This window comes from Peromyscus californicus, unplaced genomic scaffold (genome assembly GCF_007827085.1).
Source record: "Peromyscus californicus insignis strain IS unplaced genomic scaffold, ASM782708v3 Scaffold_12__1_contigs__length_115047231, whole genome shotgun sequence".
Lineage (NCBI taxonomy): Eukaryota > Metazoa > Chordata > Mammalia > Rodentia > Cricetidae > Peromyscus > Peromyscus californicus.
In genome coordinates this window covers 16,281,025-16,353,113 of record NW_026294413.1, presented here as the reverse complement: position 1 = coordinate 16,353,113, position 72,089 = coordinate 16,281,025, and the positions used below count along the sequence as shown (strand labels likewise).

Sequence of the window (72,089 nt, the reverse complement as noted above, 5' to 3'; positions counted from 1 at the left end):
TTGTTCTATTTATCTGTCAAACAGCCCCCAGGGTATTATATCTTTTTAGTGCTTGAAGATGTGACTTGAAGACAGGTAAAGAAAATAACTCTTTTTGTGTGTGAGAGTTTTAAATTCTCTTGGCAGACCAATACTGATATATTCAACTGTGAACAAGAAAGAGAATTATAGAATTCTCACTTAAAACCAATGAGTTTTGCACAATTCTTGATATATAAAATGATCATTTTGAGGTCTTCATGAAAATAAAATAATTGCAACTCTTTTTTTTTAATTCTGAAAGGTCTAACCACCTTAAATACAAAGTGATACTTTTAGAATTTTTGAATTTGTTTACAATAAATTCTGGTTGAGAAACATAATTATATATTGTAACTAAAATTAGATTTGTTAACAGAGTTATATATTCATACTCATTTTTAAAAGAAAATATGTATCTGCTATGTATACAATTTACATTTTGATTATCCTTTAATGAGAATACTCCTAAATATATATATATATATATATATATATATATATATATGAATCATTAGTTTCATTTAAGATTTGAAATTTATATGATAAAATGAAGCATGAACTTCATAATATTTTCAAAGAAAATTAAATATGATATCTTTTAGTATTCAGTAGAAACTTAGCCTGCATAGTTGGAAATCCTTTTCTATGACAACAACTATTTATCTTCAGTGTGCTACTAAACGTAAATCTCAAGAGTTTGGGGTTTGAATTGGCAAACCTGATACCTGCTTTGTGAAGAAAGGTGTTAATTTAGTAACATTGTGAAGGAATACACATGTGTATAGTTAGCAGCAACTATTCCATGGTCAACTTGTTTCCTTTATGGGCATCATACTGACAAATACAAGCAGCAGTTCACTCAACATCAAACTTGCCTCTTCCCCAGACATGTCAAGCTGATACACTATACATCGCATAGTAAGCAGGAAGGTTTGAGCAGCAAGGTTCAGGGCTGTGGGGTCATCCATAAAACACAGACTGCAAATTAGGGTAGTATATGTTAAAGCAGTAAAAACTAAATGTGCATTGGACGAAAAGGAGCTCTAAGTTACTCTTTTATTGGAAACTTAAAATCAGAAGTCATGATCTGTCCTTTGCTTTTAGATTTAAAGAAAAGCAGCATCAGAGACACACAGACTAAGCCAGATTTGATTTTTCTCAAGCAATGGCTACTAAAGTGTCTTTACTTATTTAGAAATGTCAGTTTCAGCTGGAGACCTGTTCTAGGGGCCTTTTCTCAAGACATAGTAGACAAAAACATTCAGAAATACAAGATTGCACCCCAGACATCATTTACAATGTAGTCTATGATAACCCTAAAATGTGTACTGTCAAAATCCCATTTATAGGGATTACAGCTCTGTGGGGTGTTTTCAATTCCTGGGCCATTTATCAGTGTTGGTGAATATTGAGAAACATACATATTCAAATTTGGTGTAAATTGGGGTTATTAATTCTCAATGGATTATTATTTGTGTGTGTGTGTGTGTGTGTGTGTGTGTGTGTGTGTGTGTGTGTGCGCACGCACGCACGCACACACATCTAAAACATCACTATCTGCCAGGGTAGGACTTTTTGGAATTTCATAACCAATTTTGAAGTTCCTGAGATTGTTAAAGACAATGCTTAAAAATCATAACAGATTCTTGACAAAGTCTGTACTGAGGCCTTCAACTCACGAAGGAACAAAAGAACCAACTGACATTTTCATACATGACAAAAGAATCAAGGCTTAATATATGGGACTTCAAGTCTGTGCCAAAAACTAAAACAATGATGTCTGTATTTTTAGGATGCTTGGAAGGCTAAATATAATATTGTTAAAATTATATTAGTACTTTGAAATTATTGTATAACAAGTATTGATCATGTTCACCACCCTTCCACCAACTATCTATATCCACAATGATTCCCTTTCAACTGATTCTTTGTCTTTTTGCTTTCTTTTTAACATTTCCCAATTAATTAATGATGACCAAATTCTCTTAGAATTTTAGTCTTGTACTGGAATGTGGCTGACTTAGCAAGGTCTGCCATATTTGAAAGAATAATTTTCCCATCTTTCAGCAGCTAACAATTAACAGTTGTGTCACATCTAAGCTTGAGATCTTTTGCTCAACACCCATCTCCATTCTAAGATTGGACCTGGCTTGGGCTTTCAAAAAATTTGATGTGGGAACCGCTGTGAGTTCATTTTTGCAATTACACTGCTTCGTCTAGGAGACACAGTGTCTTTGTCTCCAACCACTGCCTCAAGATCTCACACCTTTTCTGCACCCATTTCTTCAATTTCCCCTAAGATTTAGGGGAAGGACATGAGGCATATATGGTTGAGCATTTTGTAGTTAGTCTCTTATGCTTGGCTTCATAGGCCATTGTGGGTCTTTGTGAAAAATCACCATCTAACACAAATAGAAGCCTTGGTGATTGTTTTGATTTGAGTGAAAATGGTCCCCATAGGGAGTGGTACTATTAGGAAGTGTGGTATTGTTGGAGTAGGTATGTCCTTGTTGGATGAAGTGTATTACTGGGGTGGGAGTCAAGGCTTCTGATGCTCAAGCCAGGCCCAATGTCACTGACTTTTCTGCTGCCTTCAGATCCTGATGAAGAACTCTCAGCTACTTCAACAGTACCATGTTGCCATCCTTCCATCCTTCCTACCATGATAATAGACTAAACCTCTAAACTTTTTTTTTTTCTTTGTGGAATTCTTTTTTTTTAACTTTTGATTTTTTTCCTTTATTATTATGATTATTTTAAATTTTATAATTATTTTAATTTTACGTATCAGCCATGGACTCCCCTTGTTCTCCCCTCCTCCATCCCCCCTCCCCCCAAACCACCCCCCATTTCCATTTCCTCCAGGTCAAGGACTCCCCTGGGAATTCAGTTCAGTCGAAGCAGGTCTAGTCCCCTCCTCCCTTCACCCAGGCTGAACAAAGTGTCCCAGCATAGGCCCCAGGCTCCAAAAAGCCAGCTCATGCACTAAGGACAGGTCCTGGTCCCACTGCCCGGGGGTCTCCCAAACAGTTCAAGCTAATCGGTTGTCTCACTTATCCAGAGGGCCTGCTCCAGTTCCATGGGGCTCCTCAGCTGTTGATTCACAGTTCATGTGTTTCCACTAGTTTGGATATTCGTCCCTGTGCTCTAGCCCTCAATTAAATGTTTTCCTTTATAAAATTTGATGTGATCATAGTGTCTATTTGCAGCAATAAAAACCTTAATTAAAACAGATGTTGCTACCAGGGACTGGGTTAATGGTGTGACAGGGCTATGCTTTTGTTTGGAAGAATATGGAACACTTTGGGAGTTTAGCTAGTAAAGCAATTGGACACTTTAAGCTGGGCCTAGCGGGCCATACTAGTAGGAGCATGGAAGACAGTGGTGATGAGAGTGATTTGAATGTGATGGCCTGGGTCAAGAGATTTCAGAGGAGAGGAATAATAATTTGTAGTCTAGAGGTTGTTCACGTGATATTTTGGTAAAAAATGTGTCTGCTTTCTCTGCTTGTCTACAAAATCTGCCTGGAGCTAAATTGAAGTTATTGATTGACAGCTTTGGCAGAGAACATTTCCAAATAACCTATTATTGACTGTGGAGCCTATTAGTGGTCAGACTTATGCAGATCTATAATGAAAAGGAGCAAGCTGAGAAAGAAAAAATACAAAATGTATAGGTGAAGGATAAAAGGAACATGAAGAAGTATAAACAGATTTTTAAAAAGCCTGATGCTAAGTATAATAAAGGGAGTGATGACTTCAGTACAAGACTCCAACTATCTAGGATTCCATCTTGTGAAAAGGAATTAAAAAAAAGCTTAGAGCCAGGCATGGTGGTGTACACCATTAATCCTAGCACTCATAAGGCAGAGACCATCAGATCTCTGAGTTGTAGGCCAGCCTGGTCTACTGAATAAGGTCCAGTACAGTCAAGCTTAGACAGTGAAGTAAACTAATGAAAACAGAAAGCTGGTAAAAATGTATTTGAAGAATAGGGCCATGTTCCAGACCCAGCATGTAGCAGAACTTGTCAGCTGTGGCCCAGTGATTTTGACGTTAGAGTCAAAGATACAAGAAAGGGGTCATGGAATTGCATTCCAAGACTAAGTAAAGTCTCTGAGGCCAGGTATATGTCAGTGGTATTCCCTTATGGAGGCCAGGAGAGGCCATTGTGTGAAGCTGTGAAGGTGAAGCCTGCATTTCCTTGGAGACCTCAAGATATTGGAGATGCCCAGGAAAACTGCTAACAGAAAGTGAACCAGACTGTAAGAAAAAAGAATGCTGTGGTCAGCAAGAGAAAGAATTGGAGATCAGAAGAAAGTTTTGACATCAGACATAATGACGAAGAGTTTGGAGTTTTCCCAGCTTGTTTTTGTTCTTACCTTGGTCCAGTATTTCCTTAATATGCTCCCTTTCTTCCCTTTTGGAATGTTAATGTATACCATGTGCTATCATATGTTGGAAATATGTGATCTGCTTTTCATTTTGATTTTATAGGGCATTACAGTTGAGAGATTGCATGAATCTCAGAAGAGACTTAGAAATTTGGACTTCTAAACATTGTTGAGACTTTGAATGACAATGTGACCCATGAAGTTTAGACTGAATTCAGTTTTGCATTATGATATGTCTACCAGCCTATGAGGATCAGAGAATGGAATGTAGTGGTTTGAATGAAAAGGACCCACATAGGCTCCTAGAGAGTGACACTATTATGAAGTGTGGCTTTGTTGGAGTAGATGTGGCCATGTTGGAGGAAGTCTGTCACTGGGGGCATAATTTGAGGTTTTAGACACTAAGGCAAGGAACAGTGTCACTCTCTCTTCCTGCTGAATTCGGATCCAGATGTAGAACTCTCAGTACTTCACCAGCACTATGTCTGCCTGTGTGTTGCCATGTTTCCTGCTATGGTGACAATGAACTAAACCTCTGAACTGTAAGTGAGCCCCCATTTAAATATTTTACTTTATAAGTGTTCCTGTGGTCATAGTGTTTCTTCACAGCAATAGAAACCCTAACTAAGACAGTGATTAAGGTTTTGAGATGTATTGATTTAGAGATACAATGATAAGTTATTAGAAGTTGGTTTTATTCTACTAGTGAAATAGTAGTAGTAGTTTCTCAACTAAGGCCTACCAATTATCTAGACTTAAGTTTTTGGCTAGCTAATAATGTCAGATATGAGTTTCAACTTGTGAATCAGGACTTAATTCCAATCATAAAGTGGTTGATTCATTCGTCTGGTGATATTGTTGCCTCTACTGAATGATTGGGCATATCTTGCTGGAGCAATAATTATTATAGTATAAAATGGTATATCAAAAATGCTTTGCCTGCTACTATCTACTACTCAAAAAGAACCACTAGTTATTTTCTACTGTGGATGCAACACAATTCAAGTATACTGATCTTACATTTTTACTGTGCCTCTTAGTTACTATAAGACTCGCTGACCAAGGCCACTTATACAAGTCACATTTTACTGGGATCTTGCAGTCTCAGATGTCTAGCATTCATGACCATCCTGACAGAGAGCATGGCAGCAGAGGGGAAGATAGGTAAGGTGTTGGAACAGTGGCTAAAACCTAATTATCTTGATCCATAAGCATGAGGCATAAAGTAAACTAACTAGGAAGGGCATTAGATATTGAAACCTCTAGTCCTGAGTTCAGTGGCACACATGCTCCAATAAGACCACACCTCTTAATCCTTCCTAAACAGTTCTACCAACTGTGGACCAAACATTCAAATATACAAATATATAAGGGCTATTCTCATTCAAAACACCCTACTCTGTATACTAATATAGATGTTTTCATAAATTGGTGGGCAAATGAATTTTTTTCTGTAAGAACTTGGGGAAGAGAATATTATATAGAAATTACTGTCTCAGTACTTATTTGTGGCAAAACGAAATGAAATCCTTTTCATTATGGTACTGAAGATCCTATGTTGCTCATAGTATTACTGCTAAGAATTCTGCTTGCTGTCTTTGAATGACACTGTAGGACAATCAGGGCATAGATACCTGGCATTTTCTGCTTGGAGACATTCTTCATTGGGGATGAAAATGGTTTGAAAGAATAGCAGAATGGCTCAAAATACTGAATTCTGGTATTGTTAAGAAAAAAATTCCCAGTGCCTGTGAGTAGCAATATATGAGTAATTTTTATCCAGTGACCGATATATGACACAGTGCTTATAAAGGTATGGTACAAAAGTCAAGGAAACAAGAGGTATAAATCGCACTGGGCACTCTTAGAATCTCATTATTCTTGCTAATGACCCACTTATGGAACCTTTGCTTCCCACTCTGTCAACCTTGGACCCAGATTTATTGGATTCCAAGGAAGAAATCTTTTCACAATGGTCCTATTAAATTTAAAATTGAAAAACCTCCTGGATACTAGTGACATTTTTGTGTCACTCAGAGAAAATATGTATAGAGTGGAATATTTTGCTGACATTGGTGAATGGTTTCTTTTTCCAAGGATATGTACCAAAGATGATTTTATCCCAATCATCTTAGACAGATAATGGTTGAGTCATCTGCACATAGTTGTGTATATAGCTTAACTAATTGGGAAGTTTCACTTTATATTTCCACATTTTTATTGTTTTTTCAGGAGAAGATATAAATAATTAATCAATTTCACATATGTGCAAATGGTGAAATAAAACAAGTCAAATCTGGAACGTGTAGGGAAGAATGCCGAGTATAATTACATGATTTTAGTAGAGATATTGTACTTCAGATTCCTGAAGTCACAAGGGAAGTGGGGAAATACCAAGAAATATGAGAAGGAGGCTGAAAACAAGAGAAAAGGTGAGGAGTCTGGGATTGAGTACCCTTCTCTCTAAGATAGACGGTTGACTGGTATCAAGTTCAAGTGCAACACTACAGAACATGGGTACAACATTGACACTGAAGACAACCGAAGGAAACCAAAGAGCTTTTTCTGTTGCTTGGCTTCTGCTTCAGATGAATTCAAAAGAGCCCTGAGATAATGAAACCTTTCTATACACAGAGAAATGTCTTAAGAATCTTAGGAGCTAAGACCGTTAAATGTTTCTGAACAGTAGAGTTTACCTATAACCCGTGTCTGTTCCTTCCATTCTGGTGATAGTTACTAAACTCAGCCTGCCTCACTAAATTTACATATTTACTCATATAGGAGAATTTATTTATTTATTTTTGTAAATCTCATATTCTTTTAAAGAAATATTGATGGCTGGAGAGATGGCCCATCTGCTAATAACACTTACTGTTCTTCCAGAGGACCTGTATTTAGTTCTAAGCACTCACATTAGGTGTCTTATAATCCTCCTGTAAATCCAGCTCTAGCGGTTCTGATGCCCTCCTCTGGCCTCCATATGCACCCACACACATCTGATGTACACATTCATAAACACACACAGGCAATTTTTCCAAAAAAGAATATTTATAAATATCTGTCAGTAATCATTTCTTGTAGACCTGACTTCATTGCAGTTATCATATAGAGGATTATTTATTTCTTAGTTTTGTTTATTTTGTTGTTATCAGTGTTTTATTTTTTTGGTAGTTATGTTTTAGTTTGTTGGTGTGGTCCTAAAAGATTACCATATACTGGGAGCTTCAAACAACACAAATGTACTGTGTCGTTGTTCGTTTTTGTGTGTCTTGATAGTGAATGTCTAAGATGGAGAAACTGACACAGTAGGAGTGATTCCTTCTGAAAGCTGTTCTCCTGGGCCTCTGAGGAAGGCTCTTTGCTCTTTGTCTTCACATACTTGCTACATTTGCCTAAATTTTCTGATGCTCAAATTTATTTATTTATTTTAAGGATCTCTGTCACATTAGATTATAGCTTATTGTTATACCCGGTTTTACCTGAATAGTATCTTTAGAATTCTTCTCTCCAACCATAGTCATATTCCAAGAGACTGGAAGTTAAGAATTCAAGTATTTGAACAGCCTAGAGCAAAACAGATATTAATGGTTTCTGAGAACCACAGCCCTTTTCCTAGGAAAAGAGAGAGAGAGAGAGAGAGAGAGAGAGAGAGAGAGAGAGAGAGAGAGAGAGAGAGAGAGAGAGAGAGAGAGAGAGAGAGAAAGAAGAAGAAGAAGAAGAAGAAGAAGAAGAAGAAGAAGAAGAAGAAGAAGAAAAAGAAGAAGAACAGAGAGAACAAAAGAAACAGACAAAAAGAAAAGAAAACAACAAAAAAAACTGAAGATCATGATGTGTGTTTTTCCTTTTCTTTCTCCTTGTTGTGTCTTTATTATTAAACTCTAGCAAAGCATCAGGCTGAAGTGAAGAGTGTTGTTCTTGTCCAAGCTTTTAAGGCACAGGATACATCTACATTGTTCTCTAAACTCTCTCTTGCTGCATGGTTGGAATGAAGAGAATTCAGTCTGTTATTGAGTGTGAGACAGTACAGACTTATAAAAATTTATTCATTTCACAGAGACAAATCGATTCAGTAAGGACAGATACATGGATATTGACACTTTTTTTTTGCTTCAATACATACTTTTAGCTTTGATGCTTCTGAAATGTAAGCATTTGAGTACAAGTGTGTCTAATCCAGTTAATTCATTAACAGAAAGTAGCAATTGGAATGCTGTTACTGGAATGATGTTCATCCTTTGGGTGGTGAGGTAATGCCAACCACAGGTGGGAAAGCTCGAGGTTTATAGAATGTGACAAAATGTTCATGAAAACTTGCTGAAAGTGGGGATTCTGAAGATAATACACTCTCAAATTCAGACCAGCTTTAAAATAGTTTTTAAAATGGTGAAAAGTGTTGTGTTTATTTCTGATGTTTCAGATCTTAAAGATATTTATTTTAAAAAGACAGGGCATGTGAATTATATAGATTGGAGTAGACACTGGAAGACAATGAAGGAGATATTTGAAGTTTACAACTCTGGGAGAGCTAAAATCCCTGCATTTTAAATAATAAAATATATAAAAAGAAATTGGCCTTTGTGGTGATACTGTGTTCCCCGAAATATTGTGAACCCTAATAAACTTACCTGGGGTCAGAGAACGGGACAGCCACAATATTAAATGTAGAGGATAGGCAGTGGTAGCACACACCGTTAATCCTAGCATTCCAGAGACAGAAATCCATGTGTTCAAGGATACAGCCAAGCATGGTGACTCACGCCTTTAATCCCAGGGAGTGATGGTAGAAGGCAGAAATATATATAAGGCATGAGGGCCAGGAACTAGAAGCATTTGGCTGGTTAAGCATTTGGCTGGTTTAGCTTTTAGGTTTTGAGCAGAACAGTTCAGCTATGAGCCATTCGGATATGAGGACACAGAGGCTTCCAGTCTGAGGAAACAAGATCAGCTGAGATGTTGGCCAGGTGAGATTAGCTGTGGCTTGTTCTGTCTCTCTGATCTTCCAGTGCTCACCCCAATAACTGCCTCAGGTTTGATTTTGTTGATAAGACTCTTTAAGATTCCTGCTATAGGCCTTGCATCATAAGCATCCATTAAGATAACTTAAAGAAGGGTATGACTGTTTTTGGTAAAAATTAAGATATGAAAGTTTCCTTCCACCCCAGGTAGTCTTTTCAAACTGAGTAAGAATACAGGAGTGAAACCAGGTTTGCAAACTGTAAGTAGAAAAGCACACTGATACTTTTGTTCCTATAGAACAGACTGGTAGGTATTGCATTAGAAATTTTCAGAAAATAAGAAAATAAATTTTTGTAAGTGTCCTACAGATCCATGACGTAATGATAACACTTAATCTCTGCCAGGACAGGCTCCTCATCACTGAAGGCGTAGGGACATGAAGAAACTTCAGAAGGAGTTTGACTCATTATCAACAGGAACTACTACATTTATGATCTTGATCGTGGAAGCTCTTCTTTCCTACAAGACAGGAACATCAGAGTTCCTCAGTGCCAGTAAACACTGCCTGTTGTGTGTATTTTATTCTGTTTGTACTTCTAATTGTTGCTTTATGTGAGGCTGTGCTTTACAGTGTAGAGCAGGGTGATGCTTGAACTCACAACAATCTTCTTGCTGTTGGAAGACTTGTACCATCATGCTTCACTTCTTTTGCTTATAATACATGATACTCTAAAATTGACTTTTGTATCTGATGGTGGACAATGTCTTTATGGAGTACTGTGTGGTGTTTCCGTGCACTTATAGGCAATGCTTAAATCAGAGTAAGTATATCCTGCTCCTCCTCAGATATCATTTTTTTGTTGTAAAAATATGTGCATTCCTTTCTTGTAGCTCATTTGAATATGTAATATATTATCATTATCTGTGGTGTCCCTGTTGTGCAAAATAATGGTAAAATTTATTTCTCTTCTTACAACATAGTACCCATTGATCACCCTTTGTCTGTTTTCCCTCCCACTGGTGTTCAGGGCTCTGGGAGCCACTTTTCTACTCTCGTATTCTAAGGATTGTTTTTGATTACACGTATGAGTGAGAACACTGGGTACTTTTGGTTCTGGTTGACTTGTTCCTGGTTCATGATGACATACTGTGAAAGTTGGGGAACAAGGTTTGGTTCATTTTTATTTCCTAAACTTTCTAGATTTCATGCTAAAAAATAGGAGCTAAATGAAATGTTTCGAGTGTAACAATGAATTTAGAAATGTGAATAGCACATTGGATAGAAACTGAGATTTCTTTTTAGGGATCAGAAGAGATCAGTATGAGAATGGAATAACGCTTCAAACAACACAATGGGCAGAAGGACAGACTGAGAATGGACAGCTCATTCATCAAAAAGTGCGCAGTGACTGGCTTCTGAATACATGGCTATAACCACATCCCAGAATCCCTTGCAGTTAGCTACTTATAGCCTATGGAATTGCAAAACAAGGGATATTGTTCTTTCAGGGTTACTCAAGCAATTTAGCACTCAAGGTGATCCTGTCTATTTCTCTTTCTACCGGGATTTGATATTCAGATGTTTATTTCACATGATCCACTGGGGTTTTCAGGAAAATATCAATCCCCTCTCTCCTTACTACCATTAACAGCCACAGTGAGTTTTGATGTGTGTATTTTGTTAACTTGTTAAAATGTAGACACTCACCAGCCAATGTTGCTAGTACATCTTCATCATTGAATTTCATTCGTTTTCCTACCACTGTCTTTTTCAATATGGAAGTAGTGCTCTGTAATTAAATTTATTGAGTTCTTAAAACTTTGATTCTCTTAAAAGATTTGTAGTGGATAGTATCCATTTAAATGATTGAAACTGACAGGCATAGTGTGGATCCTTTGACTGTTGATGGGTATAGGTGAAAATTAAATAGAGAGACAAAAAAACTTAGTAAAGTAAAATAAAGGAGAGAAGCAACTTCTGCAATAGATTCTGTGTTTAAGAGGACATCTAATACTACCTATGCACTCTCACAGGAACATAAAAATACATTTTGTCACCTCACTAGCATTCTCCTTTTAGAAGATCACATATGGCTGGTGAAAGGCCTGGATCTGATGATGTGAGTAACTATATGATTTATGCCTGTTCACAAGAAAGGACAAAACAGGGCATGCATCTATACAATTAAAAGTTGAGCATGGGATGAAGAACATTTCTCTCCCAGGAAGTCTAGTTTTGCAACCTTCTTGGCAGGTGGACACCAACAGTAGAAAGAACATACTTCGTTGATGACAACATATTAGAGAGCAAAGAAGTTTAAGTTAGTATGGTTTGCTTGCTTTTATCTGTAGTTAATAATTGCAGTTTAACTTCATCAGTTCATTAACCAATTCCTTAGATTCTTTGGATTGTTCTTTTAAATGAAGCTGTCACTGATGGAGAATGATTTATATGATACAATATCAAAGTATTATAAAGTGTTGGAGAGATGGCTCAGCAATGAAATGTACTAGTGCTCTTGCAGAGGATCTGTGTTCTGTTCCCAGCACCAATAAAGTGACTCATTACCACTTGTTATTCCAATTCCAGGGACTATGATGCTCTCTTTTGGCCTTACCAGTCATGTATGTGGTCCACATGCATACATGTGTAAAGGAAACCAATCATAAACATGAAATTAAAAATTAATAATAAAATACATTTTAAAAAAATATAACTGAGAAACTCTGGTTTTTATCAGCAATGCTAGTTTCCACCATTTAGTATTTTCCTCTATGTGTGATATATACTTTAAGTCTTATTATCATATGAAAATTTGAAAGCATGGCCTCTCAACATTTTTGTTGACTGAAAATATACAAACATACACCTACTTAAAAATTTCCCTTCTAATTCTCCTCAAATTGATGTGCTCTGTGCCTCTTAATCACATCAGAGTTCTATGGATCCCTAGAGATGTAATGTTCAGGAAATGGATCTATAGAGAATTAAGGACCATGACCTATTAACCAATGCAAGTATTGCAATAACCAGAGGGTTGTCTGCAATATTCCCCAATAAAAGACTGTAGGGAAATGTTCTTTCAAATACTAATGCATATTCACCATTGTTCTCCAAAGAACTGGCATGATTAAAAAATTCAACACTATTAAAATTTTAATTTTTGCCATATATCAAAACATTAAATTATTCATGTCCTACTCAGAGTTATCCTATAAGTCAAATGTATCACTCTGTCATAGTTCTTCATGTAGAAGGTTTATTTATGTACTGAATGGATAAAGCTTTAAGAATGTATATTACTATTATTATTATTATTATTATTATTATTATTATTGCGTCTATGCCTTTAGTGACTCTAAATCAGGTAAAGTTACACCCTTTGCCTTCAGGAGGCACACCCTAGGTTGATTCCTGTCCTCTGTGCTGTTCTCCCGCCTTTGCCAAGTTCTCTTTATGTCTTTGAGAGGGAAGGAAAATATTTGAGGATAGGTCACTCCTATCTATTCAGTTCCAGGATGTCATATTGTTTCATACAGTTATTTCAGGACAGAAACTGTTTTCATCACCAAGTTCTTTTAAAAACATGTTTAATTCCTATAATGAACAAATTTTCATAAAATAGCATTGTATTAAGATTGGATTTATTCAGCCGGGCGGTGGTGGCGCACGCCTTTAATCCCAGCACTTGGGAGGCAGAGCCAGGTGGATCTCCGTGAGTTCGAGGCCAGCCTGGGCTACCAAGTGAGTTCCAGGAAAGGCGCAAAGCTACACAGAGAAACCCTGTCTCGAAAAACCAAAAAAAAAAAAAAAAAGATTGGATTTATTTCCTGAGATGGAATGATGTGTTGCAAAATGATTGAAATAAATTTAAATACTCTGTTCACGTTCTTGTTTTATAATTAAAGTTTATGCTCATTGTATGTGTTCTTTTCACTATTATTGAGTTATAATTTTGTCTTTTTTCCAAATTGGTTTTTACTTTGAATTTTAATATTTATATTAAAATTTAAAGTGAGGTATGTGTTCTTGTTGACTTATGTTGTTTTTTAGTGATAAATTTATATATAAATTATAAAATGCTCAAAGAAGAGAATAATACTGTAGAAAATGTTCATGCTGAGTTAGTGCTGTATGATAAATCCGAACTCGAACCTTTTGCTTTTGGGTTTCTTTGTCTGTATATCTTGAAAGCTTATTTCATAAGTTTGTGTTGCCTTGCAATGACTCTTAAAAAGCTCATTTCAAATGTTAATTTTTATGATGTACTTTTTTCCTTAATACTAATGTGCTGTGGGATGATCTGTATGTCAAATGTGTTGCTGATTGGTCAATGAATAAATCACTGATTGATCAGTGGCCAGGCAGGAAGTATAGGCGGGACTAACAGAGAGGAGAATTGAGAGAACAGGAAGCTGGGTGAGGGAGACAGCCGCCATCAGGACAAGGAAGATGTAAAGTACCAGTAAGCCACAAGCCACGTGGCAAGGTATAGATTCATGGAAATGGATTAATTTAAGCTGTAAGAACAGTTAGCAAGAAGCCTGCCATGGCCATACAGTTTGTAACCAATATAAGTCTCTGTGTTTACTTGGTCGGGTCTGAGTGGCTGTGGTGTCAGAGATTTGTCCTGACTGCGGGCCAGGCAGGAAAACTCAAGCTACACTAATGCATGAAGACATACCATAAAAATAATGGTCCCTTTCTGCACAAGATATGCAGCAATGTTTAAAGAACTCCATAACAAATCCTACTCATTCAGATAGTGTATAAGAATGCACAGATATTAGCAGTGTGGGACAAGAGTCTGAGGAGCTCAGAGTGGCACAGCCAAAAAAAGTCAGTGAATAAGGAATCGCCTAAATGAAGGGTCTTTAGCTTTTTACAACATGAATCAATTTTGCTTATTGTATTCTGTATTTGTATATAGATATTCATCATGATAGTTTTAACATTTTTTTTGTTATTCCAAAATGTGGTTTAATTAGGATCATGTTTTCACATGCCTTAATATGAAATTGGAAATTCTGAATATATAATTGTTTAAGCTAAAAAACTTGGGTATCTATTGTCCTGTTTTAAAACAGTTAAATTTAGGTGGTAATATTCTGTATTGAAATAAATGAGACACTGCTCACATTTTGTCTTCTGATATACGAAAACATCACCAGTGAAGATACACATTTAAATTTAGAGAATCTTGTTCTAACACAATAAAATCTTATCTTCCCCAAGACACAATCAATTCACCTTATTAACTTTTCCTAGACCAGCAGTATAACTCAATAAAGTTCTATTTTCTCAACTGAAAATTAAGGGCAAATCGGCCTTCTGTTTTATTACTAGATGTTGAATGAACACCATGAGATATCCAGAAGCCATGCAGAATATACAAAATGAGTAAATATAAATGTAATTTCAAAGCCATAGACCACACGATTTTAGATTCTCTATTACATAGCTTCCCTGTAGACAACAGTGCAAGACAGAAAAATTGCAGTAAGAGTAAAGTATTTGGATCATTTGTGGAAGTAATTAGTTTGTGCACTTGGCAGAGATGGAAAATTTTTAATTTTTATTTACTAAAGTTATTTTGGATATGTAATTTGCATTTTGTTTTAATTGTGAGTGTCACAGATGCCCTTATATGACAATTTTCACTTTCAAAGTGAGATGTTGTAAGGGGATACTTTACATGTTTATACAACTCATAAGCTTTATTTGCTCAGTCTAAAGAAAATGAAGAGAGAAATATATAAAGCTGATTTCTATTACACAATGTGTCATATTTATTGATCTGAATCTTTTAGGGTCATCTCCCCCTTATAACACATTGATTTTGCATTATATGATATGGACTTTTCAGGTCTTTCTCAATTTAAGGTTTCATTATTATATAAGGAATTCATAGTTCACTTCTAAATAAATCTCCTTTTTATGTAGTAATTAATGGTATGCCTAAATGAGTATAGAGTTCATATCAAATTTGAAAGCAAAAAAGAAAATAACACTTAGAAAATTGAATAAAATTTCATTCCTGGACAACAATGCTGTTTGCATCCTCTCCAGGGGGTTGATAAAGCCTATTCCCAAATCCTTTGTTTTTCTACTTTGGATTTGATTGCATTCAATAATTTCTTTCAAAAGACAAAGCCAGTGCTTGGTGCTTGCCTGTAAAATGAATATACACTCTTTATCTGAAGGATTTACTTGCATTTATGGGTGCATAATTGCCAGATTACTGAATTTGATTTGGAAGACAAAAACATGTGTTTGGAAAATTGATAAAAAAAATGGAAATGCTTAATCTTTTTGATGAAAAATAAAACTTTTTTGCATCTTTTATTTATTTAGGTCTATGCATGAGTGTGTTCCTCTCTCTCTCTCTCTCTCTCTCTCTCTCTCTCTCTCTGGGGAGGGGGAGGCGTGTTGCTGTTGGGTGTCCTCTGTATGCTGTGAATATGTGTTGCTTTCATTGGTTGAAAATAAAGCTGTTTGGCCAATGGTGAGGCAGAATAAGGTTAAGGGGTACAATTAAACTGAAGATGGAGGTGAAGAAAGACACAGTTGGGCCAGCTGCCAGCCAGCTGCCAAGGAAGCAAGATGTGTAGAAAATGTGGTAACAAACTATGTAGCAAAGCATAGATAAGAAATATGGATTAATTTAAATGTAAGAGCTAGGCAATAATAAGCCTGAGCCATCGACCAAGCATTTATAATTAATATAAGCCTCTGAGTGTTAATTTGGGAAGTGACTGTGGAATGGGGCAGGACAGAGAAAAGCTTCTGTTTACAGTGTGTGTGTGTGTGTGTGTGTGTGTGTGTGTGTGTGTGTGTGTAGGTCATAGGACAGCTTGAAGTAGTAAGTTTACTTCTACATCATACAGATTGTTGGTATTACACTCATCTTCAGCTTGGCAATTTTTTGTTCTGTTTTCCAATCTTACTGAGTGTGGAGCATAGTGCCAGGAACATAGTAAGTGCTCAAAAAATACGCATTGAATTGTCAGGGCAATTTGATTTTCTTACATGACATTATACAGGTGATCTATTTGTGTTTCTTGTGTCTCATCCAATAAACTATTCAATGTGGCCTCATGATGTTACTTTAAGTCTAAGCTACTGTTTCCTTCCTGTTCTGATGTTTGTTCTGTGCCTTTGATTTGTTTTCTTTATGTCAGTCCTTCCATTCTGCTTGTATAATCCAACTGAAGTCAGCACTTGAAATAACATGGAGCTTAAAGTATTAAATAAGAAGCAGATAAAAGTGAACAATTTCCAAGCTTTTTTTTAAACAGCTGAACAATTGTCTCTTGAAATGATGTTACCCCTAACCTCACCCCATTATTGATGGAAGTATGTTTGTCTTATATTTTCCTTCAAGTACCCTTAATCTAGAGATGGACCAGACTGCCTAACTCTGTGACAGGAGTGAAGAGAACAGCAGGACAGCCCAAGAGTAAAACAGTATGCCATTGAGAACAGCTAGAAGGTAAACTATTCCAATAGGAGTAACTATTGTTTCTACCATGGTATAAAAGTGGGAAAGCAAAGCCTGGCATTCATCTAGTAGATGTATGGCTTTTGGATGCTCAGGCATGGAAAAAAACTCAACTGGAAACTTTAGCTTGAACTAGCTTTTCTCAGGCATTTTCTCATGAACTTTGTGTGTCATTGATACTGTTACATTGACCTGCTGCTATTTGTTCTTTTCCTTGTAAACCACACCTTAGGGAACATTCTTCTCTGGCCAAGACTGTCCCTATTTTGGGTTGCACCCAGGTAGCTACCTTAAAGGGTCTTCTGCAGTTGATTTCAGCTGGATGTTTTGAGCACACCATTTAATGTTTTCTTATATAATATTTATTTCTTGCTAGTTATTCTTTTGTTTTTGCTTACTGTAAAGATGATAAACTCATTTATTTAAAATGTCTATCACAGATCATAATAAGCACAAAACTAACGTCAATTTATTTTTATCATGTAAACTTAAGTTAGACAAAATTGCAGGATTCTCATTTGATAATAGGCCTCTTCAAAATAGGTCGTATTGTTAACAATTTTCAAGCATGCATTGTATTAACAATTTTCAAATGCTTTGGTAGAAGCTCTGCCAAAGGTGTCCACTTTTTTTAAAATGGTGAATGTTGCAATTTTTTTTAGTGACACACACTTTACTAGAGGATGGGTAACTAGTCAATATATAACTCTAAATGCATTCTTGCCCAAATTACATTCAATTGTTTTATGGTATTCTAAATATTTTGTTAGGGAAAATACTTTATCCTAATGTGTTTCTGTGGGATTTTATTGACTGTCTCTACCACATGAGCCACATCAGGAATAATAATTATCATGGAGCCCATGGTCATTCCAAGGATATTTTTCACTCTTGTTGTGTATACACATTTATGACACCACCTTTTCAAACACATGTGGTAAGAGAAGAGGATATGATGGAGTTACTGAAACAGTTTGCTAGGACTATGGCTAACAGTATTCCACAGATGGGATATTGTAAACAACAAGACATTGCCATCTCACCCTTCTGACATCACATGTCTATTTGGAGTGCCTTGAGTGTTTGTTCCTCGTGAGGGACATGACTGAGTATCTGTTCTCTGCCCATCTCCTAGCTTCTCATGACTTGCTGGAAATCACTGACTTCCCTTTCCTATAGGCAAATCACCCGTGTCTGTGCCTCCTCACCATGTTGCTGTTGTTCTTGAGGAAAATGTTCATTTTAACACATTCATTAAAGCAACAAATAATACTAAATTAAAGATTGTAGTGTTCCCAAAAACTTTAGCTTATTATATCTGCTATTACTCTATTTCATATTAAATTCACATTTTGAAGTACTGGTGGTTGGGGTTGTGTCATATGGATATTTTGGAAGGGGAGAATAATTAATCAAAGCATGATGTAATTCTATGATTAGTATTTAATTAAAAATCATAACTGTGTAATCTCTGACAAGTGAAATAATGGCTACTAGTCATTTATTTCTGTCGTTTTTCTCTCCAAAAACTTTCTAATTGATAATTAGTTGAACAGTGAGTTTTGCATCTCAAAGGCTTTCTTTCTAAATTTTACATCTGACTGATACTAAGAAACAATGATGTGACATATGCTTTCCGTCAGCTGACAGTTGTAAGGAAATGGTACAAACAAGCTTTATTGTGTTAGTATATCTCTGTTAACAGAGTATCCTTTAGCTTTCCAAAGTTAAAATTTCACATTTACAATTCTTCTATAATCCAACTCTCATTTATTTTTACTTTTACCTTCTATTCCAGCCATCCCTCATTTCCTTTCCAATGACTGATAATTAAATATAACTATCAAATAGTGTGTGTTAAATCTCCTCTGTCTCTATCTCTCTCACTAGTCTTAGTATTGGTCTCTGTCTCTGTCTGTCTCCCTGTCTCTCTGTCTCTATGTCTCTCACTCTCAGAATCAGGTGTTCCTTAGAAGCTCTCTCTCTCTCTCTGTCCCTCTGTCTGTCTTCAAAACTCTCTTTCTCTCTCTGTCCTGTCTTCAAACTCTCTGTATCTCTCTGTCTCTGTCTCTCTCTGTCTCTGCCTCTCTCTCTCTCTCTCTCCTCTCTCTCTCTCTCTCTCTCTCTCTCTCTCTCTCTCAGAATCACTTCCCTTGGCAGATTTCTTTCTGGGACAGAGACCTAAAAGACACATGCAGATAGTACTAGGGCTGTGCAGCTTCCCTTACTGGCAGCTGCAAGATAAATTTGTAATATTAGCTACTGTCTGTATTAGTGTCCCTTGGCATGTAGACCAGACCAAGTTATGTGGAATGATGCTTGTGAAATAGATGCAAACATATAAGCAACAAAAGTCTCTGTTTTGTGTAACTGAAGAGTCTGTCAGGGATCCCTTTTGTTGAGATCAGCCTTTGCTACTTCATATTACATAAACCAGCTTTTTTTTCATGCTGTACACTGCCCTAGTAGACTCTATTTAGAAGCAATTTTCTACTCTATTTTGAGATGAAAAGTGAGTGCAGGCCCTGTGTGGACCCAGAAACTGAATCATCTGTCAGCGCCACCTGTGCAGCACAAGCTGCTAAATTACTTGTTACTGGAGACAGAAAGGGAATCACCCTATAAGCTTACTTGGATACATTTGAACTATGGTCACATGGATATATTAATCATAAAGGGAAACCAGGCCCCAAAACATATTAGACATACCAGGTAAGGAAATATGTGTAACTTCCTCACCTGGACCACAAAAATTGATGGACAACTAACACTTCAAAAGCATGGTTCCACACCAACTTATCATCTATTATTTGATTTGTGAGTCAAGGATCTACTCACAGAGGAGTTCAGAGTATCTCTGAGGTATTTATTTGGCTTGGTACCCTGGTGTTGACAATGATTACTTGCCTGCCTGCCTGCCATTCTACCTGTTCTCCTCTCTGGACCTGATACTGCCCTACCTGCTCTCACATCTATGTTCAGGCTTCCACCTCACAGTTAAGCTCTAAACTCTGAAGCTTCACTCTCAAAATTGGACTCCAGCACCTCTAGCATTTCCCTGATGATATTGATATGATTCATTTGCTTTTCAATACAGATGCTTCCCTAGCCCATTTCCAAAACCATTTTCTACTACGGCTTTTTTTTTTTAACATGTTGTTATTCTGTAAATCATATATGAATATGCACAGATACATAGAACTATTTTGATGTGTGATATGAGATTTAGTACTAGTAATTAATATTGGTAAATAAGAACTTACGTTTGTTTGGCAGAACAACATTATATAACAAATTGCCATTAAACCCACTAAATTTTGGGAAATGACACAAACTTATTCACCTGTGTCTCTGGGATTGTTCTCCTGACAATTACCCTGCTACCTCTCCCAGGATAACTCTTGTTTGATTTTGAAAGGAAGGTTTTCTCTCACTACAAGGGCTCCATTGTGGTTGCCTATGACTACACAGTTCTCCTAGTTATTTACCCACTTAAAGGTCTGATCATGGGGGCCCACCATCAGCAACTTCCCTCTCCTAAGAAAGTTAACATGCATCAACTCCTTTCTATGAAACTGTGATCTCTCTCTTTACTATTTTTCAATTATTTTTGCTCTTTTAATATAATTACATTATTTCTCCTTTTGTTTTTGCCCCTCCAAACCCTCCTATATACCCATCCTTGATCTCTATCAGATCCATTGCATCTTATATTTCATTAATTGATCTTATACACATATGTGTATTTCCATATATGCATTCCTAAAAATAAGCTGTTCCATATGTATAATGCTACATGCATGTATGTTTCCATAGCTGACCATTGGTACTGGATAGTAAATAGGCGTCTTCCCTTGGAAAGACTATTTCTGCTGCTCTTGGAATTCCTTAGTTGCCTGTAGTTTTTGTTTGGCTATAACACAGGAGGTGAGGAACTCTTAAGTCTTAAACACTCTCAAATTTTCTCATCAAACTATTGAAACTAGCCCTCTGTCCTTTTGTATAAGAAGATAAAATAACAGTCCATGAGGTTAAATTAATTTATTTTAATTGTATTCAAAATAAACAAGAAGATATCTCTGCCTGAACCATGACTATTTTTGCTATAAAAATTATGTTAAATTATTGTTATCTTTGTCCATCTTGATTAATCTCCACTATCACCTTATTTAGATTTGGAAATGCCTAGGGTTACCTTCTGGATACGTTTTAAAGAATGTTTTCAGACATGTTACCCAAGGAGAAGGGGTGACCTTCCCTACTGTGATCAGTACCCTCCATTGGACTGGGATCTTAGGTTGAAAAGAAACAGCAGAAATAGGAGAGAACAAGCTGAGCAAGCCTTTGCATCTCTCTCTCTCTCTCTCTCTCTCTCTCTCTCTCTCTCTCTCTCTCTCTCTCTCTCTCTCTCTCCTCTCCCTCTCTCTCTCTCTCTCTCTCTCTCTCTCTCTCTCTCTCTCTCTCTCTCTCTGACTTATGACATTGATCAAATGTAAGCAGCCTTCTTGCACTCTTGGGTTGATTTTCTGCTGTGGTGGACTGTGATGCTTCAACCTACAAACCAACGTCAACTTATCCATTGCTCAGTAGTTTTTGTCACATATATTGTGATATTAACAAGAAGAAGTGAAGAGCAATGGTCACCTGATCTTTAATAGTGAAGAACAAGGAAAAAACACTTCTAATTTTCTAAAAAATAAAAAAAAGAGTGACAAAGAAAGGAAGGAAAAAGGGAAGAAAGAGAAAAGCGTTCTTGAAGTTCAAACTAATGCTAACTAAGAGCTAAGCGTTTTAGAGGTGAAATAGGTTTTATGTTGGAATAAAAGGCTCTTACCCCCTTACTTATATTTCAAATACCACGTAATGTATAAAAATATGCTACTTTTTTGTATCTTCCCTACACATGCCTGACCTCAAGTTAATGAACTGGCAATTGTGTAAAAAGGCTAGTTCCAAGTGGAAACTGAATTTTATTCACATCATTCTTGATCATCTTAGAGAAATCTAATATATCAAAATAAATGTTCTGATAGTTGGGGTAATGAAAGGTTAGGCAGTAGTTTACTTTCAAGTCTCCAGAACTTTGTAGATTTTAAATCCTGTTTTAGAAGTATACCTAATGAGGTCAGCAATGATCAAATAGGGAACAAAAGTGTCAGCAGGGGCTAAATCTGACAGTTCGCTCATTATTCACTGTCAAGACTAGCTTATGAACTTTTAATGATAATTCCTAATGAGAAATCCTAAAAAATGCAAATGAAATAATTAGAAGAGATGAGGCTGGTGTGTGTGCCAGAATGATATATTCTACCCCTATGAGGTTAGAGTTTTATGAAATAACATACATAAATTTAAAAGTAACTCATTCATTCATACTATTATCTGTGACCTTTGGTCTTCTTGCCTTTTCGTAATATGCTGACTTTAGTCAATGATTTTGAGATGAGTCAGTCAGACTCTTCCTTTTCCTAAGCCAAGTTACACTTGGAGCTCTAAATACTGGAATGCCTACTAAAGACAGGTGTTATTTATTAAATATGCTTATTTTTCAAATTTTCTGCTGCTTTTGAACTCTACATCACCCTGTGCTTCCCCCTGCTGATTTTCAAATGTTCCAGGGTCACACCTGTTTTTAAGGAAATGTGGGTGGGAGTGGGTTGGAATTTGAGAGAAACATCTGGGTGAACTTTGCTGGCAGTGATTTCCAGCTGTCTCTCCATCTTTTCTCCTTCTGCCCCTGTTCCTTCCCTGCTCACTACAGCAGCACAGCTCTTCGTGCGGTCCTGGCTTGGATTCCTTCCTGCAGAGACGGTGGCAGCAGCAGCCCTACCTGAGTGCTGAGCAATGCCTGCTCTCACCAGAAACCGCCAAGGTAGTACTACAAATAGAAGGAGAAGAAATTTTATAGAACCTTAGTTAAAATTGAAATAGACATATATGTTACCAGGGAAAGGGACGTGTAGAATTTATTCACAGTTTCTGAATTCATGTAAACTTCAGCAAGTTATGAAAATCCTGGGGATTATATGCATAATTGAGACTCTATTTGGTGATGTATAGCACACTATTTCAGTGTGTCAATGATAATAAAATGTTAGAATACGTTTGTACAGATATTAGCTCCCAGTGATTTCTCCCTGGTTTTATCTGCTTTACCTCTCCCAGAGCACACACACACACACACACACACACACACACATATATATATATATATATATATATATAATATATATATATATATATATATATATATATATATATATATATATATATATATATATATATAAATAATTCCATTCAAACTCTATTACCTGTGACTGAATCCCTGGAAGACCCATGAGATGCTCAACTATTAAAAAACAGAATTTCAGTTTAGAAATTGATAACAGGAATGAGAATGGTAAATTAGTTAAGTTTAGGTAAACATGTACCTAAGGAAGCAAAGTAGTTTACCTTATTTGTAATAGAGGTGAATTTTGGAGTTTCTGCTTAATTTTCCTGAAATATTTTAGTCTCTTCTAACAATTTTTTAGATTTATACTTATGTTACTTGAACTTCTAATTATGTGAATATAGCAACTGGCTGACTGGATAGGAAGAAGAAAGAGGTTTCACAGGAAGGAGGAGGGTACCAGAGGTAATAGATTGTGAATATATTCAAAATATGTATTGTACACACGCACATACATATATATAATATATATATACATATATATATATTATATATATATGCAACAGTCAAACTGAAGAAAATATTCTGGTGGGAGGCATGATTAATATAATTGTTTTCTTAACCCTGAACTGACTCTTTCAAGCTGCTTTCTGACTTCCATATGCACATTGTGGAATGCACCGCCCTCATTTCCCACATAAATAATTTCTTAGACCTGTAAATAGATGATATGAAGGATAAAATCATGGGTGACCTTGCTACTAATCATTTGTCCAATAAATAAAACCATGTTCACCAACCACGACAAGGTCTGGTGATTAGGTTGTAAAACACGGTAGAGATGGTCTTAAGCTGTTTATCAAAATGTTTCATATTATATTTAAAGCTTCAATCAATCTAATATTTTGAACAGTCATGATCACTCTGCTCAGTGTATTTCTCTGGTAGTGAGATTGTTGTTTTATGATACATCTACCTAAGATTGCTATGGAATAATCCTCTTGTACACTGTAAAGTTTTGTCACCAGAATTGGTTTAACAAAACGCTGATTGGCGTAGCCTGGCAGGAAGTATAGGCAGGGTGACTAAACCAAGAATACTAGGAAGAGGTAGGTCAGAGTCTAGAGTCGCCAGCCAGATGCAGAGGAAGCAAGATGAGAACAACGTTCTGAGAAAAGGTACCAAGCCAAGTGGCTAAACATAGATAAGAATTATGGATCTCTGCATCTGCTTCCATCAGTTACTGTGTGAAGACTCTCTGATGCCAGTTAGGGTATGGGATTGACTAGGCCCTCTGCATAAGCAAGACAGTTATGTACCTTTGTCTGTTTAAGGGACACCCCCGGTAGTAGGATCAGGACCTATCCCTGGTGCATGAGCTGGCTTATGGAGCTCATTACTTATGGTGGGACACCTTGCAGAGCCTGACACAGGGTGAGGGGCTTGGATATACCTCAACTGAATGTAGCAGGCTTTGCTGACTTCCCACAGGAAGCCTTAACTTTTCAGAGTAGGGAATGGGAGTAAGTTGGGGGAGGGGGATGTTGGGAGGGAACAGGAGGAAGGAAGAGAGGAAGATCTGTGGTTGGAATGTAAAATGAATAGAAAATTTCTTAATAAAGAACAAAAAATAATTATGGGTAATTTAAGTGTAAGAACTCGTTAGTAATATGCCTGAACTACTGGCCAAGGATTTATACTTTATATTAAGCCTCTGAGTGATTATTTGGAAAGCATCTGCTAGTATGTAGGAGTTATTAGTGGGACAGAAACTTCCACCTACATAAAACAGTAGAAAATTGTGTGTGTGTGTGTGTGTGTGTGTGTGTATAATTTTCTACTATATATATTTTCTTTTCTTTCTTTCCTTTTTTTTTTTGGTTTTTTGAGGCAGCGGTGCTTTTATTTATTTCTCTCCACATTATTTTGTTGTTGTTGTTGTTTTAAGACAGGGTTTCTCTGTGTAGTTTTGGTGACTGTCGTGGATCTCACTCTATAGACCAGGCTGGCCTCGAACTCATAGAGATCTGCCTACTCTGCCTCTTGAGTGCTGGAATTAAAGGCATGCACCACCACTGCCCAGCATATATTTTCTATTATATATAATTTCTATCATGTTAATTACTACTCTATAATAATTTTATTTGAGGTGATATTTTCCAAACTAAATATAACTGTGAGCATATTTATACCGATGTTAGAAATGAAAAATTAATTCTTAATCAAACATTTGTGTTTATAATTTTGCCCATTGAAATATCTATAGGATTATATTTCCTATCACCCAGAATTTTATAGATGGTATGTAACACAGTAATCTTATATTAACATATATTGTTTCCATGGAAGTAGATGAAGAGATCCACACCCAAGCACTAGCCTGAGCTCCTGGAGTCTTGCTGAAGAAAGAGAGGAGGGATTGTAGGAGCTAAGGGGATCCTGATGTGGAACCCACAGAGACCGTTGACCTGAGCCCACGGGAGCTCATGGACTCCATACCAAAAGTTGAGAAGCCTGAATAGGACCAACTTTGACCCTGTGCATGTGTGTGACAGTTGTGTAGCTTGGTTTCTCTGTAAGGCTTCTAGCAGTGAGATCAGGGCCTGTCCCTGGTGCTTAGCTGGATTTTGGTAAACTGTTCCCCATGCTGAATTTACCTTTCCCAGCCTTGATGCAAGGGAAGAAATTTGGTTCTGCTTCAACTTGACTTGCCATGCTTTGTTCAAGCCCATGGGAGGTCTGCCCCTTTAGGAATGGAAATAGAGAAGGGTAGAGGGGAAGCGGGGAGCAGGGAATAGGAGGAGAGGAGGGAGAGGGAAACTGTGGTAGGTATGTAAAATAAATAAAAAAAATTCTTATTTAAATTAATTACATAAATACTTTTTCATTACAAAAAACATATTCTTTTCTTTAGTAAGTTTAATATATATACTCAACTTTAGTATATATACATATATGCATATATATATGTATGTTTAGTTTGTATGGGGAATGGGGGAGGCACATGGCACAACATGTGTGTGGAGGCCAGAGGATAATTCTGGACTTGGTCTTCTTCTTCCATAGTGTAGAAGTTAGAGTGAGGTCATCAGGGTTAGTGGAAAGCACCTTTCCTCACTGAAACAGCTTTCCAGTGAACAGATTTCTTGTTTTTTTATTATTATTATTGTTGTTGTTGTTTTACTATTGAGAGAAGTAGATCATTTACTAAATCCTGTCAACATCCTAAAGCCTGTACTTTCAGATTAGGAAAAGAAACATTGCAAATATGATTAAAGCTATGGACATTAATATACAAAATATGTTCAAAGACTATTAAAGCATTCATACTGTAATTACACTAACAACGAAAAGAAAAGAATTTTCCAGGATCAGTACACAAAAATGAGGAAACAATCTTATCCTGCCTCAGAGCTAGTAAGGAATTAGAGACTGTCCTGTAAACACTAGGGACAGGATTTGGCCAGCAAACTGGATGAAGTTAGAAGTCGATGTTTCTCTGCAGTCCCCCAGAGTACAAATGCATCTGCTGAAATTTGATTGCAGCCTTCTGAAAACCTAAGCAGATGATCCAGACAAGCCCACTGAAAATTCTGACTTATGTAACTTAGATTTTTTAAATGTATATTTATTAGCCATCAAATGTGTGGTGATTCCAGTGGAGGCAACAGAAACCTTACAGAAATTGTTTGTAAACTGCAGTCAATTAGTAATGAGCCAATAAGCACTGAAACTGCCCAAACTTCTTTCCCATCATTTAGATTGGCAATGATTAATAATAATTCCATTCATGATTAACCAAAATCCTTTTAGAAAAAAATTGGTGACAATATTAATTTGTCATGGTTCCCAGTAGACCAATTTAATGTGTAAAGATTAAAATTTATATAACATTTGATTTGATGCAGAGCCACTGACAGCTGAAAGACATGCACAAAATGTGCTGAGTTTTAGGACACACTTTTCTGCTATATGAGCAGAATAGTTGCGATTGTTTGAAAGCCCTTTCGTGTATACTGGTGCAAAAGGCATCCAGAAATTTTCACACTCTGTGTTTATTGCTACAGAATAATACCCCGAGTGTATCTTGAATGAAATTAATGAAGGTGCTAAGGATATCTGTGTTATTGTCAACTTTATACTAGCATGAATCTACCACATATTAGAGATGCTGACATTGTCTTGGAGGTATTTAATGATGTGTCTGCCGTAATTCTCTGGGAGGGAGATTAGGGAACTGAGTTGGGTTAGAGAGGCAACAGTTTATTATTATTTTGCACTGTTTAAATTTTACCATATGTCTATACAACATTTTAAGGTTACAATAATTAATAGCAATCCCTTGAATATTTAGAAGGATTTGAAAAGGTCCTATCACTGTTATCTGGACTGTATTGGGTTAAAGCATCTGAGCACGAAACATTTGGTTTCTTCTTATATGACACATCTTGCTGCACTGACTTTTGGCTCCTTCACTTTTGTCTTAGTATCTTTGATACTAGTACTGAACTCTCTGCACTTCTGGTTATAGTCACTTCTTTACTGAATTTAACTTTCCTGTTTTCTTAACTCTACCCTCTACATTTGATGAATAAAGATGAATAGAATAATATCATAATTTATCATTTATAGTTTTTCATGCAATTTATTGAAAATAAACATTATTTTTCAGGATTTTTGATACAGTGTATGTCTCCTTGTTTACTACTTCCAACCTGCTGTCTGTTTCTAAGGGTTAGAGTTGCATCTCCCAGGAATTTCAATATCCAATATTTGGTACTATGCCGTCAACTCTTACACTTCAAAATGTAACATGAGAGTCATGTGATAGAGTTCTCTTGTCATCTAGAGTAAGCAATTCATTTTATTTTGACCCTTTTTCTATCCATTAATATTGGCAACATTAAACTTTCTTTTATGCCTACATCATAGGGGACAATATAATGTAGAGCCTTCATAAGTTAAATCTTTTAGTGCATGTGAATAAATTTTGGCTCATTAGATGATACAGAATACCACAACAAATTATCTCATGTGATTACTATCAATTCCTCTGTGTGTGTGTGTGTTTGTGTGTGTGTGTGTGTGTGTGTGTGTGTGTGTGTGTGTGTGTGTGTGTACTTTATTGGTAAATTCACCTGTGTGTATAATCTGGATGTAGTGCTCTTTAACCACTAAGGGATGGGGGATGAGAACATAAGGAAATGGGTTGGTCAAGCTGGAACAGGGAAGGAGTGGGAGAGCAATGAAAGAGATACTATGACAGAGGGAGACATCATGAAGATAGGGAGAAACAGGGTTCCAGGGAAGTTCCCAGGAATCCATAAGGATGACCCCAGCTTAGACTACTAGCAATAGTGGAGAGGGTGTCTGAACTGTCTTACCCCAATAATCAGATCAGTGAATACCCTAACTGTCATCATCGAGCCTTCATCCAGTAACTGATGGAAGCAGATGCAGAGATCCATAGACAAACACCAGGCCGAGCTCCAGGAGTCCAGTCAATGACAGAGAAAAGGGATTCTATGAGCAAGGGACATCAAGATCATGATGGGGAAACCTACAGAGACAACCAAACCAAACTAGTGGGAACTCATGAAATTTAGACCAACACCTGTGGAGCCTCCACAGGACTGGACCAGGCCCTCTGCATAAGTGAAACAGTTGTGTAGCTTGATCTGTTTAAGGGGCCCACTCTCAGTAGGACCAAGATCCATCCCTGGTGCATGAGCTGGCTTTTTGGAGCCCACTAACTATGGCGGTGTGGGTGGAGGGAGGAGGGAGATCTGTGATTGGTATATAAAACGAATACAAAATTTTCTTTATAAAGTAATCTGGATGTAAAGTAATCTGGAAGACATCAATGTCTTCCTCTCTTGCCCTCCAACAAATGTTTTGAAATAAGGTTTCTCACATGAGTTGTAACTCACTGTTTTGGCTTTCCTGGCTGGACAACAACCTCCTGTTATCTATCTTTACACTTCTGGCTTAGTACCCTCCATCCCCTGCCTTTACATAGATGCTTTAGGTCCTATCCAAATATGAATGCTTGCATGTGATTTGATCCCTGTAAGTTTTCTCATCAGTCCTTATGAATTCCTTTCAAAAGGTATTATAAACATACAGTGTTCTCCAAAATAAAATACATAGTATATTATTTTGTAAACTCTGCATAGCTTACATATTTCTAGTATTTAAGATTGACTTTTTTTATGCTTACAAGTGTCTGTCTTCATGTTTGTATGTTTATGAAATGTATGCCTGTTGATAGTGGAGCCTAGAATAGGGTGCAAGATCCCCTGGAACTAGAGGTAAGGGCTGTTGCAAACTGCCATCCTGTGCTGGCAATCACACCTGAGTCCTCTGAAAAAGCTGTAAGTTCTCTTAACCACTGAGCCATTTCCCAGCCACACTGTTCAGTTCAATAATGTAACATTTTATGGTTCCTCAGATACCTATGTACAGATGTGTTTCTTTATATAAGATTTCTACTATTAATTATCTAGAAAATTTCCATTTTTATGATAAAGTAATTCTACATGCCTTTTGTTTCCTAAAAGTAAAAATCTTGAACTTAAAAAAGAAAAACAAAACTTATTTTCATCTTGTAACTCAACAACCTTGAAGAAATTTTTGTGACATCTTATATGCTAGTGAGATGTGTGCCTGTTTTTCTTCTGTCAGACTTTTAGAATGTATATACTATAGACTTATGTAATATTGTAATTTTTGTTCTCTGTCTTATTGTAAGGCACATGCTTCAGAACACATGAACATGAACACTTGTGAGTATACATATGAACTAGTTTTATATAGCAAATGTATCTTTCTAGTATATTTTGAAGACTGAAATGCTGGAGTGGCAGAGAAATAATGACTTATGTTGTGGGATGACGGTTATGCATATTCATATGATATATTTCTCATGGTACATATAGATCTACTGCATAGAAGATAACGAAGAGGAGAAGACACAGGATATGCTAAGTTAAGTACTAGAAAGAACTTTGCATGACAATATATTATCCTATATTACCTTGAAATATTGATTCATTTGTGTTAATTAATCTTAGGGTTGGTTTCCTTATGTATATTTTCTGTTATTTTGTATTTTCTATAATAATAGTGAAACAGAACAACAGCAAATATTTCATAAAACATATACACAGTGAGGGATATAATGATTTCTCTGTGTCATTATTAAATTGAGCATAAAAAAATAGGGTCTCCATCAGGACCTTTTTAACTAGTGAGAGATTGCTGAAATCGTCACCCTTAATAAATAGTGTTTCCTATTCTACCTCATTGGAAACATGTTTTTATTATTTGCATTATTTTTGTCTTTATGTGTGTTTTGCGTGAATGTTGTTATATTTCTGTGAAACACACAAGTCCTTAATATCCGTGGAGGCCAGAGGGGAGAATCGTTTCCTCTGAAAAGGGAATCTCAGGTGATTGTGACTTGCCATGTGAGCAAAGAGTGACCAGGGCTCTTAATCATCAATCTCTCTAGTCCCTGGAGAGTATTTTAATGTCATAATTATATCATACACTTTCCATTAGTTTCCACAGGCCTTCATGTGAGACATTGATAGATGTTTATGAGTTGTTACTAATTCCCCAATCTCTGATGTGGCCTAATACAGAGGTTGAAAATTGATTTGTGTTTCTGTTATGTACATTAGGAACAACACATAGAATATTACCCTTCTTACCTGTTTTTCAAATTCTTTATTCCAAAACTGAGGTCAGACTTTGTTTTCAGTAGAGTCCATCCAGGCATGAATTTCTCTTTTGATAATCAGAGTTTATTTAAACATGTTTGAATAAAGAATATTCTGTTTCTGTTCCCTCTGGATGGAGGAAAAAGGCTCAAGAGCCATAGGAAACTTGCCAAAAACCTAAAAGATCTGCAAGGCCCCACGTTGAAGGTTATACAGTCAGTAAGCAATTGTTGAGGAAAGGAGATTGCCTAGAGTTGTTTTAAGTGATACAAAGAAATCAAGGAGCCAGGCGGTGGTGGTGCACGCCTTTAATCCCAGCACTCGAGAGGCAGAGGCAGGTGGATCTTTGTGAGTTCAAGGCCAGCCTGGTCTCCAAAGTGAGTTCCAGGAAAGGTGCAAAGCTACACAGAGAAACCCTGTCTCAAAAACAAACAAACAAACAAACAAAAAAAAAAAACAAAAAAAAAAAAAAAAAAGAAGAAATCAAGGGATACACCATCACCACATCTGCTGTATGCTGTGTGTGGGATTGTTGCTTTTATTTTGTTGTTGGATTTTTATCATATCTACCTGTCACCACAAGTAACCCCTGAGTCATGCCCCTGTAAAAAAATCTCAATGAGCTCATTGACTTATGATTTTCGGCTTGACAATATGTTTTCTACATTCTGCTGTTGCTCCTTTTTAGATGGTGAGTAGAAATGTAGACACTCCAGGAAAAACACCTCAGCAAATAAAAATATCTTAATTTTAAGTCCATAACCTCACTCAAGGAAGGAAAAACACCAACATGTTTATATTAGAGGAGAAATAGTCATAAAATTAAAAAGACTTGATGAAGGTATTAGCGTTCAATTACATTCAAGAAAACTACACATTGTCTCTTGGCTGGCCCATCCTAATATTGTGCTTTGCTTTGTTTCTGCTCGGTTCAGCTGTGTTCTTGTACAAAACCAATGAGATCAGGAATACCATGTGCTTGCAAGAACTTTATCATTAATCTTTTATTATAATTCCAGATTTCTCATCTACACTACTTAAAATTCTCCTCAAGTTTAGCATCCTCAGAAATAGTTCCCTTAAGCAGGTAAGCTCTCTTCTGATACGTGCTCTAAATCATTGGTTGTAGTTCTCCGTTGCCAGAAAAGGATTTCTTCTGCACTTAGTTCTGAAGCCATCTAGATTATCTCTGGTTGTACTTTGAGAGCCGATTACATATTTTCTGGGTGTTTTGTTGCAGGAATGGCTTTACATATGTATTTTCCTTTAGAAGGAATAACAACATTTGATATCTAATCCATTACTTTGGTTGGAATGTTGTCGTTATGTTTATTTTTTAGAAATGATCAACTTTCTTGACCAAATGCTACAGCTTAATATATTTTGTTTTCTCACCAAGGCCAAACTGTTTGGATACATCAGTTGTGAACTATGAAATACGAGCTAGAATTATTTGCAGCACAGTTAGCATTGATTTTAGAATTTATTGAAACAGTTTCTGTCAGATGATAGGTATTTTTGTTGCAACAAAATTAATGTATTTCCATAATGTTTTGATAGATGAACATGTCTCTGGCAAAAGACACACTTTGAAAATTTGAATAAAATATCATAAAAGCTACCATTAGTCCTCACTTTTGTATCAGGGGATCTAGATATTACATGAAGGCATTTATTTGAAAAATATAACAGAATGCTTGAAGGGACTCTGTTAAAGTGTGGCACCTTCTTTATATCGCCTGTGCAATCTTCTCTAAGGTAATTAAGCTTAGAGAGATTTGCTTATATTATTTTCTGGTGCAATGGGAACATTTAAAAAGTTTTAATCATTTACCTTGAAACATGAGCAGACATTTGTAAAGAAAATAATAAAATATTTTAAAGCAATAACTAAATGCTACTAGACCAGATCAGTAACTAGGGATTGTGGGACAGTTTTACTTTGAACTTTTAGTATCTAGCATATACACATAAAATTTAAATTAATCACTGAAGAGTTTTATGTGGGGGTTATTTATAGAGTATGTAGAAAAGTAGCTGTATGTGGGGAAGATCATAGCAGCAATTTCGAGATAGAAGTCTGCAACAATTTCAAACACTCCCCAGATGACCCAAACCATCAGGTGACCAGAATGGGGGAACATCTAGGGTACAGGTGTGGGCACTAAGGCTTAGAATGTGCTTCAAATGCTTTCTGTAAGGAAATATTGTACCTATATACAGAGTCCTCTATATTCTGTATACTTTAGCAGAAAAATACGCATTAAATCCAGAGTACAAATGCACTTCCCTGAAGGAGCTTCCACAAAATCAAATCTGTGGAATCCAGATTAGTGTCCACACTCAAAACCCCTAAGACATTTTCATACAAGAAGTATTGTTTTTGCTAAAATAATGGTCCTTTTGGACTTTATTCCCCTCTCTGGCCCAGAAAGAAAAAAAAAGATTTAAAAAAAGTGCATCTGTTACTTACCCCCTAAAGAAAAATAACATGCCATTGAGGTTTTATCATATAGGAGTTTTCCACAGGTAGAATCCTTTAAGAGGTGATGTTATGTTAAGACCTGTGGGTTTTTTTTTTTTTTTTTTTGGTACCCAGTGTAAATGAAGAAATACATCTGGCAAGCAACATTTTAATCCCCAAATGCCCATAGGAGTTCTTGAGGGAAAATAGCTTATTGAGAGCCAATGTATGAATTTGGAAAGAGGAGTTGGATAAAGTGTAAATAGAAGGTGGCTGTTGTAAACAAAACACATCACCTGTGCCATTTGTTGCATTAAATTTTTAGCATTTGTACTGTGTGCTTTTCTGTTCTGCTTTTGAAAGCTGTTTTCATGGATTATCAGTGAGGCAATGGTACCCAGGGAAATATGTTCAGTTACAGTCCAGTGGGAATATGGGAAACCTTTACAACTTAGTCTGTGAAAATGTTAGTATTGAATGCTGGATTTTCCAGAAGCAGATGTTGAGATGATTTTGAGCAAGAAATCTTTATTAAAGAATATAACCTGTGAGGAAAAAAGGGAAGAAAACATATTAAGAAGAATATAAATACTGATGCAGTTGTGATAAATCATGACTTCATTAGCAGATAATAGCCAAATTAGGGTTACACATCAAAGTTGTTCACCCTGGGCTTAAATGGATGGGCCACTGTGACACACCTTAATTATTTGACAGACAGAACCTCCAGTCTTCACAGCCCCTCATATCTAAGGACTCTTGAAATCTGTTCTTTCTGTTGGATCAGATCACAAGATTACAAAAGTGGGAATGGTTCATGGTCATTCTGCATCTGGCAATGTGAAATTCCACCTTGCTGATCCAGGTTACATGTTCATGTCCACCACTGCAATGTGAAAATTCTATAATGGGTTTAAAGATAAGAATTTAGTCTACCCTTGCATATATAGTGCCTTAAAACTCTCCAATTGTGTCTTAATTCTCCAATCTCCCCATGGAAATTTCACTTGATTTTTTAACCAACACAAAAAGTATTGAATAAAATATATCAGAACTATTCTGCTTCCTGAATACCTAATCTAAACATGATTCTTGTTTTAAACCCAATATTTAGACATGCATCGAAATCAGAATGTTTCTTTATATCTCTAAATATGGCCAGCTTTATTATTTTTACGGTCTCTCATTTTCTCTGTTTTTATAGATGTATAATGTTGATCTCATATCTTTCAAGTTAAAAGATGGTAAAGGTGGAAAAAGAACAGGGACAAATAGCCAAACTAGTGGAAACACATGAACTGTGAACCAATAGCTGAGAAGCCCCCATAGAACTGGAGCAGGCCCTCTGGATAAGTGAGACAGTTGATTAACTTGAACTGTTTAGGGGGCCCCCAGGCAATGGTACCGGGACCTGTCCTTAGTGCATGAACTGGCTTTCTGGAACCTAGGGCCTATGCTGAGACATTTTGCTCAGCCTTGATGTAGGGAGGAGGAGACTGGACCTACCTCAACTGAATCTACCAGGCTGAGCTGAATCTCCAGGGGAGACCTTGCCTTGGAGGAGGTGGGAATGGGGGGAGGATTGGTGGGGGAAGGCTGGGAGGTGGGAGGAGGGAGGACAAGGGAATCCGTGGCTGATATGTAAAATTAAATTAATTATAAGATTTAAAAAAACATAAAAAGATGGTAAAGGTAATGAATTATTTTCTCTCTAATATAATTGAAACACTAACGTCATCATACTAAACAGAAAAATATTGCAATAGTAATGTGATAAATAATTCCAATGAAGAAAAAATTAAGCACAATATATTTGAAATTAAAGAGTACAGCAAATGATAAAATTGCATGTCATACATTTCATATCCATATCTCAATAAATCTTTTTCTTTAAGGAACAAAAAATATATATTTATTTTATAAACTGAGATCTTATTTTTTCTGGAGGCCATGGTTCTCTGCTTTCTATATTCTGATAAACAAAGCTTGACACTTAGCATATTTAGAATTCATATACTCAGGATTCATTCACCAAAAACTAATCAACAAAGAAAATATGAATTAAAAAAAAAAAGATCGCTAGCAGCTATGATGTCGACATTTTTTCCATGGCTCTCTTCAATCAGTTTTGACATTTCTTTGACCAGCCAGAGCCTTGATGAACCCTTCCGTTAGAGTTTTTACAGAAGTAGGGAAGCATGAAATTAATTTCCCCGAGTGCAGTAGCTCACAGATGCCAGCAGATCTCATAACTCAGTAATACTGGTAAATCCCTGAATTTGTTCTTCAGCTTCTCAAATTACTGTTGGTGTCATCACTCTCAGGGGTTTACTGAGTGAATTCCTTCAGGCTTTTTTAACTTCTAATATAGAAACACTGGATTACACATTCTCAAGAAGAAGAAAAAGACAGTTCATTTCACCATTGATTATGTTCATATGTCTTTATCTTTTTTATTGTTATTTTGATTGTTAATTATCTGATTGTACTCTTTTCTTAAGAAGGCCCGGTTGCCAAGCAAATACCCATTTACAGTGCATTGAAAATTGATTCACTTCCTGAATGTGGTTACGGTGACAGGAGACTGCAGATGTGACACAATTTTATCTCTGTTTAAAATCTTCAAGGATTTTCACATGAAGGGTTTCAAATAGGCTTTGTAGATTTCTCCTGTTTATATGGTTTATAAGTTGCCAGGTCACAATGTCTTACTCAATATGTAATGTTTTGCATAGAACATTTAACATTTAACACATGTCTATTGATCTATAAACAGTTTTTTCAATACTTCTTGTGAAGTCATTGTTTTGAGTATAAATCAATTTTCCAAAATAGTTATGAAATGGAAGAAAGAATATTGTAAAAGGAATTCTCCGATTGTTTTGTTTATAATTGATAATCTGCAAGTTGTTTGTAAAACTTCTAGCTAAGTGTTTCCTAATTTGATTTTGCTTGCATGCCCTCTACTGTGAAATTCTAACAGACATTTTATATCATCTAGTCATTTTCCTGGCCTTGAAAACCATGCCTAAACCACACTGGGAACATCAGATTCACTAGACAGAAAATCTGCAGTGAATCAAGCTATATCAGTTCCCAGTGCATGACAGAAGTACATGGGCTGCAAAAAGGTATTTAAATGTCAACTCATTCTAAGTACATCTCACAAAGGAAGCCTTCAGCTATTAACCAATTCTATATTCACCTTACATTCGCTTCCTTTTACGTTAATGCAAACATGAGAGGTATATGCTTAGAATTTGATGAGTCTCCACATTTATGCCAAGGCTTCTGGAGTAAGTCAATGTAGAACATGAAAATGAAAACTTAATACTTCGTTCTTTCATAGAGGTATAAGTAATAATTCAGAAGAATTGCTGTATCTATGTAATTCATAGTAGAAGTTATACAATTGTCATAGATTTATGGGATGCAGTGTTAATAATTCCATACTGTCCTGGTTTCTAAGAAAGCATACGTACATTGCATCTGTTAGTGCAAAGACATCGGTGCAGTGCTTTGCAAATCTCTTTGGATTCTGAAGAGTGTACATGGAACATGGCTCAAGTCTATTGATTACTTCATTTAACATTTGTCTATTGTAATTTAGTGCAGAGAAAACCGTCCTGTGAAAGACTGAAGCAATGATAATTTCAGCTTTATCCATTAAACAGAATGATAAAAGTGGTTTTGGTTTGTTGGAGGTGTTCCTTCTAGACAAGATATATTCTTGTACAAATTGTAAGAATAAAAACCTTCAAAATTTGTCCCATGATTATAATAAATTTAATCTATTTTTCTGAAGGAAATCAATATCATCTACAAGGACACATTTTCACATTTTAGAATATTCAAACGGATCTTGGTCAGAAACAAAGTCCTAGTTGTGGGATCATAAATAATTGCAATTAGTTCTACATATTGTGATCTGGGTGCTAGAAATAGAAGATCTGTCATGTCATTAGACTTGTTTGAAACTTCATTAACTTATTGTGTAAAGCAAACCTATGTACTAATTTAGTCCTGGGATTTTTCTGTGGCTGCACATTAGTGATGTACACAGGGTGGTCTGTTCACCCATCACTACCCTTTACTTAATAGCTCACATTAGAGAATACTGGATCACTATTAAGTTTATGAATAGCCAGATAAATCAAAGAAGAAATAGACTGACCAGAGAAGTGGGTAGGCTGACTGCATATCTTCACCTCTCTTTTCTTTCCTCCAAATACAATTCCTCAGTCTCATCTCCCAGTCCTATAGTGATCACCTGCTGTGGTATTCCCTAATTTCTGAACTGATCTACAGCAGATGAAACATCTTATACCCCAACATTCCTCCACATTCATGCCTTTATATCAGGTCCCAACTCAGCAGGCATTCCCTGGGAAGCTGCCACCCAAGCATGCCAGAGAAGCAAGTAGGCCAGCAAAGCACCATTCCTAACATCAGCTCCCGATGCCTAGAAACAAATTTTACCCATAACCCCCAGGGAATACAGAAGAATCCCAAAAGCATACCCTACTATGCAGCATATAGCAACCGGATTCTATTAAAAATCAGAAAGGGCAAAAGAATTCAATGGCCAAAGCACCCACCCAGTGAAGCCAAGATGAGCTATCAGCACCTAGAATTATAATCATGCCAAACACATATTCATAGAAACCACTGAAAAAAGCACACTCCGTAATGTACAGTACAGTATGACCATATTAGAGTCCAGCCCTACTCAGGACCCAGTGGTCCTGAGAAAATGCAGCATGGCTGAAGCACAAGACAAGGATCTTCACATAACCTTTATGAATATGAAATTAATGAATTCATTAAAGGAATCTGTAGAAACACAGACAGTAGAAAGAAAGAAAGAAAACAGTTCAAAAACCCCAAAGTGGAAATGCAATAAAAACACAAATTGAGGGAAATCTCTAGATAAAAAAAATTAGGAACTCAAGCCGGGCGGTGGTGGCGCACGCCTTTAATCCCAGCACTCGGGAGGCAGAGCCAGACGGATCTCTGTGAGTTCGAGGCCAGCCTGGACTACCAAGTGAGCTCCAGGAAAGGCGCAAAGCTACACAGAGAAACCCTGTCTCGAAAAACCAAAAAAAAAAAAAAAAAAAAAAAATTAGGAACTCAAATCAGAACCTCAAACAAACCTCACCAACAGAATACAAGAAATGGAAGAGAGAAGCTCAGACATTGGAGACAAGAAATGACTACTTTGGCCAAAGTAAATATTCAATCTGAAAAATCCTGCAGCAATCTGGGACACTGTGAAAAGATAAAATCTAAGACTAATAAGAACAGAGGAAGGAGAAAACATACATACTGTTTTTCAACAAAATCATATAAGAAAATTATCCAAACATAAAGAGGGAGGTGTGTATCAAGGTTATAGAAATGTAAAGTGTATAGACTACAAAACAGGTGGTAAAAAAAGAAATTCCTCTTGGCACATAACAATCAAATATGAAATGTAAAGAACAAAGAAAGAATATTAAAAGCTCAAGGAAAAGAGACCAAATAACATATAAAGAAAGACTTAATAGAAAATAGCACCCAACTTCTTGAAAGAGACACTAAAAGTTAGAAGGGCATAGGCAGATGTTCAACAAACTCAAATGGACCACAGATGCAAGCCAAGGCAAAAACATTCCATCTCAATAGATGGAAAAAAAATGTTCCAAGATAAAATAAAACGTAAGCAATATGTGTCTACAAATCCAACCATATAGAAGGTGATAAAAGGAAAACTCTACACCCAAGAAAAAACAAGGAACAAATAATTCCAGACCAGCCAACCAAAAAAGGGGAAACACACACACACACACACACACACACACACACACACACACACACACATACACGTGCGTGCGCATGCACACACACACACGTACATGCACATGCACACACATGGGGGGGAGGGACGGAGAGAGGGAGAGAGAGAGAGAAATACCATAAGAATCAACAAACTTTGCTAATTGATAATTCTCAACATCAATGGTAATAATTCTAAAATATCAACAGCTAGGATAGATCTCACCTCATTGTAAAAGAATGGAAAAAATGTATTCCAAGAAAATTGACCTAAGATTAAAGCCATGTGTCCATTTTAATCATTGACAAAACAGACTTCAAACTAAAATAAATTAAACTAGATAGAATAGGACATTGTGCACTCATTAAAGGAAAAAAATCCACCAAGAAGACACTGCAATTATCAATAAACATGTACAAACACAAGTGCATGCAAGTTCATGAAAGAAAGACTACTAAAGTTTAAGTTACATATTGACTTGCACACTGATATCGGGAGACTTTGGTATGCTACTACCACTAATAAGCATATCATCCACACAACTAAACAGGGAAATACAGTGCTAACTGGCATCACAAATAAAATGGAACTTACTAAATATTTAAAGAACATTTCATGGATACAAAAAGAATATACTGCCTTTTCAACAGTTCATAGAACTTTCTCTAAAACTGATCAAAAACTTCGACACAAAACAAATCTCAACAGATCCAAGAAAATTGAAATAAGATCCTCCTTCCGCTCTGACCACCAAGGATTCAAACCGGATACCAATAACACCAGAAACAACAAAGCTTATAAAATGAAAAATAAGCAACTCAGTGATGAATGAAAAATTGGTCAAGACAGAAATTAAGGAAGAAAAAATTAACATTTGTCTAGAATGAATGAAAAAAAAAACACTACATATACAAACATATGATACCCAATGAAGAAGGCAGTTCCAAAAGGCAGGTTTGTAATATTGAGATCCTTCATAAATAATTGGAGAGATCTAATATGAAGAAAGTGCCAATACTCCTGAATGCTCTCGAACAAAAGGAAGAAATCTCACTCAAAAGGAGTAGGCAGCAAGAAATAACCAAATTCCGTGATGAAATCAATAAAATAAACAAACCAATCAATCAATAAATATAATAATCAATAAAACGAAGTTGGATTTTGGAAAATCAATGAGCTTGACAAACTCTCACCCAAATTAACTAAAAGTTAGAGTTAAAAGATCCAAATAAACAAATTAAGAGATGAAAATTGTGACAAAACCACAGACACCAAGGAAATCCAGAGAACCATAATGACGTACTTTAAAAACCTGGACTCCACCATATTAGAAAATCTAAAAAATAGGTAATTTGATACATACTAACTACCAAAGTTAAATCAAAGTGAATTAGACAGATATATAACCCTTGGTGAAATAGAAGAAATTAATAAAGTCTTCTAACAAAATGAACACACAAGGAGATGGTTTTTATCACAGAATTTTATCAGATTTTCAACGAAGAGTTAATGCCAATATTCCTCAAATTATCCCACAAAAGAGAAATATAAGGAATACTACCCAATTGATTTATGAGGCCACAGTTACCATGATGTCTAACTAACATAAGGACCAAACAGAAAACTACAAACCAATTTCCATTATAAACATAGATGCAAAATTTCTCAATAAAATACCAGAATCCAAGAAACCATTAAAAAGATCATCCACCATTATTGATTAGGCTACGTTCCATAGATGCAGAATGGTTCAATATAGGAAAATCAGTAAATATAATCTGCCATATACTCAAACTGAAAGAAAAAAAAACAAGCAAAACAATCGCATCAAAACACACATGGTCATCTTATTAGATGCAGACAAAATCCAACACTCCTTAATGATAAAAGTTCTGGAGATATTAGGGATACAAGGGACATACCAAGACATGATAAAGGTAGTTAACGGTAAGGCCACAACCACCATCAACATGAAAGAAAGGAATTCAAAGCAATTCACAAAGCAAGGTTGTTCACTCTCTATATACTTATTCAATATAGTACTTGAAATCTTAGCTAGAGCAATAAGATAACTAAAAGAAAGTAAATGAATAAAAATTGGAAAAGGAGAAGTCAAAGTATCTTTATTTGTAGACAATATGATAACATAAACAAATAACCTTAAAAATTTTGCCAGGAAACTCCAGCAGTTGTTAAATTCTTCCAGCAATATAGCTGGATACAAAATTAACTCACAAATTTCAGTAGACTTCAGATATACAAATGATAAATGTACTGAGAAAGAAGTCATAGAAACAACACCTTTTACAATAGTTTCAAATAATATAAAATCCCATGAAATAACTCTAACCAAGTAAGTGAAAGACTTGTAGGATCAAAAGTTTAAGACACTGAAGAAAGAAATTGAAGAAGATATTAGAAGATGCAAAGGTATTATAGACCCGTGGATCAGTAAGATGAAAATAGTAAAAATGTCCATCCTTCCAAAAGCAATCTACAGATTTAATACAATCCCCATCAAAATTCCAACATAATTCTTCAGAGATATTGAAAGAATTCTCAGTTTGATAACAAACATAACAAACCTAGGAACATACCAAACATAGAACAGCTAAGACAACCTTTAATAATAAAATAACTGCTGGATGTGTCACCATCCTCAATTTCAAGTTGTACTATAGAGCTAAAGTAACGAAAACATCAAGATATTGGCACAAAACTGACATGTTGAGAAATGCAATCTAATTGAATATCTATACCTATAACCACAGACCTTTGAACACCAGATTTTTATATAGAACCAGGAAAAACATACTGGAAATAAGACAGCATCTTCAATAATTGGTGTTGTTCAAACTGGCTGGCTTCATGTTGAAAAATCCAAATAGATCCATACATATGACCCAGTTCAAAACTCAACTTGAAATGGATCAGAGATCTGGATGTAAAACAAGATACATTGAACTTGGTAGAAATGAAAGTGGGAAACAACCTTGAACTCATTATCACACACACACAAAAAAATTCCTTCACAGAACACTTAGCACACTAAGATCAAAATTAAATAGGGCATCATGAAACTGAAACCTGCAAAGCAAAGGATAACACCATTTGTGCAAATTGCAGCCTCCTGAATGGGAATAGGATTTTTTTTTTAACCAACTGTACCTCTGAGAGGGGGTTACTATCCAGAATATATAAAAAGCTCAAAAAACTTATTATCAAGACTACAAGTAACCATTAAAATGCAGTACAGATCTAAAGAGAGAATTCTGGAAAGAGGAAATCAAAGCCTTTAAAGAAGTGTTCAACATCCTTAGTCATTAGAAAAAAAATGCAAATTAAAAACTACTTTGAGATTTCGTCTTATACTAGTGATAATGGCCAAGTTCAATGAAACAAAAACAGCTCATGCTGGTAAGAATGTGGATCAAGAATATTGATCCCTTGCTGGTGGAAGTACAATCTTATACTGCCACTATGGAAATCAGTGTGAGGCTTCCTGGGGAAGAGGAGAATGGACTGCCTCAAGATCTAATGATTATTACTATGACTTAAAGAATTTTGGACAATCCTGAGTATTTGCCTGGTTCCAGACACTGTGCTTCGGTCTGTCATGCTATTTTCTTTCTTAATTATTGCCACATCCAAAAGAAGATGTTAATGAATGTTCAAATAAAGCAACTGAATGTGAGAGAGTTTAAACAGTTTGACTAAGGTCTCAGGACTGAAAAATGAAGCCAGACTGATTTTCCTTATTTTCAATTAAGCAGCCATTTTCTGTAAGGAGTGAGGCATGTGAGGCTGTAAGTGACATTAACCTTTAGAAAAGGGAAAGACATCTTATTGTTAGAACCTCAGGGAGAAAATCTTGGAGCTTGTGGAGCCAGTGAATTCACATAAAAGAAGAAAAAGAAAGCTATGCCATAGGTACCTCATTAGAGTCAAAGTGGAAATGTTAAAAAACAAAATATAAGTCAGGTAGGATGTAATAGAGAAAGGCATAAATAGTAGGGTAATTCCGTTTGCATTTGGATCACATATGGAGTTTCATTTCAGATGATGCAATGTGTTATTATTCTCAAATTTTAAAAGAAAACAAATGGCTTAATATTTAATATTTATGTGAATAAAATATGTTACATAGCATGCAGATCTTTGCAAATTTGACTCACATATTCAAGACCTGGGAAGTTACAAAGAGACTGTAAAATAACTCAAGGTCTGGAGGCTGTGCATGAAGTGGGCACGTTAGGGAGAGACTAAAGCTGGTAGAAGAACAGAAGCCATGACTAGGAAGAATAAGAAAGAAACATGGGGCAGCCAGGATTGGAGAATGGAAATGACATGGCAAGGCAGAGTGAATGAAATTCTCATAGTTCAGTACTAAAGAAAAATGTTCTCCAAGGACAAAGATATCCTGATTATACAGCTTTTAGCAGTGTGCCATTATACTGAAGCTGTCTAGAATTTAAACTCTTAGCAGCATTGGGCATTGACACATAGAACACACTCTCTCTCTCTCTCTCTCTCTCTCTCTCTCTCTCTCTCTCTCTCTCTCTCTCTCTCTCTGTCTCCTTCTCTCTCTCTCTCTGTCTCCTTCTCTCTCTCTCTCTCTCTCTCTCTCTCTCTCTCTCTCTCTCTCTCTCTCTCTCTCTCTCTCTCTCTCTTGCTGTGGGATGTTCTGTATGTCAAATGTGTTGCTGATTAGTCAATAATTAAAACACTGATTGGCCATTGGCTAGGCAGGAAGTGTAGGCGGGACAAGGAGGAGAATAAAGCTGGGAAGTGGAAGGCTGAGTCAGAGAGACTGCCAGCTGCCACGATGACAAACAGCATGTGAAGATGCCGGTAAGCCACGAGCCATGTGGCAAGGTACAGACTTATAGAAATGGATTAATTGAAGCTGTAAGAACAGTTAGCAAGAAGCCTGCCACGGCCATACAGTTTGTAACCAATAAGTCTCTGTGTTTACTTGGTCGGGTCTGAGGGGCTGTGGGACTGGCAGGTGAGAGAGATTTGTCCTGACTGTGGGCCAGGCAGGAAAACTCAAGCTACACTCTCTCTCTCTCTCTCTCTCTCTCTCTCTCTCTCTCTCTCTCTCTCTCTCTCTCTCTCTCTCTCTCTCTCTCTCTCTCTCGTCGTGTGTGTGTGTGTGTGTGTGTGTGTGTGTGTGCGCGTGCACGCGTGCACTCAAGTATTTGGATTTTATTCCTACATCTGTGTCCCACGACTTTTCTTCTTGTCTGCCAGGGAGGTCTTGTCTCCCTGATGCCTATCTCTCTTTTTCCTCCTCTTATTCTATCCAGTATGCCTCTCACTCTGCTAAAGAGCAAGAAAACGAAGCCCAATATACTGCATACTGTGAAGAGTTTTAAATGACAAGATAAATGCCGAGGAGACAGAGCAGTACTGGCAGGGTATGTTCAGATTTTAGGGTTTAAATGCTTTAACATTTTCTTGCAAGTTACTCCTTATCTCCTATTGACATAAGTTCTTTAGCCTTACTATATATTTAATTGTTTTGCAAAGGCTATATATGTCCAAAAATGTATATGTAATTATCTTATTGTGTATCCATTTTTTTGCATGCAAATTCCCCTTTCTAGACAGGTCAGGAAAGAAAGCATGAAGAAAAGCAGTAAACACAATAGGTAATTACAACTTTAATTGCCTATTCTTTCATGATTTTCAACGTTTTTATTCACCCTGGCTTTAATTTACTTTCCTACAAATTGTGATATCATAAGCAAAATTAATTTTCTCCTGTTTTCAACATAAACTAGAAAATATCAAACACAACCTGGATTACAATTTCACATTAAGAAATTCCAGTTTTGCAAATGACTGTTTGCATGGGGGGCTCTGTGCAATAAACTAAGACAAAGCAGTCTATCTGTATATTCTGTTACTAAAATGTACCATGTCAACCCGTTAATTTAAAAGTCAGCTGCTATAGCTCTATCTATGCACAGAATTTCCAAAAAGGGCATGAGCAAAGATGAAGAAAAGCAAAAGAAGACTCATGGAAGAAGTTAGTAACACATTTTATGGTGAAATTTCCCTTTAAGACCAATGGACACTCTCATTTATATTCCCAGTATATGGAAAAGGTGACCTGAAGAGAAAAAAAAAAAAACCTGTCATCTTTCTAATGCACCCATTGGCATCCAGAAGAAAATCCAGTCTTTCAGGAGTAAGTGAAGGAAAGAGAAGTGGTATGGGGCATCTTCTAACTAATGCCACAAACATGTAGTCTTTATGTTGAATTTTAAATCATAATTGCCAAAGTGAAAGAGATTCAGTGATAAACTTTCAATTCCTTAATACTGAGGTCAGAAAAAGTACTTACTTTGTAAGCAAGAGGGTCTGAGTTTGATTTCCTGACATGCTTGTAAAAACCAGCCTGATGAATTAGAAATAGAGCAAGAGGAGGTATATGATAGAGTTTGGAAGGAAGAAAGGGAAGGTGGATATAATGTAATTATGTTATAAACTCAAGAGAAAGCTAGATCCTAAATACTCTAGCCTACCAACAAGCTGTATCAGTATCTACATAACATCCTAACACATAAATGTGATAAGAAACTTTAATCTGAAATAAATCCTTTCCTCCCCAAATTTCTTTTGGTCATGGTGTTTTATTACCGTCATAGCAACCCTAAGAAGAGAGGAGTATAAACTCAACTCTTTTTCATAGTCAGTATACTTAATCCCCATAGACCTTAGATATCGCCTTCTTTACTATTGTAGTATAATGGTGATTTTACAGGAAAAAAAAAATAATTGGCATGCCTAGAAACTGCCCCTACTTTGGAAACATAATGTCAAAGTATACAGTGTTCCTTGAAGAACTGTTAACATCATTGCCTCATAAAGAATTTGAAAGATGCATGAGGTAATTCTTATCATGTCCATATTTGAACTACTTCTCCATGCAGAAGTGAGGTATGACTTGGAGAATGATGTGCACTAACCAGTAACATATGTTTAACCAATTAATATCTCCAAGCATACATGCTTCCACTCATATGGTTGTATTTCTAGATTAAACAGATGTTTCTAAATTTGGTGCTCTGCTATCTATTTTGTCAATATACTTTTGTGTGACTTAGTATAAAAGGCCACCTGAACCATAGCTTTCAACTGGAAAGACCAAGACTTGCAGCTTTCCTTTCTCTATTGGATTTATATCAAGTCAGCAGCTCTGGAATGGGACTAGTTCACAAGAAACATGTTTACCCTTTCCCTCCACAAGATATCATATTGTCCTAGTATATTGATATGTATTCATTAGTCCAAGAAGCTTGGAAGTAATAACTCTTTTTAATTTATTGAACACTGCTCTATGTCTCAGAGAATAGAACATGAGTCCAATCAAATTCAAGAATATGACATCATGGTTATACAGTTAAGATATAAGATATGATGAAACTGTTCTAAGATGTAGCCATTCTGTATATATCTGACATCCTCTATAACTGAAATTAATTACCCCATAAGCTTCTTCAAATACGAAAGCAAAATTTTCTTCCTTGAGAGATACTACTGTGACTCTGTCCAAAAACATATAAAATAAAGCTGCCATTTGTGGGTGCATCCCAGAATGAAAACACTCGCTGGGCGGTGGTGGTGCATGCCTGTAATCTCAGCACTCGGTAGGCAGAGGCAGGTGGATCTCTGTGAGTTCGAGGCCTGCCTGGGCTACAGAGTGAGTTCTGGGAAAGATGCAAAGCTACACAGAGAAACCCTGTCTCGAAAAAACAAAACAAAAACAAAAAAAAAAAAAAAGAAAGAAAAAACTCTACACTCTTGACAGATCTGACTAGACATGCAGCTGCTTCACTACTTGAGACTTACAAAATCAATGAAAGCAATGATATTGGAAGCCCAATACCTTTGTATGGCTTCTGTGAATAAATCATAATATCATCTTTCAGCTTTGAAAATAAAGTCTTTCCATTCCTTATAATAAAACCTATTTTCAGTTTTAGCCAAAGTACCCCGATTTACTCTTAAGCATATATAGACTGGTTGCTTACTAAATAAACAGCAGTGCACCAGAAGACCTAAACTTCCTTGTGTAATCTTTACAAAATGATGATCCCCTACACCCCACCAAAAATATGACTAGCACTACGGACAGGATTTCTCGATTACTTTGATACTAGTCATTCCCTTCCCATAGATACTCTTCCTGTGAGCTCATGAAGAAAATAACTGTGATGCAGGGTTGAGATTTATTGTAAATTGAGGAATTATGTGCAGTGTTATCTGGACTTGAAAATCCATGTGTAAATATGCAAGGCAGTGCTCCATAGTAAATGAAGTCATGCATACAGAACCAGACTCAAGAAGACTCCCTCAATAAGTCAGTTGCATGAGAAAGTGGCCTAAATACCCATATTTCCTCCTACTTATTTTCATCATTGAAGTCTAAAGCAATGACTTCATTGGGTGCCTACCATTAAAATCTGACAGAAAAGAAAAATCTTGGTCCTGTTTCTGTCTGAGAATCAACAAAACGTGAAAGTGAACCATTTTAGGAACTTTGCTAAAATAATGGATACTGTAACAGGAGAGTTTGAATGTGATTCTTCTCAGTTTACATAGGCCCGTGTATTTTTCCTACATGAATCTCCAGTTTTCCTTGTTATCATTTAATTTAATTAATTGAGACTACTAAATCTATAAAATTATTGATTTTACATTTTAATAATTCTCATGTCTTCAAACTTCTGAAAATGCCATCTTATCTGTTAAAATGCAATCACAGTCTGTAAATGCCTAGCAATAGACTATAGAATATTATGTTATTCATGAGCATATTTAGTCAGACTACATATTGGTCTAAGTCCACAATATCTGGGGTATTTTTGGTGTTGTTGAGTAAGGTTTTCAAATATTATTTGTAACCAATCACCTCTAATTTTCTGAGCCTTCTACTTTCTGTACTCCTTTATTCTCTACTTTTGCTAAAGCAAATTGCTTTTGAAATGTCCATTAACTTTTCTTAGCAATTGTACTTCCTTAAAAGGAAAAAAAAAAAAAGAAAAAAAAATCACAATAGCTAAAGGCAAAGCAAGCAAATATTACCAAGTGTTTTTAGATGCTCTATTACATAACAAACAGAGAAGGAAAATTGGGTTTTAAGAAAATTAAAGTACAAGCAATACAAGGTCTTTGGCAAGAAAATCTCTGCGGAAAGTGAATGTGTTATTCTGAAATAAAGGATGCATCTGTTGTACCGATTAAGCTCTCTCTTGTAATTAAACATCAGCAAAACAATTAGAATATGTTATCCTTGTTTTAGGAATATAACTTTAGAAAGATAACTGGGGAAAATGAATGAGCTAATGAACAGAAATGAGACTAACAGGAATAATGAGGATAACAGAATTAGAAAGAGATGTTAAATTTTTTCCACATATCAGTTCCTATTTATAAAACACACTGAAGAAAAATATCCTTGATATAGTAATATTAAATCTGTATAAAGTCAATGTATGATTCAGTTTTCTCACAATATATGATATGATGCATAGGAATAATTGTGACTATTTCCTTCATCAATATTAATACTTTTCATTTATTTGATAATTATTAATAGAAATGCTGTGTAGGAAGATTTACTTACATGACAAATTCAGAATACAAAATAAATGCCTTTTATTCATTGGGAAGAATGTGAAAGAGCATAAATATTTTAAAATAATTACTATGATTAAGGAATTTAATAGTTGGAAATATTTAATAATTTTATTATCCCATCAAGTAAAATTTTAAAAATTAAAATTTCATTTTTCCTTCATAGAATTTCTTGTTACTGTCTCTTAGTTCTAGAATTCTTCCTCATACTTCCTTTATATTTTGGTTTTAACTTTTCTTTCAGTTTTTTCTCTCATACTGCCTTTATATTTTGGTTTTACTTTTCTTTTAGTTTTCTCTAGAACGTTGCTATTTATGAACTAGCAAGAAACAATTAATCTATTTTTAGATTTGCTTCTTTTTTATTAAGAAATTTTTTATGTATTTTTACATACTAATCATAGATTTCCCTTTTCCATTCTCCCATGCCTTCAGCCTCCCCCACAACCCACTACTCATTCCCTCCTACAAGAAGGTAAGATCTCCCATGGGGAGTCAGCAGAGCCTGGTAGATTCAATAGAGGAAGGTTCAAGCCCCTCACCCTGCCACAAGGCTGTGTGTGGTGTCCCGCCACAGGTAATGGGCTCCAAAAATCCTGCTCATGCACCAGGAATATGTCCTGAGACTTAGTTTCTTAAGTACTAAGAATTTGTAGGAGATAGGTGTGTTGTTACACACTTTAAATCCAGCTCTAGGCAAGCAAGGGGCTGATAATTGCTAGCTTGCTGCCATCATAGAATGCATAGCAAGCTAAGAAATTCCTGGGAAAAGCAGAAAGGTCCTGTCTAGGAAGAAAAAAAAAAAGAACAAGAACAACAACAAAAAAGAACAAAAAAAAAGCAAGTGTCTTCCTCTGAGCATCCTTTAGTTATCTGTAGTTTTTCATCTGGTGTTAGGATATCTGTCCTCCATTTAACATGTCTATTTGTGTCAGATTTTGCTTAGGCAACCATGTTTGTTTTTTGGGATATCTTAAGTATAATTTAGGAGACATAATCTCATAGCAGAATTCCTGTTTCTCTAGCTTTTACAATCTTTCCACATCATCTTCCTAGATTTTCCCTCAGCCTTAGGAACAGGATGTGAGAGAAAGGAAGGGCTCATGGTAGACTGGAGAGGCAGAGAGATGAAAGGAAAGGGGGAAATTCTGTAATTATATTTAACTTTAAACATATATGTGCTCCATTACTTATTACAAGTGTATATACAAAACATGTGCTAAGTTGTGTCTTTTCAAAATTAATTTCTTGTCCTTAAATGCTGAGGAATGCCAGGGTTTAGTTAAGTTGGTCAAGTGTTTGCACATCGTGTGTGAAGGATGGGGTCCAACCTTCTGGATCTGCAAATCAGACATGGTGGCATCTGCATTATGTCATTAATTATGTCATTAGGGAGATGAATGCAGAATGATTAGATGTTACCGTTCATCCTTAGCTAGTAAGTTTGAAATCAACCAAGGATACATGAGATGGTGTTTCAAAAAGATAAATGTGCTGTGGAAAGTAGGATACTGGCTACTAATTTGGAGTTAAAATTGACTGAAAACCTAAGTATTTTAGTTATAATTTATGTTTTAGTGTTCCATGGGATCATATTTATTCTTTGGTAAACAGATGTAACTTTTGTTTATTAAAAATAGTAGTGAGAAGTAATGAATTTCTGAGCTGTTGCCAAACTTGGATTCTTAATCAAACTTCTTGAACGTTAAAATATTCTCACTTCATAGTACACAGGCATGGAGTATCAGAGTGTGGTGGGTTTGATGCTAAATTAGAGGAGATTAGAGGTTTACCACTATAGTCCGTGTATCACAGCAGCAAAGTAAGAGAAAACGAGAAAAAAGCTGGGTCATGAAGTCTAGACATATTTTAAAAACAGAATTCTCTAAATTACAGATAAACAAAGATAACATGAATACAATTTAAAACATAGAGGATGACAGAAAAGGAAAATCAAGATGAGACCTGGGAGATGAAATCAGGAAATCAGGATAAAATTTGGAGCACAATAGGGAAGGTTGTCTTTATATATATAAATGTATGTCCCCATCTGGCACAAAACATACATGAGATTACACATGTTGGATGTTGCAGAAATAGTTTGGATCATCTGTTCTGAGAATTAAAATAATTTTTTCATGATGTCTTTTACTCAGCAAAATATGGAGTTCCAAGTGACCCAAATTAGAATCTTGACAACACTTAGCAGAAATAGCCCAAGAAAGCTGCTTAGAGTGCTGCTATGGACAGGAAGGGAACCATGAGGTCTAAATTGAGGTGGGCAGCCAGGAGTCTTCAGGGTTAGCAACCTTTTGATTTGTTTTTGCCAGATTATACTTCAGCCCACATTTCCCCTTTGTGATGTAGAGATGAGAAACAATTAATTATGAAGTGATGCCAGTGTAGGACTGAGTTTCTATTGTGCACACAAGTGTCCTACTTGAAAAATTAGTATCTTCTAATATTATATAACATAATTTCCCATTCACTTGTGTATTTATATAGCATCAGAATGTACAGAAAATGTTAAATTACAAAGAAATGTACGTATGCTTTATCAAACACCTCTGAAACTAGAAGCAATTCTCTGTCGTTTCTTCCTGACTATGAGAAGTACATGCCTTTGTGGTATGACCTGCAAGTCTTTATACAGGTCTCACAACAAAGTCGCCTTCCATTAATGTATCCTCACTACACAGTTCTAAACAATCCCTGTTTAACATAAATGAATAATTATTTATGCTAGAATTTGAAGGCCCAAATTAGAAACTTTCAATGATGTTATTGCTTCGATGTGTTAAAATACACTTATGGGTCATTTTACTATCGATTATTTTCATAATGATATAATTTGAAATTATAAAATCATCAACTCTTTTATGAACAAAATCTCATTCTCGTCCTCTACAGTACTTTTTCTTGAACATAAGCATATCTTTTATAAAGAACAAAACAATAAAATTAACCATATTATTAGTTTCACTCACTATATAAAACTATGATAACAAACATAGGTAATATTTACAGTATTTATACTGATCTTAGTAATATGTATGACTTGATAGATGTAGATTTATTTTAAATTAATTATGAAAATTGAAAATTTATGTTTTAATTTTGACGTCATACTTTTACATAATAAGAAATCCATTAAAAGTTTAGAAAAGAAGTCCGTATCAATTTACAGTAAAAGACAAAAGATCTAATATCATTTGCTCATCAACCCATGTGCAAATAATGATGAATGACATTCCTTAGACTAAAATAAAAAAAAAAATTGCTATATTTTCATATATGCTAGTGTTCTCCTGTGTTTGTGTGGTTACATTGTCTTGTTTTATATGGCGAAGGACATGAATAAGAAAATATTCATTCATGAGAAGGCAGGAGAAAGAGATAAAGGGAGATAACTCTGTGGGTAAAGGCACTTGTAACCAAGCTTGATGACTTAAGCTCAATCCTCAGGACCTACGTGGTGGAAGAAGAGAATCAGCTCCACAAAATAGTCCTCCTTCATTGCTCATATGCACACACATTAGCACATGCATTCACACACACACACAAGCATATACACACACGAAGGAAGCATGTACACACACACACACACACACACAGAGTAAATGAAAATTTAGAAGTTTTAAGATAAGAAATATATAAATGAAGTTGTTGCCATGTGCATGTGTATTTTGATAAAATACACAGTTACTTGTGTCACTGAGCACCTATCTGCTCATTTTCTTCTCCTCATTTTTTTTTTTTGCCTAAAATATTATTTTTAAAGAAGCACATTTTCCCCTATCTTGAGTGAATAATTCTTGGTTTTATAATTCACCTGTTGCTGCAAATCTTCCTTAACCACAGAAAATTGATTCTTGATCTATAAGGAACATTTCTCACCCCAAATCATTTCAGACAGTGGAACACAGAAACTCTGTAAAGCTCGGCTGTCCCTTCCCTGCAGCAGACTTTACAGCCTTGACATTAACTGAAAGATTGGAACTGTAGCTGCAACCTCCAGGCTAGCTGCCTCTGTGTTTGAATGCCTTGAACTGGAAATTTAGAGGGTCATCTGAGAATGACTCCTGGGCTAATCCTCTCAGTTGTCTGGGAGATACAGAAAAACGCTGAAATGGCTGGTATGGTACACCCCGGCTGCCAAAGGATTCAGTGCAGGGAGTTGCTGAGTGAAAATGTTTGTTTGGATTGCTCTTCTTATGGATTGCCTTTCCAGAAAGACAGGAGTATTTCTGGTATATAACAGGGACTTTAAGAACATTTTCAAAATCTAGACAAATATATCATGTAAAGAGATGGAGCATTATGTACCGATGCTAAAATACATGGTTGACATTTTTTCTTCTTAAACTAACTTGAGCTGGTTCTATTATCTTGAATTTGGATTCATTTTATTCTCATGCAGAAAATTTATTTATACATAACATTACAAGATAATTATTTTAATGTACTGACTTCTGGTTATTTTGTGTTTATGCCAGAAAAAAAAACTTAATTAGATTCTTGTGTATTTTGGACTAAAATAAACTTTTAAAGAGATCTTAACAACTAGATAAGCCAGATTATTTTCATTTAAAGCTTACAAAAGATGATTCATTAGCTGTATTAGCTATAGAATGATAAAGAGTAAATGATCTTTAACAAAAGTGCAGACAATCAGCCTATTAAAGTTTTAGTAAAATGTACACTATTGCTCAGTTGGTATCAAGAAAAATGAAGGATGGAAAATGAAAATTGTATGTCTTAGCACTACTTTCTTTGGTTTTTTTCCTCTTTTGTACATTTATTAAATAAAATTTTGCTCCAAAATTATACCTAGTAGGATAAGGAACAGATTTATCTGAAAAATTAAAACCTCCATTTATTTTTAAAGTGATTCCCTCCTCCAGGAGTTATTAATGAAGAAGTGGGAGGGGGAGGGACTGACAGAACAGAGGAACAATGTTTCCAAAATATTTATTAAAGCTGGGAATTTAATGAAATAAGAGTTGCTTGTGTGTAAAATAAAGAGTAATTAAAAATAAATCGCAACGGTAACATTTTAAAATAATAGGCACATAGGAAAGAAAGCATGTGTATCCAAAATACTTATCATGTATTAGGATTTACAGCTGTAAATTTTGCCACCGACTAGCATCATCCACAGTAAAGTGTTTCTTTGTAAATGGGAGAAACACTGCTTTCATATTTGCCCATTATCCAAATCCTTACAGATATGACAGAACTGACATGTCAGCCTCCATAGGTTGAACTTGCAATTCAATTTCAAAACAAATATGTTTTTTCTTGGCTTTAAAATTATTTTTCCCAATAAAACAACTTACAAGCGATATTATGAAAATCCTGGAGTTCTTTTAAAAATCTAATAAAATAATATTATCAATTGTATTCATGAAAGCGCCAGTGTTAATGTGTACTTCTTATCTTTTTTGTGTGTGGTATATGCATATAAGTATGCATATGTGTGAAATGCTGTCTTTAGATTATATATGATGTGCTAAATATATATATACATATATATATATATATATATATATATATATATATATATATTCTTAGTTTTAGTAAGGGAAGCAGCTTTAGATTTGAATTTTTATCTAGTGACTATTGTAAAAGTAAATCATAACTTGGAAATGAATACCATTTGAAATTTCTTTTATCCTATTTTTCAAAGAAATTACTTTAAATTAACTTTTGTCTTGTAGATCTGCAATTTCTAACTACAAGCTATGTATACTTTATTAGTCTCATAAGTATCACATTTCCCAAGCTTTAGGGGAAAAGAAGACACATCGGGCTCTCATTCACTCACTGTTGGTCTTTGACTTGATCAGAATTGCTTGTTATTATCGCAGTCTGCCAAAAAAAAAAATCATTCTACACATCAGTTCCATTCATATGAGAAAACAGGCATGGTATGTTTCAGGAAGTCATGTTTTTGTAGATAGAACCTTAGCTGGAAGGAAGTGCAGTCACTTCCAAACACTTATGCCTTACTGTAAGAGTGGATATTTCCTCAGAGACATTTTGTGTGAATTTTATCTTTAAAAATTTCCCTGCCTATACCATTTCAGTATAAATGAATAGATGATGTAAATTATATATTATAACTAAATCTTCTATAATATTCATACAAGAAAAATGGAAAGGTCAGATTGGTATTTACTGTTTTACAATTTATATAAAAAAATAGATTGAATCCTAGCTTCCCATTTGAATTTGATAGGTAATATGTTGGTAATAAAAGATTCCAGAATCTTTCTTTATATTCCACACAATAATCTGACATCAATGTCACTTTCTCATTTGCCTCTTATTTGCTAACACTTCCAAAACTACTGGTACATAAAGGTCTATTCATACCCTGCTTCTATTAGTGCAGCAAGCGATCTGCATCTTTGTGCACTCACAAAAGAAAATCTGTCCCACATATAATAGCAATGCAGTTAATGAAATAATTGCTTTAAAATGTTGTACTTGCATTTTGTTCATTGGGAGGATTTTTGTAGACATTGTAGCTTTTAGCATGTCATGTAGGGTGTCACTTTAGAGTGTATTGTTATTGCAAAGAAATGGTATGACAGATTTAATGTTTTTAGTATTTCCCCTTGATTTATTGAATACACATTCCTTCACAGAAAGTATTTTCTTCAGCTTTTTTTTTTTTAAGTTGAGACACTCTTAACAACTGCTTCTGTTTCCTTAGAGGTCAAAGGTCTATTTAAATTGTTTATCTGGTGTTGATTTAATTTTGGTAAGATGTATCTCAAGAAATATGTCCATTTCTTTTTAGCTTTTCAGACTTTGTGGACTACAGGTTTTTGAAGTTTGACTTAATACGTCTCTTGATTTACTCAGTGTCTGTTATTATGTCCTCCATTTCATTTCTGATATGTTAATTTGAATATTTTCTCTCTGCCTTTGCCTGGAATGCCAGGACATAGAGGCTGGATCGACCAGAGAACTAGGATAGAATCAAAGAAGACTGGAAAACAAAAAGTCAGTGTAATGGGTGCCTAAAAATATCCTGTATACTAATAATACATTGGTGCCTAGCCCAATTGTCATCAGAGAGGCTTCATCCAGCACCTGATGGAAACAAATGCAGACCCACAACCAAACATTAGAGGAACATCTGGGAATCCTGCTGAAGAGAGAGAGGAAGGATTGTAGGGGCTGGTGAGGTCAAAGACATCATAAGAAAACCCACAAAATCAATTAACTGAGGCTCAGAGGAATTCACAGAGTCTGAACCAGTATCATGGGAGCCTGAATGCATATGGGACAGTTGTACAGCTTGGTCTTTTTATGGGACTCCAACAGTGTGAGCAGGGGCTGACTCTGACTCTTTTGTTGGCTTCTGGGACCTTAGTCTTCATATTGGGTTGCCTTGCCCAGCCTTAATACAGTAAGCAGAGGTGCTTACTCTTATTTCAACTTGATATGACATATTTGTTGATATCCATGGGAGGCCTGGCATTATCTGACTACAAATGAGGAGGAATGAACTGTTGACTGGGGTTGAGGGGGGAAGAGGAGTTTGGGAGTGGGGGCTTGGAATAGAAAAGGGGGGGGAAACTGCAGTCAGGACATAAAATAAATATATTTTAAAATATGAAAAATTTTTAAAAAGTAAGATTTTTCCTCTTAAATAGAGAGGCAATCTCGTTGTGTAAAGAGCCTGGGTGCTGAAGCAAAAGAGTTTCTACTGTCGAGAGGAATTCCAAGTCATGCAGCCCACATCTGGTTCCATGAGCTGGATTATGCACACTTTCAAGTCACTTTCAATGTCAGTCTGATGGGATGTTGGGCATTAACTGTGCTCACAGCAACTTGATCAATGAAACGTTTTGTTTAACTTTCCTACATTTGTGAATTCTCTTTCCCTTTGTGTTTATAAAGAGAAGACTCACTGTTCATTATGCACATGTGCTAAGTTTTCAGCCTGAAAAAAATTCAATTAGGAAAATACTGAAATAAACTTTTAAGAAAAACTGATGCAAGAGAAAGAAAGCAGACTTCAGAATTTCATGCTCATCTTGCTAGGGAAAGTATTGTAGGAGGTAAAAATTTCCTGTATATTTATGCATACTTCCATATTCTTTAATTTTCATGATTAAATACAACCAGAAAAAAATGCAAGAAACTTAGAGGTTACTAAAACTGTTCATATATATAGGATTCTAAAGCTGATTAGGGTGAATGTAGATGGACAGTTGCTAAATGGTAAATTTTCAACAATCCAGAAGAAGAAATGAGTATTACCATATACAAATATTACCACAGATATAATTTGAAACTCATGTTGATATCTAGTGATGCACATCATCGTTCACTTAGATATCAGTGCTGCATATTTGCGGTGTCATTCTTACAACTCTGTCTATCAGTAGCTATTTCTTAAAGTCAATGCCAATGTTGTCTGAGAGTGAAATATTGAAAACATCTTTCATATTACATCGGAAGCCATGCATAAATCAGGATTAAAATGATTATGATACAGAAAGATCCATTTGCTTCCTCAAAATGATACCAGATATCTTAAGGTGTAATAATTAGTGTGCAATTGAGTATATAGAATATAAAATATTCATATTCATTTTAACCATGGAATAAGAATCACACGAGTAAAGGAGTATTATCAAAGGCCTTTTTTTTTATAACACAAAGAGTAATCCTCACTGTGATTCAATTTACACCAATATGAAGACTATTAAATATACTTGAAAGGAAGATCTTTAGGCAGAAGATAAAAATGGCTTTTGTACTCGAACACAAACCTCTCCTTCTCTGACCACTTCAAAGATGCTCTCTTCCATTTTATCTCCAGGAGTCTCAAAAAATAACTTTTACTTTCCTAGTCTACATTTAGTTCTCTCATTCACTATTCAATCGCCAGCAACCTGGCTTCTGCTCTCAACGTTCAGCTAAAAGTGTTCTCATGATGAAGGTCATCAAAAAATTCTTATCCGAAAGCTGTTTGTCCTAGTATATCATTTGATGTTATTAAACCCTATTCCATATCTTTTTTCCTCATTTTTAATTTTACTGTTTTTTATGAGCACACTTATATTTTTGCAAATTTTACAATTTGAGATGTTATTGAATTTCTTATAATAATTACCTTTCTCATATCATAACTTTCCTACTTTCTGCATATAAATGACCCTGTACATGTTGTTTTTCAAGCTTGTTACTTCAAGAAATTGGGCCATATTTGAAGTTTAGATGTGCTCGATGAAGATCAAGACAAAAATTGAGTGTGGTCATTATGAGTTTACTGCTGTCAAAATTATACTGAGTTGTACTATTTGTATATCCAAGCGAGCACATTCCAAAGAAGACTCAGCTGTACTCCCTTTTTCCGAATATTTACTGCTAATTTCTATCTACTTTCCAATCTTTGAAAGCTCAATTATATTTCATCTACTTTTACTAAATATTCTGTTCCCAAGGTTATTCATGTCATTGTCATTGAACTGGCCTAAGTTAACTCTTCTGTGTTATTATACATAACAACAGAACTCAAATCCGATAGACTGCCCATGTATGCATCGTGAAATGTGTGTGCCTCTCAACATATATCATCAATTAATAAGTAAATACATGTTTTAGAAATCTTTCATCTTCTTAAACAATATTATTCTATTGAGTATATTTTTAAAGTTTTTTTTTCACCATATGTTCTAGACTCAGTATCTTTCTACAGATATCTTTACTGTTATGGGATGTCTTTCTGTATGCTGTGACTATGTATGGCTCCCACTGGATAATAAATAAAGCTGTTTGATCTATGGCAAGAAAGATTACAGTCAAGCAGGAAATCCAAGCAGAAATACAGAGGGAAGAATGGTGGAGTTGAGAGAGATGTGAGCCCGCTGCTGAAGGAGCAACAAGATGTCAGCAGACCAGTAACACCACGGCCATGTAGCAACATATAGATTAATAGAAATTGGTTAATTTAAAATGAAAGAGTTAGCTATCAAGAAGCTTGAGCCACAGCCCATACAGTTTGTAATTAATATAAGCCTCTGAGTGATTATTTTATAAGCGGCTTGGGGACAGTGGGGCTGAGTGAGACTGAGAAACTTCTGGTTCCATTTTATGGTTATTTAGCTTTTTCTATATTTTTTAATTTAGTAGATTTCTTACAATCAGACTTTTCACTTGTGTATCTGTGTCCCGTCCATAAGCCCCTATGTATATCTCTAATGAATTCACATGAATTTGCTTATTTCTAGCTTTTGAAAATCTAAAGTTAGCAAAACGAATTACCTTTTATCTAATAAGACATTACAATAATGCATTGTTGGGAATCGTGATGCATAAATAGCATTGTCGTTATAGTTCTGCACCAAAGAATTGATTTTTCTCCCTGGCTGGAAATATCAAACACAATCACACATAAGCTCTTTCTCTCCTCTTTTATCCAGCACATAGAAAGCCTACTTTCATATTTGACAGGAATGTGAAAAACAAATTCTTCCCTTTAAGCAAAATGTCAATCTTTCTATCTTTAACATCTCACTCATATCATCCCCATTTTCAAAGAGTACAATCGGAAAGTGAGGTTTTTTTTACCTATATTCTCCTGTTAAGTAGCTCCGAGTAACTTTCCTTTGGACCACTCAGAAATCTTTACCCACCTAAATGTTAAATTGTATCGTTGCATTACTGTATCACTCGATATTATGACACAAACATTTTTTAGTACAACGGACAATTGTGCCTTCTGTGATATTAATAACCTAACATGCTAAAGCTTAGAAATGTCAAATCTACTTTTAATCTTTTAGTTAAGTGATTTAAAGTCATTGTTTTCTGAGACTCATTGCATAGTGTAGCACAACGAAGAAGAAAGGAAGAATTCCTTCAGCCCCTCACAAATTGTGTCCATTTTCGGATAGGTTCATGATATCCATTGAGGATCTGAATCCTAAAGCTTTGTTTGAGTTGCATGTTCTCCCCCCACCTTTACAGGCTCGAAAAGATCTCTGAGACTCAGAAACGTGTTGCAAGATGAAGTGAGCACACCTGGTTTCCTGCATGTCTTCTACACATCTGGCAACAGGATTAAAATGGACACGTGAAAAGACATATTCTCAGTATCAAAGAAAGTGTATCAAAATCTCAACTCTATCTTCTTGTTGAAATGTTTATTGTCTCTTAAAGTTTTCATTACAGTTCTGAAGTGAAACAGGACTCCCGGGGCTTTACTCCGCTAAGAGAAAAGTAGTGGCTGCAAGGCCCTCTGTCCCTTAAATCACCTTCTGTTCTTAACTGAAAAGTGTGAAGTGACTGTGTGTGGGTGTTCTCTTGTGCTCCTGTGTTTAAACAATAGGGAAATAACTTTGTTTGACCTTTCAGATGAGGAAATTATTGAAAATTCCTGTCCTTTGATGTTGTTCTTTTTTTTTCCCCCGACTACTTCCTACTGACCTTTATTGAACAATTCTGAATTAAATTTATATTTCCTTTGGTCTCTGTGATATTTACTATTGAAATATCATTTGCTTTGTGGATCATTTTAAGAAGATTTTATGCACATAGCATTACTATAAATGAGGCCAGACACTCCATGAAGTCTTTTTTTCTCATCATATTTATCCTCTGATCCAATGATTCAGTTACATACACACACACACATACACACACACACACACACACACACACACAGACACACACATTTTAAATCAGAAAACACATCTTTCATTGTAAAGATACATGCCTTGTTTTACTGCAAATAATCATCTTATTTATTTTAATACATGCCATAAAGAAAAAAAGAAACTAAAAATATGATTAAAATTAAGTCAATGATTAAAAGCTTATAAGTCAATATCTTCAAATAGTATTGCTATTCAGTTCAGTGCAATTTAAAAACAACAACAAGCAAATGTATTCCTCATTGTTACTAGAGCCCTAACTTTGAGATAAGTAAAATAGAACAAAAGTTTGCTGAGGGTTATATTATTCTGACCAATTTCTATACCAAAAAAGTTTAATGTCTAGTAGACTGTAGTCTTTATATGTAATCTTCAATCTATGAAAAGAAAATGAAAAAAATAGCCAAACTGAATCACTGTGTGCCTAAACATCAAGGTTTTGGAATCCAACCATCCCTGACTACAGTAAAAATGGAAATTTTGTTTTCAGTCTTTGCACTCATGAAATCGATGAAAAGAGATCTTTGGAGATGAGAGTTATGAATTAGATTTAAAGTAGGGAATTAATAGCAAACAAATGTGCTGTTTCTAAAATAAAACACCTGCACATTTCCGGTTCACTGTTGTGACACATGTCATGAGCATACATTGTTTAAGAAGACCACATAAAATATGTTCATCCTTACAAAGAATATCTGAGATGCGGACCTGCCTTGGGCATGTAGAAACCCATAAAGACTCAAGAAAAAGTTAGCAACAAATGATGTTTCACCAGAAAGAAAGCAGTACATGTGACTTTGTTCTTGATGATTTACCAAGTTTCTCCTCTTGAATTCTCTGGCACACTCTTAGCAAATTATGAAGGTCCTCTAAGGTTTGTATTTATGTGGATTACACATAGCAAAATATAACACATTACAAATTCAAGCTAAGAATTTTTCAGTTATGGAGTCCATTACCAATGGAAACATCTATAAAATATTTCCATACGTACTGCACAGGGAACATTGCCGAAGAGGTGAGAGAAAGATTGTAAAAGCCAGAGGGTCAGGGAGTGTGCTGTGAGTTGGTTCTCCTAGTCACTTCAGAAGCCAGAGTGATATAGTCTCATCAACATGATTGCCCAAAGTTGAGCTGAAAAAGCAGGACACCCATGGACATGTCAAATTGGATATCAAAAATTTCATGAGGACTCAACCATAAACAAAGTAATATAAGCGACTGAGGAAAGCTGGGATGAGGAGAGTTGGACTCCCTCAGGGAAGAGCATACCAGCTGTTTGTCCTGTACCAAATACTTAATTCTGTGAATATGCATGCAAGTAACATTTTATGGACTCAACAGATTATATTTAAGAATATATGTGTATATATATATATGAATGTATATATATATGTATATGACTGCAATAACAATTTATTGAAAAATAGGCCTTGAATTTGAAATAAAATGGAGAGGAATACATGGAAGAGTTTATATGGAAGAAAGGGAAAGGACAAATATTGTCATTATACTGTAACCACAAAAATAATTAATTAATTAATAATTAAATTAAATAAATAAATATTAAAATGATATGTTTTTTTCTTGTATCCCTACTTCGTCTCATGGCCCAGCTCAGTCAGAACCCTTCCAGATGCCTTTGGCTAGACTTTCCCTCATATTTGCAATAGAACCCTTCTCCTCAGTGATGCCTAGCAGTGGTTATGTGCTCATTCTTATTTGTTTGTTTATTTGCTTATATTTACCCGTTTGTACCTTTATTTATTTTTAAAACATGAAAAGAAAAATGTTTTTTTCAAAACAAGAGTATTAGTTGGAAAGTAAAAGAAAAAATAAGTAAATAAAGTGATAAATGTGATTCCAAATAACAGGTAAGGCTCATTCTGTATAATTTATGTGTCATTTTCAATTGTTTTGGATATTTGACATTAGTAGGTGACAGGAGCTTCCAAAGAAAATAGGAAGTGTGAATCTGGAAATCATGGTGAAAATTGGTGGAAACTAGGGAGAGAAGAAAATGGCATCAGATTTCTATGAAGTACAACATAATTTTACTATCTGAGCACAAAGGACCTGTTTGTAATACAATGTACTTTGACTTATTTTTTACTTATTTGGAGAATAGCAAAAATCCAATTACTTTTTTTTGAATAGATTCATATTTTAGAAGTATATTGGGAAACACTATGGTTAGAAGACAATGGAAACAACATGAACTTGTATGAAATTACAGGAAATGTTAATGATGATAGATAACAAAATGCAAGTCAAAATAGCTAATAATCAGGTTAATATTGTGATTTGTGTTTATACATTTTCATACAAAGGCCATATTTCTAAATAGTTTAATGTGAAATGCATATAATGACTGACATATCCAGTTAGTGATATTGTCTCTATTTTCTTTTACTTTATTTAAAGATGTATAAATTTTGTTTATAAATATATGAAAATCAACTTATATTTTTGAAGTAAATTTTTAATTTTTATTGTTTATATCTTTATTTCAAGTACAGGATTTAATCTGTACTTGCCCACAGCTATCTCATCACAAAAGAGAATAAATAGTTGCTGAACAGATTTTTCATCACAAAAACTAGAATTCTTAAATATCAGACTTACTGAAATATTCAATGTTTCTGCAATTCCATAAAATATTGTCTGGCTTCTTTGTTTTCATCTCCCAAATCGGAGCTGTGTTGTCAGGTACCAGTAGATTCTTATTTGCAAGGGTATTCAACTTGGTTAGTCAAATACTACCAAACAGAACTAACATTGAATATGTCATGTTTCATGATATTCTAGTTTCCTTTAGCTTTGGCATTTGTTTGTCCTAAAACAAGGATACACCTTTCATGTATATGTTGCACGTGTGACAGGCCACCTGTGTATGTCTCTTTGTTAGGATAAAAGTTCCTACTTCAAAGAGAAGAGCAAGAAGTAGCAAGAGTCTAAACCCAAGATGAACTGAGAGAACGTCTTAACATACACTTTTAGGATGACCTTAAAAATCCTACATACTGTGAGGTGGCCAAACTATAGTTCCCCCGTCTGTACCACCCAAATGCTAGAATTGTAGGCATGTTTTACCATATGTAGCTTAATTTATTATTATATGTAACACAATTGTAATTTAAATGAATCAAATTATTTTCTGAACCATTCTACATTTGTTATTATTCTTGGTGTTTGTAGTAGTCATTCAATAAATCAAAAATAAAAAGATGGCAATTTTTAAATTCTTATCAGTACCAATGGCTTGTATTCCAGATGCTATGTTTAGTACTTAAGATTTGTAATAAAAACAGAAGACAATGACAAGGATAATAATAATCATTATTATGTAGCTTAAAACACTGGAAAGATTGTTAATGACTTTGAAAGTAATTGTCAAAACTAAGAACTTATGAATCTACATTTAATTTTTATCTCTGGATTTTTTTCTGATGGACACAATGCCCATTCTTTCAATGTCTACTTCTACAATTGCCATAAGAATCAGGGAACAAAATGATTCTGAAATATCTTTGAGTTATGTGTCTATTCTGTTTGGCTGTGTAACAGTTGTGTTTATATTTTGCATCCCTTCAAACACTATATTTCAAAATATAGTGAATTGAATTTTAAACAACTGTTATGTGTGTGATCACTAGTACTTGTTATCAACTGAACAGGATGTAGAATTAGCAACAAATAAGCCTCTAGGCATACTTGGTAGAGATCATCTAGATTACAGTCTCTGTCTGTGCTAGTGAGAAATTATCTTGTTTAGGTTAACTAAGGGTGGAAAGATATTCCCTAAAGGTACACCCTAATAGTGGGTGATGCAATTTCATGGGCTAACATCCTAGACTACAGGGGAAGGAGAAAAGCAGAGAAGCCAGAGCTCCATCACTAATGTCTGCTCCGTGATTGTCAGACGGATAGGTAAGCCATGGTAATGCAATTCTGTGTGACTGGGTTTCTGGCTGTAATCAAGAAGTCTATTTTGTTGTTGTTGTTATTGTTCAAATCAGCCTCAATTATTTGGTTGAGAATTTTCTCAGAAAAAATATTCTTTTATTGTCAATTTATATCTTATTAGCCTATATTAACCATACAGAAGTGTTAATGACTATCATGACATTCTTCATATTTATCATGTGCTTTAATCATGCTCACTTTCTCCTTACTGCCCTTCTTTCCTCTTTCTTTCCCCACATTGCCCAAGTTAAATAGTCTCCCTTCTGCTTTAAAGTCTTTTTTTGATTGTTTTAAAATCTATTTTACACATATCAGAGAAAGAACATTATATCTATGTTTTGCAGTATGATATTTTTTCTTAAATATGACCCATCAATTTTCCAGAAAATAACATACTTTGTTTTTCAATGCCTATTTGTCTGTAGTAAACCTCTCTCACATTTCCTTTTTCCATTCAACTTTGGTAAGAACAAACATTTTTTGGAGATTAAAAACTTCAGGAAATTTGACAGTTTGTTTTTCATGTACCTCACTCAATTATAAGCAATCTCAGCCATCAGCATTTAGTCAGAGAGAAAATATTCAATGGGTCATAAATAAATTGCCTTTCAAGAAGAAAGAACAGGTTTGTGGTGTTTTCCAGAATCTGTCATGGAAGTAGTCTCACTGTGGCAAATCTTAAATCATTTCATGATGTCCCTGAACAGTGTTGGGAAGACACGGCAATGAATCTGTGTTGTAAAGTTGCCCAAGCAGGGCCTGCACACCACTCACAGACAAGCTACTGACGGCGGGCAAGGGCATGACCACATGCAAGGGCATGACCACATGCAAGGGCATGACCACATGCAAGGGCATGACCACATGCAAGGGCATGACTACATGCAAGGAGCCATGCATTTTCACTGGTGATGAAACGAATTTCTTCCTTGGCCAGTATCCTTGGCTAACTCACAATTTTGTGTTCAGTAGAAAGATGGGGAGGTTTTGCAAATACTTTATCCTCTGTGATCATCATTGGTCAACATTTTCCTGAGACTGGGTTCTCAATAATGATGGTTAACGTGTATCTGCAATAAAGCATAATGTGATCCTTTACCATGGCATATATAATGCTAAATCTAATGAAAATTTAGTTTTGAAGTTAGGTCACATTCTGGTAAAAAATAGTGTCATTTAACTCAAAGGTAGCTCTGGAAATTAAACATTAACAAAACATATGAATGCTATATATACGAGAAGACAGCTATAGATTTTAGTAATTTTCACAGGTTTTAATCTTTTTTGGGTGTTATGTAGAAAGCCCCAAGATGCAAGTCACGTATTTGGAACAGTTGACCAGTCACAAGCAATTCTGGTGGTGAAGGTGTCCTCCTTTCCTCTACCAGTCTTAGTTTTAAAAGAAGTAATTCTTTCTGTACATTGATAATATTGTAAATGGCATACAATAGACTGGAAAAACCAAGGTCATTGTCAATACTGTATCCTGTTTCACAAACAGCAATCTATTGTTAAGTTAAGCAAGTATTTGCTAATCAAGTTTTAATTGGATGTATTATGTATCTCTGCATCTCAACCACATAGGAATATTTTAAAATAAGAATCTCTTATGAAACATATTTTAAAATAAGTATCTGTACTCTTATATAACTTGGAGTATACAAAGTGTATCTTTATGACTTTTATTTCATAAATTTATTTCTAGCACAGATGCTTTATTTTTATAAATATTTGTATATTATTCATTTTATTTACTTGTCTCAAAAACAATTCACTGTGTATTTTACACTGAAGACTTATGCTGGTATTTTAGAGTACCATGTCTGGGTTTAAAAGAAGAATGCATTACCATGTTATGATATATATACTCTTTTATCAACCACCTGTCTTCAGCAAGTGTTCTGCTGGTGTTCCTGTTATTTAAATGGTCTTTCTGAAGTGTGAAACTTTCTCTATATGATGCTATCTATAGGCTATGACAATGGAAAATTTATAGAATATTTTAAAGTACAAAGTGAAGAACTAAAAATCATAAAAGAACTAATGCTTAAAATATTTTCCTTCATTGATTCATTTTCTGTATTATAAAATATTTTCTCATGTTAGCAATTTTAATAATGCATATTTTCTGTTGCATAAGTAATAAAACAAATGTATAACATTCTTTATTTCAATAACATTTGATTAATAGCTACCACTACACTTTATAAAATGACATTTAAAAAAACAACACATTCTTACAAAATTTTGGAAATCAATGTGCCTTTTGCTGTTCTTGCAGAGAACCTATGTTCAGTTCAGGGCACCCATATCCAGAAACTCATAACCCCTTTGAAAGCAGTTCCAGGAGATATAATGTCCTGTTTGAGTGTCTGTGGATACAGGGCATACACATGGTGCACATACATACATGCAGGTACTCACAACACATAAAATAAAAGTAAATAAATATTTTGATAAATTACACAATTCTTAGTGACTTAACATAAAATGTCATGGAAGTTCAAGCTAATTACGTGTCACAATATCTTAGCTAATTGTATTAAAATGTTGACTTTGGTGAAATGTTCATAAAGACTACTACATTAAGCGATCTTAGTTAATACACTGATTAAAATGAAGTCATGTAGATAGAAGTTACATAATACTCGTGAGAGGCAATAAACAATGGGGATCTCTTTAGAAGTTGGAAATGTCAATAAACTCTTACAGAACCATACTAATTATTAGAAACAAACAAATAAATAAATGCTCTTTAGCTATATGTACTACTATTGATTCAACTTGAAATACAATTTGAATGATAATCACTTCTGTGCTAGTAGTATGTACACTGGCATTCGCTAAACATTTATCCAGCACAGAATATTCATACATTGTTTTGAACATGCATGTATTCAATTTATTCTAAAACTAGTTTCTTTCCTTTTTAGTAATCTAGAGATTAGTCAAGAGTGTATGGAGGAATCTACTTTACTAGCTGCTAAGTGTATCTTTCTGGTGACCAAAAAATAAAGAACTTACATGTAAATACATTACTCTTTTTATTAATTTGTATTTTTATTTTGGAATAAAATTCAGTTCTACATATCAGTCACGGATTCCCTTGTTCTCCTCCCTATGGCCCCCCTCTCCTTCCCCCCAGCCCACCCCCCATTCCCACCTCCTCCAGGGCAAAGCCTCCCCTGCAGACTGAGATCAACCTGGTAGACTCAGTCCAGGTAGGTCCAGTCCCCTCCTGCCAGGCCAAGCCAAGAGATCCTGCATGGGCCCCAGGTTTCAAACAGCCAACTCATGCAATGAGCACTAGAAAAAAATCATCCAGAGTGAGGTAACCCAGACTCAGAAAGACAAACATGGTATGTACTCACTCATAGGAGGATACTAGATGTGGAACAAGGATGACTGGACTGCTACTCACATCACCAGGGAGGCTACCTGGAAAACAGGACCCCAAGAAAGACACGGGGATAGCCCAATGACAGAGAAATGGAATGAGATCTACATGAGCAGCCTGGTCATGACTGGGGGTAATGAAGGGCAGGGTCGAGGGAAAGAGAGCTTGGGGGAGCGGGAGATCCCAGCTGGATCAACAACAGAGAGGGAGAACAAGGAATAGGAGATCATGGTAAATGAAGACCACATAAGAATAGGAAGAAGCAATGTGCTAGTGAGGCCCACAGAAATCCACAAAGATACCCCCACAACAGACTGCTGGCAATGGTCGAGATACAGCCCGAACTGACCTACTCTGGTGATGGGATGGCCAAAATACATTACTCTTAACAGGCTGGTAAGTGCTAGGTTCTAACAATAGACAAGAACATCGATGAGGAGACAGGGTATGTTGAGTGGGAAGAATATCTTGTCCCTCATCCAAAAGAATATAGGCAGCACCACTTTACTTAACATGTTCTTTTTCTTTCTTTCCTTTTTATTTATTTATTTTCTTAATGGAACTAATAGTTGGTGTGGGCAGCACTGTGGGTGACTCTGAGAGAACCTGGAGAAGGTATGAAAGTGATCAAAATAATTTTTACAAAATTCTCAAAAAATTAATTAAAAAATGAAGAGAAAGAAAAGAGGAGTCATCCCTGGGTCTGCATGTTGGGGTCAAACATATGTTGAGCTATAGTGAACAACAAAACCATACAGATACCTCCAGGGTCAGGGCAGGAGCACAATGGTAACCAAAGAGAAACATTCTCTCTTCATAGAGGAAAAACAAAGAAAAGGCAAAAAAAATGAGGATGTGAGAGGTGAATATTAATAAAGACAAATCTTGGATTCGAATCCTCACAATTGGGCTCTCAGAGTATTCTTATGGAAGCAATGTTTTAGAAAAATAATGAAGTAAATGTTGGTATCAAAGAAGGAAGAAAACTCAAAACAAAAGTATGATTTATTTTCTATGGTTTGGCAATGCTGGGTTGAATCAAGATCTTACTAACTGATCTGCAATCACTTTACCACTGAAAATTCCCGGGCAAGACATTGATTTCAGACAAATTCCTAGACTCAGTCTATTAATTCAAGGGCTCTGAGAAACAGCAAATACCTATTATCTCTGATCTCACCTGCTCACATCCAGACTGGGTTTTCACAGTCCACCACAGGTGATTTTTCAAATCAAGGAATAGAATCTAAGTTATCTATACAATAACAGTTTATGAAAAGGGGGGCCTTGAATTTGAAATAGAACATGGAGTAGTATATGGGAGGGTTTGGTGTCATACATGTATCTGAGAGAAATAGAAAAGTGAGTGAGAGAGAGAGAGAGAGAGAGAGAGAGAGAGAGAGAGAGAGAGAGAGAGAGAGAGAGAAATATACATTCCTTATATTTATATTTATATTATAAATATATGCAGTCCAAGGAGCTTCATTTGCTCAGGGGAATCTTCAAATACATGTGTGACTAGGCCCTGATAGAATGACAGGTAGGCAGGAGGAATAAAATCAATGACAGATGGTCTAGTTCATGTGAGAAAACTACCCAGACTCTTCCTTCAATGCCAATGATCTAGTTCCAACAGTCTTGCAAAGATGTTGGCCTTTACTCAAAGAAGGAAAGGAAAGTTCTGGGAGGATTTGAGCTAGAGGGATGTTATCTTACTATTTCTTTTTTAATTAGTCATTTCTTGAGTTCATAACATAATTAAATAATTTCCCTTTTTCCCTTTTCTCCCTCCAAACTTTTTCATATTACCCTCTTTGATGAAAGTAACTTACAATAGTAACAGCAAGTACACAGGAGGTAGTTGGAAATTTTTATATTATGTTTAAATTTAAAATATATTTTATGTCTTGAACTAAAGCAGTAACAGAGGATACAATAAAAACATTGGATTAATGTTAATTTTAAATATAAAGAAGATAAATTAGCATATAGATATGCAAGATATTAGGGAAAATAAAAATTGATAGAAATTTTTGAATGAATTTGAATTGACTAAATAAAGGGATGGATTTTCCAATGACTAATACAGTGACCAAGAGTAATTTCATTTATTGTCAAGCACATAAAAAGTTCAGTGTTTATTGATTCATTCTACAAATATGTAGTAGACATTCAACATGAAACATCAAATAGGCATTCAGGATAGTTTTCAACTTTATGGAGGCAATTTTAAGTTGTAACTCTCAGGCTGGGGGTAACTCAGGTATAGAATAACCGTGTGAGGAACTGGGTTTGCAACATGTATCACACACATACTTTAAATAAATATAAAAATTAAGGACGATTCTGTAGTTTTATAAATTAAGACTGATAAATAAGTTATAAATACATGTCAAAATTTGCACAATGAATACAAAGATAGATCATGCAATTTTGTGAAATTATGGATTAAATGATGAAATCATCCATTGTAAATCATGGAAAGTCAGAAAGATCATGGTATTAATGTAATACACACAGTTACCTGGGAAATGTAAGATTTTCAAACACGGCTACAGAGCATTGTGATTAGTTCAATATAGCAGATGCTAGTGATGTTCAAATGACGTGTAGATCATAGACGTGATGGAGTTTCTGAAGTGAAGTGGAGTACCAGTTTTACTGGACAGCAGGTTAAGCCAGGATCTAGGTAAATTCTGAAAGAATTAAAGAAAGAAAAAAAGAACTGCAAACATTTTATGAATTGATGAGACCCCAAGTTGCGATCACTGTTAGTCACATATAATTTACAAAGGTAGATGTATGGAGCAAATGTCTGAAAATAATGCTAAGAGGGCTAAATGCACAGGAAATGACTCAATGGCATCACACTTCCCTTCTGCTTAGAGTCAATGCATCATAACCATGGTGTCAGTGGTGCTGCACATATTTAAGAAGTACGCAAGTACATTGTTTTGCTGCTTGAGTTGATATGCATTCATGTTATTCTTACATATTTTGACACAGGGCATTACCAAAAATTAATAAAATTTAAATCCATATATGAAGTAGAATTCAATGTATGTTTAAAAACAGTTATTGAATTGTGTTTGCATAAATGCCAGACAACAAAACTTTTGAACAAAAATAATGCATTTTAGGGTGTATTGCAAAGGTATGTATGACCAGAGTTAATGGGGTCAGAAGTGGTATAAAACAAAGTACCAAAAAAATGCTCAAAGAGGTACCGTCAAAGGGGCAGAATTTTCTCAGCATATCACCATTTGAGGATCTAAATATCAGCAATACTGCCTTCATTAACATGAAAGTTTCCTTTACTTAAAAAGAAGTTTAGTTTTAAAAGTACAGAGGAAAATGTGGGATATTTTTAAATCACAAGAATACGGAAAATGAATATACTGGTCTAATTGACTAACATCAAATACTGTCTAAGAGCTGTTAATTCATCCAACGGATGATATGAAGGTGATTCTAAAATGGTTTGGGAAGGGAAGCAAGACACAAAATTGCCACATTTAATGAGAATCCTATGGTTGGACACTTTGTGCAGCCTTGGTGCAGGGAGGAGGGGCTTGGACCTGCCTCAACTGAATGTACCAGGCTCTGCTGACTTTCCATGGGAGACCTTGCCTTGAAGGAGGTGAGAATGGGCTGTGGGTTGGCCAGGGCGGGGGGGGGGGGGGGGGGAGGTTGGGGGTCAGGAGGAGGGAGGAAAGGGCAATCTGTGGTTGGTATGTAAAATGAATAGAAAATCTCTTAATAAAAATAAAAAAGAGAATGATGTTTAAAAACAATATCAATTATAGAGGAAATAAGAAATGAAATTTCAAACATTGCTGGTTTTCTATACAAACACACTCTTTTATATTTCAAGTCATCATTAGAAAATAAAATCAAACTTGTATTCTAGAGAGCCCAATAATGATTCCAAGCAACTGGAAATGGAGTCTTTGGTGTGACAGTTTCTGGTTTATTTAAACAGCATGACAGGGAAGTGATCCCCATTTGGGCTGTGATAAATGATCTTGGCTGTGAAGAGAAATGTCATAATACTGTACTATATAATGTAATATAAAAATGAGTCGTTTCACTTTTGAGGCTCTATGGGAACCACTATAACTTATGATTAATGTTGGTGGGAAATTCACATCAAATCAGTAGAGTAAAGAAGTGTAATGACCCAACGTACTTCGGGAGTAATGATTTTATACTTCAGTCTCACGAGGAATTGCAACAATGTGAGGTGATCTGTAATAAATACAGAAAGGCATGAGAAGTAGGAAAATGTCAATTGTGGCTTCATGACTAATTGCTTAAATGAGAACTTTATTATTGACAAGTGTCTCATCT

The 72,089-nt window shown here is 35.4% G+C and overlaps 1 long non-coding RNA gene across 1 annotated transcript; it reads right to left on the bottom strand.

The window, feature by feature from the left end:
• Positions 1–28,116: 28,116 nt before the first annotated feature.
• LOC128107062 (uncharacterized) lies at positions 28,117–71,392 on the bottom strand. Its single transcript, XR_008216940.1, has 4 exons — positions 67,714–71,392; positions 65,298–65,412; positions 61,371–61,510; positions 28,117–34,118 (listed from the first exon to the last, which is right to left on the bottom strand). It is a non-coding gene; the product is annotated as an uncharacterized LOC128107062 (long non-coding RNA).
• Between the last annotated feature and the right edge of the window lie 697 nt (positions 71,393–72,089).